Below are 63365 nucleotides of genomic sequence, written 5' to 3'. Positions count from 1 at the left end.
CGGTGCGCTTCAAGGACCTGGTTGTCCTGGGTGACCTCAACTTCCCAGACATTTGCTGGGAGGAACAGGCAGCCAGGTCTGCTTGCAGGGAAGCAGTGAGGAGAGCCAACGCAGAAATGGAAATGCAGCTTAGGCTGGCAGAAAGTTAAAAAATCATTCCTTAAATACATAAGAAGCAAAAAGAAAGTGCAGGGTAACAGAGGGCCCCTTCAAGATGGACTAGGGCAACTGATAACAGATAGGATGGCCAAAGCGGAGCTCCTAAATGATTTCTTTGCATCTGTGTTCCTGGACACGGATACAAGCATGCATCCCAATGGGACTTCAGGTAAGTGCAAGACAGACACCAACCCACCAGTTGTTAGTGCTGATCTAGTAAAGGGGCACCTGGAGGGGTTGGATGTATTTAAGTCAACAGGCCCTGATGATCTTCACCCCAGGGTACTTAGGGAACTAGCTGGAGTCATAGCAGAACCACTGGCGTGGCTGTTTGAGGACTCGTGGTGCTCAGGACAGGTCCTGGAGGACTATAAAAGGGCCAGTGTGGTCCCTCTTTTCAAGACGGGGATGAAGGAGGAACCAGGTAACTATAAGCCGGTTAGTCTCACCTCTATCCTTGGCAAGACCTTTGAGAAAATTGTTAAGGGTCACATTGGTGGGGGACCAGTGGATAAAACAATGCTAAGGGGCAACCAGCATGGGTTCAAAGCAGGCAGATCCTGCCTGACTAACCTGGTTTCTTTTTACAATCGGGTCATAAAATGCTTGGATGAAGGAACAGGGGTAGATGTTACTTACTTAGATTTTAAAAAGACCTTTGACACAGTGCCACACCCAAACCTTATGAATAAACTAAAGAGCTGCAACATACATCATTACACAGTCTGGTAGGTGGAAATAGGCTTACTGGACGCACCCAGCGAGTGGTGGTGGATGGGTTGGCTTCTACGTGGAGAAGTGTAAGCAGCAGAGTTCCCCAAGGCACTGTCCTGGGGCCCGTGCTATTCAACATCTTCATTAGTGACTTGGGCGAGGGAGTAGAAAGCACCCTGTCCAAGTTTGCTGAGGACACCAAAATTATGGGAGGAGATACACAAGCTGGACAGCAGGGAGCGAATCCAGGCAGGTTTGGACAGGTTGGGGAGGTGGGCAGACCAGAATAGGATGCAGTTTAACAAGGACGTGTCGTATGCTGCACTTGGGAAGGAGGAATCAACACTCCTACAGCCTGGGAGGCACTGCTCTAAGTAGCACAACTGCAAAAAGGGATCTCGGAGTCGTAGTCGACTCCAAAATGAACGTGAGTCACCGGTGTGACGAGGCAGTAAGTCAAACTACACCCGCATCCTTTCTTGCATAAATAGGTGTACTACAAACAGGTCTAGGGAAGTGATGCGTCCCCTTTATGCGGCATCGGTCAGGCCACAGCTGGAGTACTGCATCCAGTTTTGGGCGCCGCACTTCAGGAGGGATGTGGATAACCTGGAGAGGGTTCAGAGGAGAGCCACTCATCTGGTTAATGGCCTACAGAAAAAACCCTATGAGGACTGATTGAGGGACCTGAATCTCTTCAGCTTCCACAAGAGAAGGCTGAGAGGTGATCTTGTGGCCGTCTACAAGCTCATCAGGGAGGATACCAGGCAATAGGGGATATGATGTTTACCCAGGCACCCATCAGGGTAAGTAGAAGCCAGGGCCACAAACTAAAGGAGAGCAACTTTAGCTTGGACATCAGGAAAAAATGATTTACAGTGAGGGTTGCCAAAATATGGAATACAGGCAGTCCTTGCACTTACGGCGGGTTAGGTTACTGGAAAAAGTGCTCTAAGTCGAAACGATGTAAGCCGAATCTCATTTTCCCATAGAAACAATGTTATAATAGAGGGTTACGTTCCTGATCAAGGGCTTGATGCCCAACTTTTTATAGCGATGACCATAAACACCATATTTAAATCAGCTATTTAATCAACTATAAATGATACACACTGTACAGTACAAAGCTTTCTAAAGTGTACTGTATATAAATGGATTAAATTGGGCAATACAGTAACTAATCACATAAAATTTTATTTAATCAAAAGGTGAAGGAACACCTTTGGCGGGGTCATGGAATTCAGAAGGGCTTCTTTGGGAAGATTTTGGGGAGACTTAGGGCCACTTGATGGCTTTTTGAGAAACGGATCCAGGGATGTTTGCTTTGCTGCCCTCTTGTTCTAATTGTAAGTTTCCCTGTAGCGCCGTAAGTGTGAGCATCCAGCGCCATAAGTAATAACATGGGTGTGAATGGCAGAGCACCGCAAGTGTGAATCACCGTAAGTCAAAACGCCCTAAGTCGAGGACTGCCTGTCCGCTTCCAAGGGAGGTGGTGCTGTCCCCTTCCCTGGAGGTACTTAAGAGAAGATTGGACAAGCACCTGGCTGGGGTCATCCGAACCCAGCGCTCTTTCATGCCCAGGGCAGCAGGTCAGACTTGATGATCTAATAGATCCCTTCTGACCCTATAATCTGAAATCTTCTGGCACCACCATCAAGTCAGGGGCCTCACTGAGAGTGGGTTTATTGCTCTTTGTGTCACTGGCATCTTTTATCTTCTTCCATATCCTTGATCTCACTCTTGCTGTGAGCTGCCCTGAGCTTGATGCAGTCTCAAGGGCCCCTGCAGTCTTGGGGTGCCCCTCACTCCTGCTCTGCAGCCCCCGGCATCCCAGACCCAGGTCCCCCCACAGCTCTGGCAGGTCCATCCCTCCCGTGCACTAGCCCGGAGCTCACCTTTCCGCAAGAGCTGCCCCTTCAAGTGGTCCATGAACTTCCCCGGTACCTCCGAGAAGTTGCACATCTTGTTTTCCCGCATGGCCTGGAAGGAGGAGTTTTCCGCTACCGAGGAGATCTGCTGCTCACTCAGCTCCTTCCCCAGGAAACGGGAGATCCTCTGTATGCTACCCCGGATGTCCTGGGGGGAAACACTGGATCAGAGGGTGCCTGAGACATGAGCATGCTAGGGGGGCTCATGTGGGGCCAGGAAGTGATAAAAACATGGAGAAGCTGAGCTGTCAGAGACATGCAGGGTCACATCCAGTCTGACCCCAGCCTGAGGCAGGATCAGCCCTGTCCAAACCAGCCCAGACAAGCCATCATCTAAGCCCTTAGTAAAATGATCATCACCCTGACAAAGCCCCAGGCATCACCATTGCCCCTGCCCCTGGGAAAGCAGGGGGGCCGTGGCCACCAATGTCTTGCTGCTGCCCTGGGGCAGGGGTGGTTCATGAACTCTCCAGAGACCCCAGGCCAAAGCCGTGCCCCCCAGTCTGGACCAGTCTGAGCAGGGGGGAAATCCATTCCTGCACACAGTACAGCGCTGGGCTGAGCCTGAGCGCAGGGGCAGGACCCTCTAGCCAGGGGTGGGTCCCAGCAGGACCATTGGCACAGCCAAGTCCCCATCCCCAACCTGGGCTGCAGCCAGCACCCAGTGCCCTAGGGGAGGCTTAACCATCCCCCGCCCCCGACAGTTGAAGCAGAAAGAGGGGGAGGAGGGTCAGGTGAATTATGGTTTTTCACACACGGAAAAGAAGGTCTCTTTCTTTTACAGCCACAACTGTTTCAGGGGGCCCAGTTGCCTTATTTTCCCCAAGTTCTCACTGACTCAGCACTAGCTCAGACCTTTTTCTGTCTGTTTTGTCCTTTCACTCCAAAGTCAAGTTGGATATGAAAACCCTTGTGCAGAAGCCAGTCTGCATGGGTTTGTCCCTGGGAGGGAGGGTCTGTGCTGCCCAGACGACTCTTCGGGTGGCAAAGCCACAGAACTTTGCCTTTTCCAGCATTTCTTGCCCCGTTGGCTCTCACGAAGCTCCTTGTCTTGGTCACTGCTGAGGTCTCAGCTTCACCCTGGCCCAGCACTGCTCAGGGAGCTGAGGACGTCTCACCCAGAGACGCACGGGGGGGGATGGGAGGGAGCAGGGCTGAACCCACGTATCAGGCCTGCGGAGGGGTGGGGTGCCTGGGGGAGATGGACCCAGGGGCTATGAGGAGGGCTCCATGGGTACATGTCTCACCCAGCACTTTACACCTTCCCTGCCAGGGCTGGGCAGGGCTGGACTGGCCTCCTGTATGATACCAGGAGTAGCCTTGGGGACTCCTGATGGACATCGGGGCCCAGGCTGGCTGTCATACCTGCTTCAGCTCTTCATAGGTGATGTAGAAGAAGTTGTCCTGGCCCCGCAGGCCCAGCCAGCCAGCCACGTGTTCGAACCAGGAGCCGTAGGGCACTGCAGGGAGAGGAAGTGGCTGCAGTCACCTGGAGCTGCCCTGCCCAGCCCCAGCCTCCCTAGAGAGCAGCCAGGACACCTGGGTTTTCCCTCGGTTGCAGGAAAGGACAGTCCTGCATGTCTCTGGCTGTGCAGAGCAACCCCATGGCACTGCTCACTGTTGCCACTCAGGAAATCCTGCAGGAAGGCATCCAGGGGCCCGTGGTCCTTAAATGCATGGAAGACGTGGGTGAAGTGGTAGAACGAAACCAGCACATCCTTGGGGCTGCGCAGGGTGTAGATGACCTGGGGAAGAGGACCTGGGGTTGTTGCCTGCAGGGAAGACCTTCCTACGGTCCCTTCTAGGGCTGCCCCGCCACGTGCCCCATGGTCCCTGGGTGCCTGGCAATGTGGTCCTGATAACCTCTCTTCTACCCGAGTTATGGATTTCACTGTGTGGGAAGGGGCTGAAGCTCCTGCTCTAAAAGCCACGCCACCCCTCCTGGCCTGGGTGGGCAGAGTCATCCCTGAGTGACTGACACCTTCAAGTGTTTCATCCCATGGAAACGGCAGCTCCCAAATAGTGTGCGCCTTGGGAGTGAATTCCCACATGGCTGTAGGGCTCCTCTGTTAGGTCTGGGGAGACCGAGATTTCCTGGGGGCAAAATCCAGCTTGTTCCCTGCAGGTGAAGCTGCAGCGTGGGGGAAGGATTGGGGCTTGGGCAGTGCCAGGCTCAAGGGAGCCCCTCCAGAATCCTCTTGGGCCTGATCCTGTTGGATATCGTCCCTCGTGACCCAGTTACACAACGTTGGATGTGCGGAGTCAGGGGAGTGTAGACACCGCTGTACCTATCCTCAGGAGACCCCCCTCTTCTCAGGAAGCGCCGACCTGCACCAGCTGCCCCTCACCTTGGCCCGTGAGCCCTGGAAGGACTTGGGGAAGAACTGGAGAGGCAGGTGGGAGCTGAGCAGCCGGGGCGGCGGGTACTTCAGGGCCACCTCCAGCCCGTTGTTGGTCTCGATCCAGGGGGCCCGGTCCCAGTTCAGCACACTGCGTGTCCAGCTGGGGTCCCCATCGCAGCGGATCAGGCTCAGGATCTCCAGCATCCAGTTGGTGCCTGGGGGGAAAACAGTTGGGAATCCCCCCTAGACTTCATCCCCTGCCCCCCGCTCCCACCCCAAGCTGGGCTGGAACCAGGCATCAGGCTTCTTTCTCCACCCCTGCCCCCAGCCCAATCCCTACCTGATTTGGGATAGGTGACATTGAAGACGTCGTCATCCCGCACCTGGAACTCATTTTGCACGTAGCTAATGGTCTCAGGGGAGTAGCCCAAGATGGGGAAGAGCATGCCCTTGTAGGTGATGTACTCAGTGGCCATTGTGCCCTGCAACACAAGCCAGGGTCCTGGGATTGGGTGGCTGGCAGTGGGGTGCTGGGCTGCAGCTCTGGGGGCCAGGAGGGTGCTGAGCGGCCAGTGCAGGACACGGTGCCCATGTTCTCCCAGGGCCAGTCTCCAGGTGCACGCAGACCTGAGCTCCAGGGACTGCACTGAACTGGGGCACCCTGCTCCTCCCCCTGGTGAAGGCACCTGTGGGGGCCCAGGGTCCAGCCAACACCGGTCACCCCAAGAGCATCCTCCTGCCAGACTCCTGGGAGGTCGTGTCTCAGCTCGGTCCTTCCTCCCCATGGGGCAAAGCTGGACATCCTGGGAGCAAGGGCGTGAGGCCTCCCTGTCTGAACCAGGCTAGGTCTGGGGATGTTTGCCTGCATGCAGGGATCCCCATATCGTGCTCTCTCAGCTATTATCAGCGGCTTTATCTTTAGCTGCTCTGAGCCTTTTTGGGGGAGGTGCCTGGATTTCCCCAGGCAGCTTGTTCCAGCTGCTAGACTTCGCCCGGGGTACGGCTGCGTTTGCAGCAGAAAGAAGCAGGCAGGAGGGGAGCAAAAGCAAACCCCAGGGAGGGGAAAGGGGCTACAGGGGCTGGGCTGGCCCTGGGCCACAAACCTCACCAGAACAGGGGGCCAATTCCCCACGACCTCGGCGCCCCTGGGCTCTGGCACTGGCAGGACCTGGTCCCCAGGGCTGCACAGGCCCAGGGGCCAGAGCTGGGCACCCCCACGGCTAAATGCCTCCCACTTGCACCCCCTGCCAACGACTCACCAGCTGCAAACTGCCCTGGCCCCAGCCCCTCTGTCTAGTCTGCACCTTGTACTCAGCACCTGGCACCTGGCCCTGCCACTCCCTTGGGGTGGCGCCAACATTAACCCCGTGGTGACCTTCCTCTATTGCCAGGATGCCCATCCCCCACTGCCCCTCCCTAAAAGGCAGCCTCCATGTCCCACCCCCCCTTCCCAGCATCCTGCAGCAGCTTCTGGCTGGGGTGGGGACTTCTCTCCCTGTCTCACTTTTCTCCCAGACGTCCTGCTCCCAGCCTCTGCCCCAAGCCCCCTGCACCCAAGAACACCCAGGGTCAAGGTCTGCTATGCCCAAGGGGCTCCTGGTGCCTGCGAGCACCAGCCAGTGCTGTGACCCCCGCAGCCACCCTGCTCCTGGGTGCCCAGAGGGAGGGGGCCTGTGTTGCCCCGCAGGGTGCATGGGGATGGGGGTGCAGACTCTGGAGCACCCCCATCCCCTGCTGGACTACAGCGGAGCCCCAAGCCCCCAGACTCCCTGCAGGCTCAGGCTGGGCAAGGAGCAATTGTGGGGTAAGTCGGGTGCAGACAGGGGAGCCTGGGGGAATGCTAGATGCCTGAGGTTGGGGCTAGCTCTGCCTGGGGTGTTCTTAAAGAATGACGGGCTCAGTTCTGTGGCTAAGATTCAGCCAGGTTTACTGCTTACAAGCCCGGCCCCAGCACATTTTAGTCTCACAGGTGCATCAGACCAGGAGTTGAGGCATTTGTACTTGACAAGTCATGGACACAGCACCATGCAGGCTTCTCCGGGCCACTATAAAGTTCCCCTGCTTTGCAATTCCCCTGATCAAAACAGATGACATTTTGCATTCCCGCTGCGCCCCGAATGTTTAGAACCGCCCTGTACCATGGGCTTGTCTCACCTTCTGACCTGGTACTGGACCATCCTGCCTTGCAGTGTCATTTCTCTCTCACATCCTTTGGCGGGGGGGTGCATCTGGCCCAGACACCAAGTTGCATTTATGTGAGGAGTTCACAAAGTGGTCAGGTTTGCAGGTGAGGCTTGCTCATGTCAGAGCCTTTGTGTGAGCAGCAGGTATTGCTCAATGCCCCAGCGAGGCCAGCACACGCTGCTGGCTCAAGTTCAGCTTCTGAGACCCCAAAGTCCTCTGCAGTGCTGTGACCTGGCCTCTGGCTTTCCCAGCCTGCATTTGTGCTGCGATGACTCCATCCCAAGCTCAGGGCTTTGCACTTGTCCTTGTTGCATTTCATCTCATTACCATGGACCATTTCTGCATCCGTCCAGGTCATTCGTGACCCCAGCCCTGCCATCCACAGCGTCTGCAACTCCACCCACGTTGGTGTCACCTGCAAATTTGCTAAGTGTGGACTGGATCCCATCATCCACCTCGTTAATGAATGTGTTGCACCCAGGACAGACCCCTGGGGGACCTCACTTGGCACCTCCCCCCAACTGGATAGTGATGCAGCCTTGAGTACAATGACCCAACTAGTTATGTACCCACCTTACGGTGCCTTCATGTAGTCTAGGCTGCTCATAGCTTGTTCTGTCCTTCCATATGAATAAATAAAGCTAGCCTGCATTTCCTTAGCTCGTGAAAAAGAACCTCATGAAACACTAAGTCAAAAGCCTGGCTGAAGTGAAGGCATGTCGCAGGCACTGGTCTCCCCCTATCCACGGGCCCTGTCCCCTGATCAGAGAAGGCTGTCGAGAGACCAGAGACTTTACACTGCAACCAGTGTTGATGGCAGCAGCAAATGTCACTGTGCAGCACCAACAGTGTTTGATGGGCATCGCTTCAGGTGCATCTGGGCACTTTCCTGTGTCAAGGGGTAGGGAGGGGTCTCTGGTGCATGTGTGCACACTCGTGTGTGCACATCTTGGTGTGTGTGTGCAGCACATGGCATGTGCATGCTGTCACCAGTCTTAGTCAGTCTGGCCCTTCAGCTTCCACGTATCTAAACCAGGTCTATGCGCATCAGTCCCTCTCCCCAAATACCAGCCCCCGGCTGGTCCTTCACCCCTCAGGGCTAGCAGGTATGGTGCGTGCTAGGATACCCCCTCCAATGACACACTCTCACAACAGCCCCCCCTGGACCAGAGGCAGTGTCCTCTTCTGGGTGCAGAAAGCAGTTGGGAAGGCAGAAAGTGGCCACAGGGATGCGTGCACCTTGGCATTGGTAGACCTGCCACAGCCACTAGGATGCTTCCAGCCCTGCCAGGACCCCTGAGCCCCCCGACTGCAGCCTCATGCCCCTTCATGTCCCCCCACACCCTGGCCTGACCCCTCAGCTCTGCAGCACCCTGGGCAGAGTCTCCACGGCCCCTCACGGCACCCACAGTCCCAGGCCGGCCCTTCCAGCTGTTGAGGAGTCCGTGACCCCTTGCGGAGCTGTTCCCAAAGACACAGAGTCGCTGTCAGTCTCAAATTTTATTCAGCATGCTGGGCACCCTGAGCAAGCTCAGAGGCCCCGAATAAAACTGTTAGAGGCGATTTATAGTTTACAGACAAGATGCGCACGCAGGTGGGAATTTTCCACTGTGAAAGAAAACCAGATATCAGGTCAGTGTGAGAAAACTCTTAATTGTTTCAAACTGGTTTTTGGCTACATGCTTGTTTTGAAATGCTAACTAATAGGGAGGAGCGCTATAGCTTTGATTACTTCAAACTTCAAAGCGAAAAGGATTCAGTCATTGCAGAGTCTTATCAGCCTGTCCTTGGAGACTGAGTCTGCTGTAGAAGTTAACTTCTACACTATTATTTATGGTCTTGTTAGTAAATTTCTACACAGCCACCTAGCCTCCATGATCTGCACTCGCAGCCCCCAGCCCCTCCATGTTTATCCTCAGTTTCTCTTGTATCACCCCAATTTCTCCTACAGCACCCAAGGACTGGCCCACCCAGCACCTCCTTCCCCCCCATACACAGCCCTAGGCTTGACATGGCTCAGACCCCTCCTCCACACCTTCCCAGCCCCTCGTTTCAGCTCATCATACCTCCAGCCTGACCTCTCCCTTCCTGCCATTTCACCTGGCAAAATACCACAAGCCTCTCCCCACAAACACCTCAGCATCTCAGCCCTGACCCCTCCTGGTCCCCTCCATATAATGCTTCCCCGTCTTGGATGGCTCAGAAGGAAAAGCTCAAAGAAGCTGGATTATTGTGTGTCCAGGCCAAGGCCAATCCCATATTGACCCTGTTTATTTTTCACAGTCAAGTATCTCCCAGACACCCCAAAGAGGATGTGAGAACAGTGATTGGGGGCTCCGAGGTGGAGGGACTGGGCCTTTCGACTGAGGGATCCCGTGGCAGATGATGGGACTGGTTGGAGTATTTCTGGGTAAAGTGTTTATGTCCCTGTAATCCTGCGTGCCTCAGTTTCCCTGCTTTGAACACTGGGAAAGAACAATCATGAACAGACCCAGGAGGCTCTGCACTCATGGACTCATTGACCTGGGAATGAGAGTCATATGTCTACAAAGACCCACCGGAGCACGGCTGCACTCAGGCCTCATTGGCGTCCAGACTCCTGCAGTCTCTGGTGCCTGAAAAGCAGCCCAGCACCAGGTCTTAAAAAACCCTGCAGCCAAGGGTGGGGAGCAGCATCCAGAAACTATGATGCATCTTACTGAAGTGACAGAAAGCCTGTGGGTAGGGGCAGCTACTGCCACATGCATCAGTCACCACATGCTGCCAGGCCTGTCCCCGCTTCTCCCACAAGGAGCTGCCAAGAAAAGAAATGAAGCCCATGTGCAGAGCTCAGCAATGATCCCCTTCACCTGGCCAGGCCCAGGGGAGCTCAGGAAGATGGCATTAAGGCTGAGGGTCCTAAGCCAGAGCCCTTCAGCCAAATCCAGGACAGATAATGATAAGGTGGCATCGGGGGACACAAAAAATGTGGTCTGGAAATGTTCATGGGCTCAGAAGGGACCATGGGGAGCTGGGGGGCAGCTCGTGGTGAGAAGAAACTGGACAGAGAAGAACTGAGAGTGAGGGGGGACAAGCAGACCGGGTGGAGGGGTGGACAAGGATGACACAGGAGATGTGTATGCTGGTCAGGGGAAGCCCTCCCAGACCAGACCCCCCAGATGCTGAGCGCCTCTTGGAGGCTCTCTGCACCTTCAAGTCTTTAAGCAGAGACATAGTTGGTGGTGTTAGCTTGAAGTGGAGGATGTGCACCTTATAGACTAACCAAAATAGATGGAACAGGTATACCCGTGTACTTTGGTTAACCTGGAAGATGCAAAAGACTGTTCCTTTCCAACCAATGGTGCCCCAAGGACAGCATAAAATGGGAGTCAGATGTTGTATGGAAAGGAGAGTGAAAATGATAGGAGTGGGTTGAACTCCCCTGGCCTGAAGTCCTTTATTAGTGAACAACTTTATTGCCTGGAGCACAAGAGCTGGTTAATACTTGTAGGCAAAATACCACAGGGAACCAGGACAGGCATCTCCCTGCAGGCAAAAAAACACTCTCTCGTGACAAGCCCCAGAGGGTAGGATGCAGGGACCTGATCTAAGCAACCCCCTGGAAAGATTCAACAGCACAGCTGGGAAAATCAAGAGCTCTGGAATGAGTTTACTGTGTAGTGGCCCAGTGGTACGTGGGGATACTACGCGCTCCATGGCAGGGGTTGGGTTGGTCCTCCATGCATCCCACACTGCACTGCTCCTCCTCCCCCATTGCAGCAACAGAAGGGCGAGCGGGGCTGACGAACCAAAACTGTGCATGCAGTAACTGGGATACAAATGTGTGACCAGGGAGCTGCACACAGGAGGTGACCCCTGGTTCTCCCAGGTGCTGGTTCTGGGCTGAGCTCAGGACCTTTGTAGTGACCGACGTCTCTGGCCCCGGGTCTGTCTGCTGCCTGGCCGCTCTGGGCTCAAATGTCCCCATTATGGTGCCTTGGTAGGCAATGTGAGGCTCTGTCGATGCACAGGCAACACACACTGGCATTTCACCGCTGCGACTTTTGCCCGTGGAAGCTGCCACCAGCAACCCCAATGCTTCCTGAGGCTCGCAAGCCCCTGGCATCTCCCTGACACCATCTCTTCAGCTGGTCTTGCTTTGAGGAGGGATTGTTAGATTTTTTCCCACTGAGACTTCCCATGCTCCAGTCCGGCCTCGGGGCTGCACAGGGGAAACACCCTCCTAGAAGGGAACAAGAGCAGTCTGCAAGTCATAGTCTGCAAGACCTGGACTTTCGTGAGAAAGCCAGTGCTTAGTGAGGTGTCCTGATGGGCATCTGTCCCCACAAGGACTGTACATTCCTTGATAGTCGATGGCTATACCCCAAGAAGCAGAGTGCCTTCCCGCTGACTGCTTTGACCCCTGGGCCACGGGGCTGAAGGTCCCTGCCGTAGCTTGTTCCTGTTTCCAGCTCCATACAAAGGATTGTGGGGCACCTGGATCCAGGAGGAATTGGCACAGAACCCTTCCTAGTTCTCCCTCTAGGCATACAACACTAATAACACCCTCATGCTGTGCAACCCTGGGTTTACAAGCCATGGATGGGCCCCTCTCTGTTGCCTGCCTCAGTTTCCCCACCCGGAGCGCAGCCTTCTCTCTGGGCCTTCCCTCCAGAAGTGCTGGGGGCTGCTGCAGCACCAGCAGAGCCTCTGACTGTGACCTTAGTCGCTGTGGCCTAGAGGGGCCTGGAGGTCTGCCATAGGGCTAGGCCTCCGTACACTTCTTGAGCCGGTGCCGTTCACCCCAGCGTTTGCAAAGCTGATGCTTGGAAGGTGCACCGCTGACTTTTCCTCCTTGGCATGTACATCTCCCCTTGCCGCGGTGTTGTGGGTACCTAGAGCCCCAGCTTTTCACCAGCTGTCTTGATGGCTTGTTTTATAGCCTCATCCAGACTCTGGGACTTTTCCTGCCAAAATTGACCGTATGACTCCCCAGTGAAGGCACGGCTGACAAAGTGGTTGCGGGCCAACCTGTCTGGTACCTCTGAGATGCCTTGATGGCTACACACCTTAGGACCAGACCAAACTCTTGTGCTGACTCTGTTGCCATCCTCTTATGGTTAAAGAAAATGGCACAGTCCTGAGCAGGATCTGCAGGTTGCAGAGCATTCCTGAGGGCCCTTGTCAAGCACTGGTTTTTTTGCTGGGCCCACAGCTGGTCTCCCTGGCTCTTCCAGTAAGCAACAGGCTCAGAGATTCAAGCTCAGTGGTGCCATCCCACCCACTGAAGTCAGTTGCCTTTTTATACTGGTCATGCCAGTCATCCCAGTCCTGGTGGTTCCCAGTAAAGGATGCTGAGTGGACTACAGGCTGTGAGATAGTAGGTGGAGGTGATACATTAAATAACAGACAACAAGAGGTGTACAGTGGCATTTTCACTTGGGGACTGGTAACAGAGCATGAGCTGGCCCCGTGGTGCAGACATTCAGTAACCCCATGTCCTCCCAGACCTCCAGAGGTGCCCAGTGATGTACCATGGGTCTCCAGCGCCTGGGAGCCAATGCTTGCATTTGCAGCCCTCTCTCCCCCCAGCCTCTCCACCCTTCTCGTAGCAATACTTTAAGTCATGTCGTGCAGTAAGAACTCTGAAGAGCCTGGTCGGTGCCCCCCTCCCCAAAGCAATGGCCCCTTCCTGCCCCCCGCCCCGGTCAGTTCGCCACTGAACCAGCCTGAATCGTGAGAGTGCTCGCAGTTACCTCCCCACCCCGGGGGGCCCTTCTGTTTGGCATCTTCTCTTCTATTGCAAGACCAAATCCCCCAGTGTGCATGCACCAGCTGCCCAGCTGCAGGGACAGTGGGCTGGGCAGGGGAGCAATGCTTCTGCCTCTTCAGAAAGGATGAGACGGGGCTTGCACGCGACGTGGGACCTCTGAAAAGGTGCAAGCCTAAAAATGTGCATGTAGCTGACTAGATTGCCAGCACAACGGAGGGGTCTGGTTGGCTGCATCTGGGATATAAACACAGCAGAGGGTGGGAAAGAGAAAGCTGGGGAGAAGCTGTTTCCCAACTTGAGGGAGAGCGTTGGGACAGTCTCTCCACCCAGGGAGGGGATGGAAAACCTGCTCCAGACAGCCAACACACCAGGAAAGACCAACAGGCTGTGGTGCTCATTAAGGAGCTGAATCCCCTATCTTGCAGAGGAGCTGTGCAAACTCAGGACTCAAGTGCCCTGGAAAAGGGGAGTCTGTGCTTGCAGCTGGGCAGAGCCGTGGGAGAGTTTAGGCGGCAGAAACAGGAGACCTGCCGGTAAAGGGAGGCGGTGTCTATTAAGCAGCCCCAGTTTCACAAGGAAAGGGAAGGTGGGGAGGCATTTAACCTCATAGTGCTCGTCAGGTGTTTGTTTTTGCCGTCCAGACAAAGGTTTCTGCTTGAAAGAAAGCACTGGGACCGCGCACCCTACTTCTCCGGTGCCTGTAGGAGCGCGCTGCTATCTGGTGACCACTCACAGCAATAGCAGTGCTGCCATTCATTTTTATTAGAGTGAACTGAATCCCTAGTGGCACTGAGGTTTAGAGTCTATAGTCTGTGAATGGACATATCTCGATAGGGCTGTTGTATGTGGGATCACTTGTTGGATGGACTATTCACTAATGTTGGGTTTATAGATAATGTTTTGGTTATGGATTTTGATGGGTGCTGTTGAACCTATGTAATGCACACATGTATATAGTTGTATTATATTTGTTATTAATCTTTTCTCTTCTTTTCTGTAAATAGAGCTAAAATAAAGACCCCTACCTGTTACTTGGGCGGGGGTGGATTCTTGGGAAGGTGAGGGAGGACCACACCTCCCTTTTTGGCAGGACACCTCAGCCAGCCAAGCTGCCTGGGGGAGAGCCCAAAGCTATTGACACCCTGAGGATCTTGAATCTGGTATAGCACCTGGCCCTGGTGCTGGGGGAGGGTTACATGCATACAGAAAAGGCAGCAAATACCTGAGTGCAACGTGTTGCAGAAGAGCGCTGGGAAAGGTCCTGAGAAGCAACAGCAGGAAAGAAACAGGGACGGGGGTGAGCCCAGTGGGCACACCACTTCCAGGGGTTAAACCCATGGATAAACAGGAGCAAATTCTCTGAGTCAATACAAGGAAGTCCCTGGGGCCAGGAGAGCAGGATGTGCATAATGCACTGTCTGTGTCTGCTGGCGCTGCTGAAGGGGCCCTGGAGGAGCAGAAAGACCTGAACCCGGGCTGGGAGCGCCCATAGCTAGTGCAGAGGGGATAGTGCCTCTGTCCCCACTCCAAAGAGGCACAAAATCAGAGGTCTTAGCACAGGCAGCAGAGGCTGCTGACTCCAGACAGTGCGACCAGCTCCAGCCCTGCCTGGGCACCAACGTCCCAGACACTCGGGGCTCTCCAGGTGTAGAAGTGCAGAGACCCCAGCCCAGAAGCTGCCTTCCTCCTGGCTCCCTTCACGCCGCCAGGGCCAACAAGTTCCCTGCACCGCGCCCAAGGAGTTTGCATGCTGTGGTTGTCCTGGGCCAGGCCCAGCACCGGTGGCTCTGGTACACACCAGGCCAGCCACCTGAAGGGACACCAGCAGGATGGGCGTTTACACAGGGGGCGAGATCCTGAGGGGGCCATGTGGAGCCCCAGTTGAGGGGGTCAGTGATCAGAAGCCCCAGAGAGCGGGCGATGTGGAACCCCAGGAAGGGAGAGGGGGCTTAGCCAGACAGCGAGAGCTGAGCCCTGACCCCAATAAGTCCTCCACCGTTGGGAGGCAGAGTGTGGCTCAAAGATAACACCGGTCGTAGCACCACGACCTGCTGCCGGAGGGGGGCGAGAGTCCCCTGTGAGACCCTGAGGCACCAGTCATGGTGTGAGGTACCCCAGCTCCCCACATCTGTAAAGAAGGACCCAGAGAGGGGATAAGAGTATGGGTCATACATCAAGGCCTGTCAGAGCTTCCCCTGACTGGCCCAGGTGGGGGCCAGGGCCAGGAGGGTCAGAAGGGCAAGGAGGCCCACCGAGAGGGACACCCAAGAGCCGGGGCCTGGGGTCCTGACTGGCCTGGGGGTGGGCCGGGGCTAGTGTGAGCAGAAGGTCCCAGTGAGGGGACCACATGCAAAGGGGAACCGATGGCAGGGCGATGTATGTCCTGGTATGATGGCAGCAGAGTCCACCTGAAGGGAGGAACCCAGGTGGGGTCCTACAGTGGGATCCTGGGCCCCGTCGTGGGGGACCAGCACGTATGAGAACATCATGATGCCAACAGCGAGGCTTGGGCTGTGGTGTAGGGGAGGAATGGAGCCGCAGATAGCGGCCCCTAGCAGTGGGGCAGAAAATGGGCAGCCTCCCACCTAATTACATCTATTAATTAATTAACCAATTAAGACCAAGGCATGGTAGGCGAGAAGGCGGGCGGTTAGCCCAAGAACAGGTGGGTGGGCCTTGCGGAGATCGGCCCCGGTAGCCCCCCGTTACAGTCATCACAACTTCAGATTCAGGAAAAACACCTAATTCATGGCAAGGATGTGGGAAGAAGAACCAGCTCTCCTTGTCAAGGGTCCAAGCCTAAGTGATAACACCCCAGGCTATGCTAGATGCACAGGCGTTACATCATAAATCCCTCACTTAGCTGGGGTAGAGGGTCTCCAGGATCCACCCCTTCCATTACTGTGTACCCAATGTGGTTGTGAATAAATGCATGCCATTAATAATTGACTGTATTAATCAATGACTGTAAATGTGGGGAAGTAGGAAATTGTGGGTTTGAGCTGTGGAAAAAGGCTCTGAGGTGCTGGGGTCCAGCCTACACCATCCACCCTGGGCCTGAGGATGTCTTTGCATCTCTGCTGCCTTATCTAAATGGTTGTTAAATGTCTGTTTAACTTTCCAACAAAACCACTGTCCTAAAAAAAAAAAAAAAAGTCAGGCACCCTCTCTTTATTCCAGGGCCCCATAGCACAAAGCAAGTCCCTTAGTCCCAGGGTGGGGACCGAAGGCTTCCCTTCATGCTTAGGGCCTGTGGGAAACCCACTGTGCCGTATGTGCCGTAAGCTTGGAGCAGCCAGGGCTACGTGCTGGGTCCATCAGCGTTCACCAGTGGCTGACTGCTGGTTCTTAGTGGATGCTCTTATGGCTGGGGAAGGATCCAGACAGACGGAGGCAAGGCCAGACCTGGCACCTCCCTGGAGGAGCTTCCAGCCCCTGCATGCTCACTGAGACTCCAGTAGCTGGTGATTCCTCCAGGGGGTGGGGATGGGCATGGGCTGGGTCCCACGGGTACATCAGTCCCAGGCGAAGGTGATGTCCAGGCCCTGCATCCACTCCTGGTACACAGCATCGACATGACGGCTCTGCTTCTCTGACAGCAGGTTCTTCCAGTCCCCGCAGACCCCTGAGGAGCCAGAGACCAGAGACATGAGAGCCCAGACCCTGGTCACCCCCCAGGGCCCCCACAGCTGCAGGTCAGTGGTGACCTCAGCCCCTCCAGCCCAGTCCTGGGTTTCCACGCCCTCAGCTCTGCCCCTTGGCCCTGACTCTGCCAGACCAGGCATGTCCTATCAATGCCTCTTGCTCCTGAGCAGTAGCCCCCATGGCCCCAGCCTGGGGCTCACCTTTCCGTAGGAGCTGCCCCTTTGAGTGGTCCATGTACTCGTCTGGCAGCTGCGAGATATTGGACATCTTGTTCCCCCTCATGGTCTGGAAAGAGGCATTCTGCACCACTGAAGAGATGTGCTGATCACTTAGCTCCTTCCCCAGGAAGTGGCAGATCCTTCGCACGCTGTCCCGTGGGTCCTGGGAGAAAGAGGCCGGGTCAGCCTGGAGAGGGCTGAACCCTCGAGGGAGAGCTCAGTCTGGTGCCAGAACCAGGGCATGAGCAGAGGGGGGCCAGGCCCAACACAGAAAGTTTAATTTATTGTCACGGGAAAGAATTATTGTGCTGGAGAAGCACATGGCCAGGGTGGGGACAACCCAGGTACACATTTGACACCAGCACCGGAAACCCGGGCCCCAGACCCCTTCCTGCCCCTGGGAAGATCTGCCCGGGGCACAGAGTGGTCAAGGCAGTACAAGGGCTATGGGGTCAGTGAGGGCTGTGTCCGTGCGCTCCCTGTGTGCCCCTGGCCACCGAGGGCCATGCCGACCACTGAACACCCCCACAGATTTGTTGGCTAGCTGGTATCCATGTGGGCAGCGATGCAAGCCACATCCACCCCACAAGGCCAGGTGTATGTCCCTTGTACCTTCCTCTAGGGGTGGCACCAGTCTCATGGGGCACATTAAGAACAGGGCAGACAGCTCAGTATTAGGTAGGAGAAGAAGCAGAAAACAGAGCAGCAGATGGGGCAGGGGAAGGGGATTGGAGGGCTCCTTGGGGAGGGGCTGTGCTGGCCTCCAGGGGTATCTCTTGCACTGCACCAGAAACAGCCGTAGAGCCCAGGCCCGGGGCACCCCCCACCCCCCGGGGCCACACTGGGCACCCCCTGGCCCTACCTTCTGCAGCTCCTCGTAGGTGATGCAGAGGAAGTTCTTGTGGCCCCGCAGGCCCAGCCAGCCAGCCACGTGGTCGAACCAGCAGCCGTAGGGCACTGCAAGGAGAGGCAGAAGCTGGGGGGCACCCACAACCTGGAGCCGCCTGGCCTGGCCCCAGCTTCCCCCCCGGGTGAGACAGGAGCCAGCCCCACCGCACAGGGGCCGGGGAGAGCGGGAGTGAGGGCGGGGACGGGGTCCGCAGCAGCCCTACTGGGCACTAGCGGGGCCCGCTACTGCTCACGGCTGCCGCTGAGGAAGTCCTGCAGGAAGGTGTCCATGGGCCCGGGGTCCTTGTAGAGGTGCAGGGCCTTGGAGAAGTGGTAGAGCGAGACCAGCACATCCTTGGGGCAGCGCAGGGTGTAGATGACCTGGGGAGAGGCAAGGAGGACACAGTGAGGTCTGGGGACAATGCCAGAGCCGTGAGGGAAGACTCTGTCTGGCCCCATGGGGCAAGGCTGGCTCCCAGTCTCAGGAGGTGGGCTCGGAGCAGAGCCAGGAGGGACCGGGCAGCTCTGGGGTCTGCTCCGATGGACAAGCCGGATTGGTTCAGCCTTGCAGGGCCAGGCCTGGCCTGGAGATGTGGGGGAGAGATTGGGGCTGAACTGAGCAAGACAGGGAAGCTGATTCTTTCTCATCAGGTCACAGAGGAGCTGGAGCCAACTGCCCGCTCTGCTAGTGCCCCCCATGCCAGACCCACAGCCCTGGTCCTCACCTTGGCCCGTGAGCCCTGGAAGGACCTGGGGAAGAGCTGGAGGGGCAGGTGGGAGGTGAGCAGCCGGGGTGGCGGGTACTTCAGGGCAGTTGCCAACCCAGTCTTGGTCTCGATCCAGGAGGCCCGATCCCAGGTCAGCACGCTGCGCACCCAGCTGGGGTCCCCATCACACCAAATCAGGCTCAGGATCTCCAGCATCCAGTTGGTGCCTGGGGGACAGGGAATCACCCCTGCCCTGCACCCACTGCACCCCATTCCCCAGTCTGAGCTCGGCTGGAGCCCGGGCATCTGGATTCCGCTCCAGCCTGGTCCCTACCTGACTTGGGGTAGGAGACATTGAAGATGTCATCATCCCACACCTGGAACTGGCTTTCCACATAGCTGAGGGTCTCGGGTGAGTAATCAAAGGAGGGGAAGAGGACGCCTTTGTAGGGGAAGTACTGTGTGGCCATTGCCCTGCAGCACGCAGCACCACATGGCACAGGGGTTGGGGGTAGCCCATGCTGCACAGATGGAGGGCATGGATCAGGCACGCTGGCGTCTGGGCACTGCTGGCTGCAGGACCCCGTGGGACAGCTGTGCTTCCAGAAATCACGGGGGTGGTCGGGGAGGTGAGAGGGCATGGGTTGACCAGCACCAGGTCCCCAGGTGGAGGCCTCCGTTGTCCCAGACTAGTAGTCTTTACCCCAGGCAGGGGTGGATTTTCAGCCTGGGCAGGTAGAAGGGAGCCTGGTCCCTCCCCATGCTTGTGCTCAGCCAGGAGAGCCTGGGGCGGGCAGACAGGGGGTGTCAGGTCCGGGGCTGGAGGGGCTCTCTCCTATACCTCCCGGGGACTCTGGCCTGGACCACAGTGCTGTGCTGGCCCCAGAGGTCCCTGAGATGGGCAGCGGCTGGAGACCTCCATAGCTAAGTGTCTCCTGCTCTGACTGTCCTGCTGCCGGCACGGCCGCCCAGGGCTGCACTGTGCCCCTGACCCTGTCCAAGGGCAGCTCCAGCCCAACCCCTCTGGCCAGCCCTGCCCCAGCTGGCCTCCCTGCCAGGCCTGCTTTGGCCATGGTGCTGTGGGTGCTCCTCGCCCCTGGGGCCTGCCTGGCACTGCCAGTTGCACGTGGACTGGGAAGGACTTCGAAGCCAGCCAGAAGCCCGTCCCTGCTGGCTCCTGTCCAGCCACAGGGGAGGGCAACGGGGGCAGTGAGGCTGCACCATGGGCACCTTTATTCTCCCCCACGCTGTGGCCTGAGCCCTTGGATCTTCATTTCCCCCTGTGGCGCCCTGACTAAACTCTTCACAGAGGGCTTGGCCCTGCCTGTCCCCTCCATTCCCTACCCCAGCCGGAGGCCTTGGCCCTGCCAGCTGCTTATCTCATCCCCTGACAATGCCACTGGCCTCCTGCCCCCTTTGCAGCACCGCAGCCCCTCCAGCCCAGCCCAACCCAGCCCTCACACCCCCACCCTGTCCGTGCATGGCCCCGTGGCTTGGCTGGGCCCTCCTGCCCCTTCCATGTCCCCCAGCAGCCTGGGCCAGGCCCATCCTCATCCTTGAGCAAGCACCCAGCTGGACCCCTGTAGCACACCCCACGTGGCACTGCACCCCAGCACGCATAATGGGCCAACTGGGGTTGCCAACTTCATATACGGGTACCATGGGGCCAAAGAGAAAGGACATGGATGTGTCAGGGTACAATGTCGCATGCACAGGTTGTGACAGTTGGCTTCAAAAATGCACTCATTTAACATGTGATGCACCCAGCCCCAGCTCCAGAAGTGTCCCCTACAAACCAGGTGTCGTCCCACAGGTGCCCCGTACAGGTCTGCAGGTCCAGAGCTGCCCTTGCAGCCTGAGTCTGGTTACACGTCTCCCCTGCTCTTATCCCAGCCAGCTGCTTCCTCCAGCTTCCTTTTATTTCCGCTTCCCACCAGCAGCTTGGCTTGATTAGCATGCATGGAATCTCTCCCTGATTCGTCACAGGACATGTAGGGGGGTACACATTCACAGCCGCATTATACACACTTCACAACATATTACCGCTGTGAAGCTCCCAGGCCCTCACCCACCAACCTCTGGTCCTCCTTCAGCATAGAGTCACCAAGTGCAAGCAGGGTGTGAATTAAGGGGAAGCTCAGGTGGGACGGGGGGAGGCTGAGGCCCCTCCCCCCCATAAGAGGTGACATCCCCCCTGTAAGATTTGAAAATCAGAACCTGGGGCCAGGGGTCTCTGATCGGACTGCTCCTTCACTTAGGTGAACTTGTGAATCAATGAGCCAATTTCTTTCTTTTTTTTTTTTTTTTTTGCAGACCTCCTGCAAGAGTCAAAGTATAATTTGAACTGTGAGTGCAAGTCATGCCTCACCCATGTGATCGCCTTCTATGATGAGATGACTGGCTCCATGTGTAGTAATTGGGCAATTATAGGGTTAAATTGTTAATCCTGATTATTATGGATGGAGATTGAAAGCTAGAACTCCACCCTCTGTTGTTCCAGAGTTACTTTTATCTTCCTAGTCCCCCCTTGCTGCCATGCATCCCCGTGGATACCGCCACCGCCTGCAGGAGGTTGCCATGCCCCCCCAGCCTCAGGAGTCATTCATGTTCATTATCATCATCATCAATGACCTGGAAGATAGCAGAGTGCCAGTTTGCAGCAAGTCTGCAGATGACAGCAAGATGGGGGGAGTAGTAGATACACTGCAGGGTAGGGCTAGGATTCAGAGAGACCTGGAGAATTAGAGGATTGGACCAATAGAAATCTCATGAGGTTTGACAAGGACAAGTGCAAAGTCCCATACTTAGGATGCAGCAATCCCATGCACCAGTGCAGGGTTGGGGCTGACTGGCTGGACAGCAGCTCTGCAGAAGAGGACCTGGGGGGGGGGTGACAGGAGTATCGCTATCAGAGCCTTCCTAGGAGTGACTCCACCCTCCTGTTATGGAGCAACCACCTGCTTGCTTTCCTGCCACACCTTGATCTTAATTGATTAATTGATTGATGTAATTAGCAGGAGGCCGGCTACTTTATACACCCTGGTGCCAGGGGGCGCTACCTGCAGCTCCTTTTCCTCCCCTACACCACAGCCCAGGCCTCGCAGATGGTACTGACGTGGTTTGACCTGGGCCCTGTCACGCCTTGGCCCTCTCCTTTGCCTCCTTGAGGTTCCTCACAGCCCCCACTTGCTCTGGGGCTGGGGTCAATGCACCCCAAACGCTGCGCCCTCTCTGGCACCAGGGTCCCCATGCTACCGTGGAGCTCCTATGAGGCCTCCTCCAACCCCTAATAGCCTCACCCAGTCCTCTGGTTAAAACAGTAAACACAAGAACACAAAGCCCCCAGGCTACAACATAAAAGCTAGACTGTCCGGTCACTAAACATTCAATCCCTACCAGGGAGAGCACTCCAACCCCAGCAGTGACCAGGGGATGCTCACCATCAGAGCTCGCCCCTTCATCTGTACTAGCCAAGCTCTTCCTCCCTCTGTCACCAGAGGGGAACTGCCCTCCTGGCCTCCTGCCTGGGCTTAAGAAGGGCTAAGCCCTGCCCCTTCCTGTCAGCTGGTTTTGCTAGTTGCCCTAGCAACCAGCAGCTGTGTTGCCCTGGTGACTGTGTTGCCCTGGTGATGTCTCTCCCCAACCGTTTCTGCTTTCAGGCGCAGGGCACCCGAGTGCTCTGCGACCGGAGTGACAGCGGGCAAGAAGCTGAATATGGGCCCGCAGGGTGCCCTTGTTGCCAAGAAGGCTAATGGCCTCCTGGGCTGCGCTGGTAGGTGTGTTACCAGTAGATGAAGGGAAGTGATTCCTCCCCTCTATTCAGCACCTGGGAGGCCACATCTGGAGTCCTGTGTCCAGTTTTGGGCCCCCACCACAGAAAGGATGTGGACACATTGGAGAGAGTCCAGTGGAGGGCAATAAAGAGGGTTCGGGGACTGGGGCATGTGACTTGTGAGGAAAGGCTGAGGGAACTGAGCAGAAACAGCACGGTACATTTATGCAAAGTATATTTTCAATTCATTTTAAAATTGCAGAGAGGCAACCCTCTGTACATATTACAGGCAGCCCTGGGTTGAGACCTGTGAGCCCTGGGTCCTTGCTATGTGGCTGGCTGGAGGAGGTAGAGGGTCCAGGCACCGCCACATAGGACAGTGAGGTGGCAGGAGGCTCCTGTGAGAGGAGGTGCCACTGCCAGAAGTGAGGTTCAGGCTTCTCTGGCCCTTCAGATGCCACCCAATTAATTCCCATGGGGGGCCATGGGGGTCTGCTCAGGGCAGGAGGTGCTCTGGGGACACTTGCACAGGACAGTCACAAACAGGCAGATCTAGGAGTGTAGGGGGGGTGCAGGAGGTGTGGTGCATCCTCACAAAGAAAACAGCACAGATTTTCCTCCAGTTAAAGATAGACTAGAAGCTTTCCTAATATGCTTTGGGGGTTAGACAACCAAACCAAAAACAATACACTCATTAGTCCGTGCATTAATTTGCTAGATTATATATTCACTTTAAAAAAACCACAAGAAATAGGCAAAAAGTTGAAAACGATATGGTGTCATTTGTCCCATAGTCACTCTAATAAAAGATACGTCTCTTACGTAGATTCATAAAACAAAATCCAGCCTTTCAAGTGTCTTGATGGAGACTCCAACTCTACACTGTCAGTCATTTCTACACCTGAGTTAATAGGACCCCACCAGAGTTCAGGTTTTTAACTAGAGCCAAAACTCATATAGCAGAAGAGGGACATGCCCAGGACTGGTTAACAGGCAGCAGAATTGCAGGAGTGATGCAAAAATGCTGCGGTTCATTTCTCGGGAGGCGAAGAACTCTCATACACACTATTAGCAATACAAAAGGTATATTTGCAAATAGGGTCAGAGTGAAGACAAAAGACCACACTCTGCCCGTGAGGAAAACTCTCAGCTGGGTTTTATCCCTTCCCTCCTGGGCACGTGTGCAGAAGCAGGAACTCTTACAACTTATTTCCGGTTCATACAAACATATATGTAAATACGTCACTTCATACGTCGCATGTCCATTATAATTAACTACTTAAGTATGCGGGGCGGATAGGCTTATATGCATTAGCTAATTACGCATGCTTAGAAAAGCTCTCCAGGTTACCAAAAGTTCAAACCCCCCCCTTTCCCAAGGACACAGTCAATTAAATCACAGCCTTTGTAGTTTACAAGAGTAGAGGCAGAGGAGTTTGAAGGTATGTGTGATTTAGTGTTACAAAGAGATAGTAAATTAGCGAGATGTCCTTGGTGGTGTTTCTTCTTATCAGGTACAAGATACAAACTGTGCAGTTTTAACAACACTCTATTCACTATACATTTTTAATAATATTTCTATTTTAATAATATTTCTAACAGGAGAATAGATAGTTTGATTAGAGCAACATGAAAAGCACTGAAAAGGAGAGAGGGTCATTCAGATGTGTGGAGTAGAAAAAGCTTAGCAAGAATCAGGGAGTTGAGCCACAAAATCAATTCATTCCCTTGGCGGTGCCCGAACAGAAATGCTTCTGCCCCTTTAAGCAGTTAGAAAGTTTGGGGGAAGCAGGAGTCTAAGGGGGTGCAACTGCACTACTGCCCCCAGATCCAGCCCGGCAGTCATGCCCACGCCGGCAGGAACAGTGATGGCGATGCCTTAGTGCCGTGTCCCACTCCGCAGCCCCGTGCCATGCGTGTCACATGCATTCAAACAGGATCCATCTGCCTTTGCCAGCAGCCGACTCTGCTGGGTCCTGAGGGATGACCTGAATGGGCTGGGGAGGGACGCAGAGCTCGGGATGGGGATGGTGGGAGGCAAACCCAGACCAGCTGCCTCTCTGGGGGAGGCTGTGGGGGAGCTGCCAGGCCCTTGTGCACTCACAGAGACTCCAGCAGCTGGTGATTTCCCCAGGGGAGGGCTGTGGAGGCTCAGACCTGGGGTGGGGCTGCACAAAGGAGCCTGGGGGCGATGTCAGTCCCAGGGGAAGGTGATGTCCAGCCCCTGCATCCGCTCCCAGTACATGGCATCGACACGATGGCTCTGCTCCTCCGACAGCAGGTTCTTCCAGTCCCCGCAGACTCCTGCAGAGCCAGGCAGGATGTAAGAGCCCAGACCTCAGGTGCCAGCCCTGGGGCCCCCCAGCTTTGCTGGTGCCCCTCACTCCTGACCTGTAGCTCCCCATCATCCAGCTTGGTGCCCACCTTTCCGAAGAAACTGCCCCTTCTGATGATCCATCACTGTGTCGGACATCTGCGTGCCATTGGACATCTGGTTCCCGCGCATGGTCTGGAAGGAGGCGTTCTCCACCACCGAGGATATTTGCTCCTTGCTTAGCTCCTTCCCCAGGAAGTGACAGATCCTCCCCACACTGCCCCGGAGGTCCTGGGGGGAAGAGACCAGCTCCACCTGACGTGGGAAGGGCTGAACTTGTGCCAACGGGCTCAGACCCAGGACTAGACCTCAGGGAGTCAGGGCTGGTTGAGTGCATCTCACCCAGCTGTGGCAGGTCCTACCTGCTGCAGCTCCTCGTAGGTGATGTAGAAGAAGTTCTCTTGGCCCCGCAGGCCCAGCCAGCCAGCCACGTGGTCGAACCAGGAGCCGTAGGAGACTGCACGGGGAGAGAGCAGCTGTGAAAGTAGCCCACAGCCTGCAGAACTAGACCACCCTGCCCCTGCCTGCCCGGAAAGTGAGAGGAGCCTGGAGGCCTGTCCCCAGTTTGCAGGGAGGGGGGTGGGGAGTCTCACGGGGAGGTGCTGGGTGACATGCAAAGACTTTTGGAGACTCTCAACAGAGCTGGGGCTTCTGGGGTGGGGACCAAGGGCACTGTCACCCTGCCGTGTTGGAGAGGGGGCTTCCCAAATTGAATGCAGTGGGTGCTCCCATGAAATCCAGGCTAAGGCAGGCCTGCATGTATTGGGCATAGAGAGAGACCCCCCTGGCGCTGCTCACGGTTGCCACTGAGGAAGTCCTGCAGTAAGGCGTGCACAGGCCCGGGGTCCTTGAAGAGGCGCAGGGCCTTGGAGAAGTGGTAGAGCGAGACCAGCACATCCTTGGGGTTGCGTAGGGTGTAGATGACCTGGGGAATGGGGCACAGGGCTCAGCTCCTCCTACAGCCACTGCAAGCCCTGCCTTCCATGTGCCCTGAGGTGACTGGACCTGCCCAGGGCCCTGCAATGGGGCATGTGCCTGTGGGTGGGAGGGTAAGCCTGTCCAGGGCCCATCCAGGCCTGTTCCTGTGAGCTGAACAGCTCCAAGAGGCAAAGGAAAGGACCACAGAGGCCTGGAGTCACTCAGAGCAGGTGGAGCCAGGCTCCCCTGGGGGCTCCCTCAGCCAAGGGACCTGACACACAGAGAAGAGCAATGCAATGGGTCCCATCTGTCTGGACATGGGGAAGCACTGGGAGAAGACAGGGACTGGTGCCATGTAAGGAGCTGGGTGATGGGGTGGGCAGCAGGTGGTGGTGACCCGGTGTGTCACAGTGCAGCTCCTCTGGGACCCCCTGGGACAGGTCCTGTGGCACATCCTCTCAGGCTGGATGGGGTGAAATGTTTCCTGCAGAGACCGGAGTGACGCTGTGCCCACCCTGCAGACATCCTATCCAGAGCTGCGGGTGCGAGTCTAGGCCCCGTGGTCACAAAACCCAAGCAGAGGTGTTGGAGCCCCCCAGGAAGGGCAGCAGGGGAAGGGACTTGGGCTGGTTTGGAGACAGAGCTGCAAATTATGCAGGGGATATTGGACCTGGGACAGCCAGGACCCCCCACTCCCAATGTGTAGCCCCCTTTCCACCCCCCTCACCTTGGCCCGTGAGCCCTGGAAGGACCTGGGGAAGAGCTGGAGGGGCAGGTGGGAGGTGAGCAGCCGGGGTGGTGGGTACTTCAGGGCAGCTGCCAACCCCATTCTGGTCTCGATCCAGGGGGCCCGATCCCAGTTCAACACACTGCGCACCCAGCTGGGGTCCCCATTGCAGCGGATCAGGCTCAGGATCTCCAGCATCCAGTTGGTGCCTGGGGGAAAAGGGAATCACCCCTGCCCTGCACCCAGTGCATCCCACTCCCCTCCCTGAGCTCGGCTGGAGCCCGGGCATCCGGGCTGCTCCCCAGCACAGGCAGTGGAAGGCCTGGGCAAACAGGGCTCAGGCCTGCTAAACGTGGGGAGTGGGTAGGGCTGTACAGCAGCCCGGGCGCGGGCTCCGGGCAGCTGCAGCAGAGGGGGTGTGGGCCCCACACCCAGCCAGGATCGCAGCCCTGCGTGCGGATCACTGGCTACCCAGTGCAGCAGGCAAGTACCAGCAGACTCTGCGAAGGGGAAGGGGCTGGGATGGGGGAGGCACAGATCAAGACCCCTGTGGTGTTGGACGGAGTGGGGCAGGGGCTGAGGTGAATGGGGCCCCAGCCAGGCTGGGCGGTGGGACAACTGGAGTCCAGGCATGTGGCGGGGCTCCTGCTGCTGTGCACACCCTGGCAGAGGCACGTGCCTCCCGATCTATGCATGGGGCGGAGGCGGCTGCTGCTGTGCACTGGACTCTGTGCCCCACTGCAGCTGCCCTGGGAATGGTGAGACCCGATATGCCTGCTGCCACTAAGCTGCGCTGCGCCCCTTGCCCACCCCAGAGCAGGACACATGTGGTGTCATATGGCTCTTGGGGCAGCAAGTTGCAAAGCACAGCGTGCAGCAATATCTGCCTCCACCCTACACACAGATGGGGGGGACACATGCCCCCTAGGCCTCCACCGGGGTACGCGCAGCAGCCCCCCCACACCCTTGGATGAGCCACCCAGGCTCCGATTGTCCCACCACCCGGCCTGGCTGGGGCCCCATTCACCCCAGCCCCTGCCCCACTCTGTTCCTCGCTGCAGGGGCCTCGATCTGTGTCCCCACTGCCCTTTCCCCTCCCCCACAGGCTTACCTGTTGGGTGGGGTGGGGGGGTTACCCAGATAATTTTTTCTCCCTCCACCTGTGCTCTCCAGCCTGCTCCCTACCTGACTTGGGGAAGGTGATGTTGAAGACATCGTCGTCCCGCACCTGGAACTGGTTCTCCGTGTAGTCTAGGATCTCGGGAGAGTACTCCAGGCAGGGGAAGAGGACACCCTTGTAGGTGAAGAACTGAGTCTCCATCGTGCCCTGGGATGCAGAGACGGGGCCCCAGGGCCTGACTGGCATGGGTGAGTGCTGTGCAGGGTGGGCTGTGCTGTGCACAGGGCCAGGATGGATGGAGGAGCGTAGTCCCGGGGCCCTGTTTTGGGGGGCAGGGACTGGTCTATGCAGGCCCTGCCCTGTCCCCAGCCTGGACCTGCCCAGTGCCACTCTCAGGGTAAACACACAGCCACAGAGCGGACTTTGCCCCACAGAGGTGAGGGGATTCAGCCCTCACCTTTGGACCCATGGCAGAACAAACTGCCAGGGCCTGAGGCGAGCAGCACTGACAGTGGCCTGGGGCTGGGCTGGGCTGGACCATGAGCTGGCTGAGCAGAGGAAACATCTCCCTCACAGTCCTGGGGCCATCAGGAGTGCTCTGGCTGGTTCCCTGTCCCTGTGTCCCCAACCTGCTGTCTCAGGGGCAGAACAGCGGTCACCCACTGCAGCCCCTGGCCCCATCCCCACCCCCACCCCCTGCTCTGCCTCAGGCTCCCATGATAACCCTGCAGTCGGGGTCCACACCTGCGGATCAGACTCCTCCATTCCCCGTCCACCTCCTAGCCAGCAGCCCCCAGCCACAGCCTGGGACCTCACCTCTGTGGGGCCCCAGCTCTGTATATCGGCCTTTTTACTCCCAGGTAGCTGGGGCAAGGCAGGATTTCAGTGGGGAGTGCTGGGAGCAGCAGGGAGATGTCCCAGTCCTATCACCCTCTTTCAGCAGAAAGTCATTGCCAGAAAGTTTGACTTTCTGCATTGCAACCATGTTAGAAATGTACAGTAAATGGAGTATTGTTATAATATTGTTAGAAATGGAGTGTTGTTAGAACTCCACAGTTTGCATCTCGTACCTGATAAGAAAAAAAACACTGCCAAGGACTTTTCTTTCTTAGCTAGCTTTGCTACAGTTTTTCTCATGCTAAATCACTCCCTCCCCCACACTCCTTCAGCCTCCCCCTGGTTCTTCTCATGCAGATTACAGAAGCTGGAATTCAACTGACTGTGTCCTTGAAAGGGGGGTGGGATTTAAACTTTTGGTGACCTAAAGAACTTTCTGAGCATGCGCAATTAGCTGATGCATATTCACCTATCCGCCCTGCATACTTAAGTAGTTAATTATAATATACATGCGATGGGTGAAGTGACGTGGTCACATACATATTTGTATGAACTAGAAATGAGTTGTAAGAGTTCCTGTTTCTGCACACGTGCCCAGGAGGGAAGGAATAAAATACCAGCTGAGAATTTCCTCAGGGGTGCGGAGTAATCTGAGTCCTTTGACTCTGCTCCGACCCTATTTGCAAATACACCTTTTGTGCTGCTAATAAGTGTGTGTCTGAGATTTCTTCGCGTGCGTGCCTCCCGAGAAACGGACCGCAAATTTTTACAACAACCAGATGGGCCCAGTCAACTGGGTCCTGCTTTTTTAAATATATATTTTAAATTGAAACCAGAAATGACTTCCCTTGATCTTTACAGGTAAGAAATGCTCAATATTGGAAAACACATTCTTTTTCCATACAAAGACATACCACTAGAGATAGGCATGACCAGCCTCAGCGTGGCATTTTGATATGAAATAGATTTTCATTAGATTTTGTTTTATTTTAAATATGATTATTTTATGGTCTGTTAATTGTGTTGGTCCCATAGTCATGGTAGTTAAATGCACGTTGCTCATAAAACAGGGTCCAGCTTTCTTGAATATCTTCAGAGTGCAAACAGCAGTTTTAAGCCAGTCATTCCCAAGCCCGAGTTAATGATCAGCTGTGTCAACATGAGCACATACCTGAGATAAGGATTTTAGGTAGAAGTAAAAGCCATCTGCAGGTTGTGACAGGAGGGGGAGATGAAGGGGAGCGGCTGGCAGAGCAATGCTGCAGAAGAAAGGGAAGCTTGATTAATACAACATTGAGATTATTAAAAAGGAGAGAGTGTCACTAATCCCTGAGAAGGGAAGAGACATCACCAGGAATCAGGTAGATGCTAATGAAAATATCTGACCTCATTAACAGACCATTAGTTTCACAGCAGGTGTCAAAGGGCCCAGGGCAGAGAGATGGAAACAGCAAGGTGTAAGATGGGTGAAGAGACAGGGTTCACGCTTGACCCTCACTGAGGCAAGCTGTAGAAATCTCGAGGTGAAGAATGAGAACACTGCATCTTTCTGCCCTGGATCTGCCCTGTCTATGTGGTTTGGATTATAGAAACCGCTAGGACTGTGCTGTGCCCTTGTTTTGCATCCCAATGCGCAGATGTTCGATGCGTCGCGTTGCCCGGCGTTCCCGCTCCTCGTCCTGAACAGGAATCCTCCCTGGCACCCCGCAGTTAGAGTCCAGCAGCCCAGGCCCAGCTCCCGCACAGTACAGGGGCGCTGTCCAGGACCCCAAAATGGGGATAAAGAGTCTTGGGGCTGCTGGACTGTAGCCTGGCATAGCCTCCGCATGTAGGAGCTAGCAGTAAGGCAAGTCCCTTGCCTGAACACCAGGGTTAACAGAGATAGGGTGACCCCCAGTTGCAGAGTCCCAGAACAGCAGGGCTGGTGGCACCCTTGGGATGTCACAGCTCATGCAAGCCCTGCTCCAGGCAGCTTCAGCCCCATGTGAGCCAGCCGGGGCCAGGAGTTGTCTCCGCGCGCTCACAAGACAGCCCAGCTCCAGGCTGACGTATGATTTACCTGCTTCGGGGAACAGGCGGCTGTTGCCTGTTTGCTTGGCCTCTGGGCCCCGTGCCAAGGATTGCACTGGGGGATGTTGGCTGGTGATCACCCTGTCTGGGGAGGCAGTGCCCGGCTGGCACAGACCCTCTGCCCTAGCCACAGGCCCCATGCACTCTCCCTCCTCCCTTGCGCTCTCCTTCCCGGCAGTGCCAAGAGGAAACTCCCGGCCTCCGCCCCATCTCTCTACTTGGCCCCAGGTTGCTCCAGGAACCTGGGATCCGGCACTGGGCGCCCCTCCCTCATTGTCAGCTGGTCACCCTATCTCAGCTCCTATATGAGCTTCTGGGCACCTGTCCCGGCCTGCCAGATGCCCAGGGCAGGTAAGTGCACAGCTTTCCTTCCCGCAGGGCTCAGGGGACTCCCTGCACAGAGGAGACAGCATCCTTGAGGTGGGAACGGTCCTTACAAGCTCACCCCCCGCAGACTCTGTACCCCCTTCTGGGCACGGGGCCCAGGGGTTATGACCCTGCCCTCCCTTCAACTGCAAGGTAATGTAGGTGTCCCCATCTCCTGGCACCCCTTTGCCACCCCTGGCCCCTCTCTGAAGACTGACCCCTCTCCTGGTCCTTCCTTTTCCAGCCATGGCACCGGGAAGGAGGATGCTTCTGCTGGCGCTGTTCTGGGCCGGACTGGTGCCGTGTGGTGAGTTGGAATGGAGCCGGGTCTGGGTGGACTCAAAGTGGGGCAGGATTGGTGTGAGGAGCTGGGGGAGCCTTAGCCAAGCGAGCAGAGGGCAGGGGGCTGGGAACACAGGGCTGGAAGGTCCCTGCTGGACTACAGACCAGTGTCCCGTGTTCAAAGGCAAGTCCTTACCCAGGGACTCCCCAAATCCCTCGTCACACCCCCACCCCCAGAGACAGACACCAACGACGCCCAGGACCATGCCATGGCTAAAAGCAGGGGACATGGGGGCACTGCCCATGGGATCACCAGACCCCAACCACCCTGCCCTAGACTCACCTCCACGCCCAGCATGGGGGCAGCAGCAGGGCTGAGCCAGGGCTTGATGTTGTGGCCTTTATTGCTTGCACAAGGAGACCCAGCCCCAGCTTGAAGCCCTTCCAGTGTTTTGTTTAGAGAAACATTTTCTCCTCTGAGAGTTACACGTCTCATTTCCAAACCAAAATTGTCCAAAGCCGTTTGGCGGGGAGGTGCACCAGCAGAGCTGGTGCGAAGGAGGTTGGGGCTGGGGTAGGTCGGGAACAGCGGCCACGAGCAGAGCTGGGGCACCTCAGTGCTGGGAGGCTTGGGAGCAGAGGGTGCTGGTGCCACTGGGTGTGCAAGGGGGCCATGGGTGGAGAGCGAGGTATGCCAGGAGAGTCGTGGGGGTTGGGGCTTTTATAAATGCTCCATCCATCTCTACCCCACAGCTGGCTCAGACCCCAGTCCCATGGGGAAGCGATTCCTTACTGCCTTCCCAGAGATGCAGTGCTCTCAGAGCCCCGTGGCCCAGGTCAGCCTCCAGCTGCTTGTCACTGGCTTCGCCCCTTCCACGGTCACCGTCACAGTGGAAGGAATGGATTTCCAGAAGGTCCTCACCCTCCGCCAGGGTGAGACCCAGACTGTCAAGCTCCCGGCCTCCACGGAGATGGTGGGGACAGGCTTCTTCGGCAAAACGGTTGTGGTGGTCGCTGACCGTATGGTCTCTGTCCTCTCTGTGAGCTCGAAAGACCAGTCCTCTGAAAGCACGGTGCTGTACCCTATGGAGAGCTTGGGCCAGAAGTACTATGTGGTCACTCCCACATCTGAAGAGCAAGCGCCAGACTCCTGGATGCAGTTCACTGTTGTGGCTGGTCCTGAAAACACCGCAGTGGAGATCCACCCCAAGGGCCCGGTGAAGATCTACGGGACCACCTACAACGCGTGGAACACGCTGAACATCGACCTCCTGCCCTACCAGGCCATTCAGCTGCAAAGTAAGGCCGACCTCTCTGGCTCGGTGGTCCTCTCCCCACGGCCCGTGGCGGTCCTGTCTGGACACGGCTGTGTGAAGTCAGGCAACACGCAGAGTCATGTCATCGAGCAGCTCCTGCCTGTCTCCAGCTGGGGCTTCTCCTTCATCCTGCCGCCACTGGGCAGCAGTGAGGCAAAGCTTAACCAAGTCTATGTCGCAGCATCCCAGCCCACTGCCATCACTTACCGGAGTGGGAAAGTCCCCAGGACCCAGAATGTGGCAGCCGGGGAGGTGGCCAAGCTGGCCGGTGGAGGGACCACAGCACTTTCCATCACAGCCAACGCCAGTGTCCAGGTCCTCTACTGTTCTCTGGGGGGCATGAAGGACCACGTCACCTTTTCCCCATTCCTCACCAATGTCCCACCCACCACGAACTTCTGCTCATCCTTCCACACCACTGGGCTGAAAGGGTTCACCAACTACGTGGCCCTGGTGGCCAAGGCAAACGATGTATGGGCCATCACCTTGGATAAGGGGCTGCTGGGATCCACCCGGTGGTACATGATCCAGGAGTCGGATTATCTCTGGAGCACCTACAGCCTGGGCAAGGATTTCAGCAGCCACAGCATAGAGCACCCCAGTGCAGCCTTTGGCATCCTCAGCTTTGGCATTACCCAGCTGGACTCATACGGCTCGGTGGGCGTCTGCACTGATGGTGAGCCCATGTGGCACGGGGTGGCTTTGAGGCCCTATTGGAAGGGAGGTGCTAGTGTTATGGGGTTAGGAATGACTTGACAAGGCTGGTGCAGTCCCAAAGAGGCAGGACTAGCACTCCTAGCCCACTCCAGCCAAGTGCCCATGCACTGACGGAGATGCCCCCACCCATATGCTTCCACTGCCTGCAGCTCTTACCATGAGGAGGCTTCTCCTGGGATTAAATCCAAACCCATTTTGTGTCACTGAAGCTCCTTGCCAAATGTCCCTGGGGCTCTGCCCAGTGCAGGCTGGTTCCTGCCCCTTCCCTGCCCCTGTGGGAACATCTCTTCTGTGTTTAAAATGCTGGTGAACTTCCCTATATGGACACAATGATGCAGGCCAGCCACGGCATTGGGCTTCCTGGTTCTAACACTCCAGGCCCCTTTCTTTTCCCCCCTTAAATCCCCACTTCCTGAAGTCATGAGAGTTATGTGACAACCTCGCCTTTCACTGAAAAAAGCAAAGGATGTTTTTGGCTCTGGCCAGGATGTCACAACCCTCCATGTCTCTGGCAGCTGGGACCGTCAGTGCTTCTCTCATTTCTAGAGATGATGCGACCTGAAGCCAGGCCTGAGATTTCAAGGGAGGTGGATGGGGGAATTTTGGCCATGGCGGTGGGGCTATGCCAAGCTGGCTGTGTCAGCCGGCAAATAGCTGCTGCCACGTTTCACAGAATCACAGAAGCACAGAGAATGGGGCATGAGCAACTGGTGCCGCCTGAATCTGGCGAGGCACCTGCAGAAGCCACCGCTGGTGCCAGCAGTGGGGATGCGGCTGGCAGGCACCCGGAGAAGCTGCTGATGGCGGTGGCGGCAGCAGCCCTGCCAGGGGGGGCACCGGCCCTGCTGACAGCATCAGCATTGGCCATGGGGGGGGAACCAGCCCTATCAGGGGGTCACATGTACCCCCGTGCACCCCTACCAGTCACCTATGGGATGGGGCTAGAAGGGACCTTAGGAGGTCACATCTAGTCCAACCCCTGCTCCAAGCAGGACCAGTCCCAACTAGATCGTCCCAGCCAAGGCTTTGTCTAGCTAGGTCTTAAACACCTCCAAGGATGGAGACTCCACCACCTCTCTGGGTAACCTGTTCCAGTGCTTCACCAACCTCCTCATGAGAAAGTTTTCCTAATATCCAACCTCAACCTCCTTTGCTGCAACTTGAGCCCATTGCTCCTTGTCCTGTCACCTCTGCCCCCACTGAGAACAGGCAATGAGAACTGGCTGCCCCTTTTCCCAGGCTTTTCTTTGAATAGGCTCCAGGGGAAACCACCCCCATGTTCCAGCTACCCGCTCTCGCCAACAGCCCGCATGCATATTTCTATCAACAACCACCTGTAGTTTCCTGCCTCATCCAAACTGGGATGATGGAGATTTCTACAGCTTGCCTCAGTGAGGGTCAAGTGTGAACCTCTGTCTCTTCACCCATCTTACACCTTGCTGTTTCCATCCATCCAAAGCCATACCCTCCCTCCCTCCCTTCCTTCCTCCCATCCATCCATTTATCTATCTATCCATCTAGCCACCTGCCTCCCCATCCATCCATCCATCTACATCCCCATTCATCCATCTGCATCCCTGTTCATCCATCCATCCGTCCACCCATCTTGTACTCACCCCTCCGCCAATCTGCTTAATCAGGATCCCCATTTCCACCAGTACATTGAGCTAGTGGTTTTGACATTTGCCTCCATAGCTTCTAATCCAGTGGCACCAGTGACTTACATCTTCCATCTTCTGTTTCTATCGAGTCCACCATCCTCATGACCCAGTGCTAGCGAGGGTTATCTCCGTACAGTCCTGGCTCCTACTGTTTAGACCTATGACTGCTTGGGTTGCCCTTCCCTTCAGGACTGGGCACCATAGAGGAAGGATGGTGTCTGGTGGGGAGGTGTGGGGGATGCAATGCCACAGGGGATCTCTCTGCCCTCTGAACTATCTCCCTTTCCAATGCTGTTTTTCCAGCTCTCCAGAAAGCCTCCTGTGACACAGTGCAGTGCAGGAAGAAGGAGAAGTGCCAGGTGGTGGATGGTGCCGCGGTGTGTGTGGCAGAGTCCACAGCCAGCTGCACACTCTCAGGAGACCCTCACTATCAGACCTTTGATGGGCACTATTACGACTTTATGGGCACCTGCACCTACACCATTGTAAAGACGTGCACAGCAGACAGGGCTCTTCCAGCCTTCACGGTTGAGGTGAAGAATGAGAACAGGGGAAACCCACATGTCTCCTACGTGGGCTACGTCACTGTCCGGGTCTACAACTTCACCATCTCAGCGGTCCGCTATGAGACTGGGTTCGTACGGGTGAGTGTGGCATGGCTGTAAATGAGCAAGAGTAAGGGGGGTGTCAGCCTTACCTGGAATACTCCACCCCCGGTATCCTTCCTGTGCTTTGCTGAAGGCAGCTGACCTTAGCCACATGCAGCAGGTCCTTCGTGGGGCAGACCTGGCTTCACATCCACTGCTGTCACCCCTAGGCCCCACTTCCCTCTGGGGTATACAACCCGGGCTTCCTGCTTCCCTGTTGAAACCACCCCCCCAGGGCAGGTAATTATTTTGGGCAGAGGGCCACCTACTGAATTTTGGCAAGCCATGAAAGGCCGCATGACAGTCTGCCAGGGGCAGAGAAATATTAATTTTCTAAATGTTTAGGGGCCCCGTGGACAAGATTGAATGGCCTGGCGGGCTGCATATGACTCGCGGGCCACATTTTGCCCACCCCTGAGGTAGACTCTGCTCCTCTCACAGACCTGAATCCACTTACAGACCCGGCACAGAACCCGGGTCCTGGCGCCCAGCCCAGAGCCGTGTTGGTTTCAACCACTCAGATTAGATGAATTCAAGTCTCCTTGGGGCTGCCATTTCTTGGGGAGCCCCCCACACAGCCCCCCCCCCCGACTCTTGGCTCCCAGTCCCCTGCTCTAGACCCCTGGTCCCCACACAACCCCTCTCTGGGCTGTCAGACCCCTGGTCTGGCTCACAGCCCCTCATGAACTCTGGTGGGCACTCAAGCCTTCCCTGGGCTTAACATAAACCAGGGCCACCTGCCCATAGGACTAAGTCCCTCTCTGCCCCTCGCTCCCTGCATTGCAGAGGGGCTTCCCTTATTATGCTCCCCCTCACCTCCCCACACCTGCAAGCAGCCTCTTAGGCTGTCTCCCCATTTCAAGGAGCAGGCATGTCCCACTACCCTGATACACTGATCTATTAGGATTTATTGTGGTACTATATTGCTGGTTGCTGGTTGTATATTGCATTAAAGCAGCTTGCTGGGGTTCCTGCTCCTGCATGGGGAAGAAAACTACAGACAAACTGCAGCAAAGATGCATTCAAAACATCACCCTGTGCATTGCATTTCTTGCAAAGAGTGCAGGGAAAAAGCAAGGGTTGGGGAACCAAAAAGGCTGCCATTGAAAAACAAAATGAAATTGTTGAGAGGAAACGGGACGTTTCCTTTGCTTTGGTCTCGGAAGTTTCTTCTTAAGCAGCAGAAAGGTTTAGCATGAGGAAAATGTCACTTGAAACCTGGTTCCCTTCGGTAACTAGATGGTACAAGCTGCCACGCATCGATTTGGCAATATCCGGCTGCCTGCGGCTGGTGCCAGAAGTGCGTTGTGATGCTGGCTGGTACCCCTGGGCTGTGGCCCATTGCCCCTGCAGGCACCACCGTCCTTCATGTGCACTGACAGAGCCTGTTTTCCTTTCCATCCCAGGTGAACAACCAACACTCTCGCTTGCCCATCACCCTACACAACGGCAAGCTCAGGGCTTACCAGAGCGGGACTTCCCTGTTCATCAAGACCGACTTCTCCCTGATGGTCTATTATGACTGGAACAGCTTCCTGGGGGTGAAGCTGTCCAGCAGCTTTGCGGAGAGCGTGTGCGGCCTCTGTGGGAATTTCAACGGGGACCCCCAGGATGACTTTGCCACCCCAGCTGGTACCTTGGCTCCTGACCCCGTGGAGTTTGGGAAGAGCTGGAAAGTTCCCGATGGGGACTGGTTCTGCTGGGATGACTGCCACGGGCCCTGCAAGAGCTGTCCCCCAGACATGGCTGCCAAGTACCAGGCTGAGTCCTTCTGCAGCTGGCTTGATCAGGGGGTGGGTGGCCCTTTCAGCCAATGCCATGCTGTGATTGACCCCCTGAGCTACTTGAAAAACTGTGTCTACGATCTGTGCATGACTGATGGGAGCCAGGAGTCGCTGTGCCAGGCACTGAAGAGCTACGCCGAAGAGTGCCAGGCAGCGGGGGTTACCATCACTGACTGGAGGGCGCGTGCGGGCTGCTGTGAGTTGGGCCCTGGGGAGGGGAACGCTGTAGGGTGCTCTGGGGGTGGAAGAGATGCTGGTGGGAACACCCTGCTCTGGGCTGGGGGATATAGGCGATGGGGCTTTCCCATCTCTAGGGCCCTGGATTGGTGCTCTCTGATGATGCAGGGATGTCCCTGGAGACACCTCTGCTGCAGAGCCCCCAGTGTAGCCTCAGTGGCTCCATGCCCAGGTGTGTCCTGGTCCAGGAGCAGCATGCACTTGCCCTGACCCTGCTGTCTTGTCCTTCCCACAGCCTTGCCCTGCCCAGCCAACAGCCAGTACAAGCTGTGTGGCTCAGCCTGTCCCTCCACCTGCAATGACCAGGCAGCCCCAACGAAGTGCTCTTTGCCCTGTGTGGAGACCTGCGAGTGCCAGGATGGCTTTGTGCTGGATGCTGGGCAGTGCATCCCCCAGGCTGGCTGCGGCTGTGAGTTTGAGGGGCGCCTCTATGGCCCTGGTGAGCAGTTCTGGGGGGATGAGGCCTGCAGCAGACACTGCGTCTGCAACCCCCAGACCCGGCGCGTGAACTGCCAACAGGAGACTTGCCGACGTGGGGAGCAGTGTAGGGTGGAGAAGGGAATCCAAGGCTGCTACCCTGCCAGCTACAGCACCTGCACATCCCTTGCGGGCCACCACTACACCAGCTTCGACGGCCACAAGTTTCACTTCCAGGGCAGCTGCCTGTACCAGCTTGTGGGGCTGTGCCAGGACAGCGGAGACCTGGTGAACTTCCAGGTGCTGGTGCAGAATGAGAACCGTGGCCTCATGACTCTGTCCTTCACCAAAGCAGTGGAGGTCAGAGTCTACGGGGTCAACGTCACCATCAGCCGTGAGCATCTGGGACGAGTCCTGGTGAGTTCCTGGGTGCGGGGGCTAAAGTATCTAACTTACTATGGTAAAAATATGAAGGTGTTCCCCATAGGTGCTCTTCGCTCATGCCCTTTGTGAGCTCCATCTTGTCTCAAATGAGCCTCGTCTAGTGTCTCAGCACTAACTGCATGGAGATAACCTGGCCACCTTGGCCTGGGCTCTTTCCAGTCCACCTTCCTTTGGCTTTCTCAAGTGGCTCATGTCATTTCCTTCCCTCTTCTTCTCTTACCCAAACCTTGGCCAAGCAAACACTGTGCCATATCACCGTGGAGCAACCCCAGATGCCCGATAGTCCACACACCCCAGAGGCGGCTGCATTGCTGTGCTGGGGCCTGTGGCCAGGAGGCTGCTAGATGTCAGTCTCTGACCCTTGGGCCTTTTCTCACAGGTGAATGGCTTGCTCACCAACCTGCCCTACAGCGTTGAAGGGGCCAAACTTATCATGGCCAGGAGGGGGCAGGAAGCTGCTATTCAGGCTGACTTTGGCCTCACCGTCACCTTCGACTGGCAGAGCCAGGTGACAGTCACCATGCCCAGCACTTACGCCAGTGCTGTGTGCGGCCTCTGTGGGAACTTCAATGGGGACAAGGCTGATGACCAGACTATGAAGGATGGCAGAGCCACCACGAACCCCACAGCCTTTGGGCAGAGCTGGAAGGTGGCAGAGACCCCAGGGTGCATGGAGCCCAGTGAGCCAAAGTGTTCCCGGCATGCAGCCATTGAGAGGAAACAGAGGAAAGTCAAGGAGGAATGCGGGATGATCCTGGCAGATGACGGGCCCTTCAGGGCTTGTCACGCCAAGGTGAAACCCGAGGCCTATTTCCAGGACTGTGTGTATGAGTACTGCTTCTTCAGTGGGAGGATGAGACCCGTGTGCCAGATGGTAGCCAGTTACGCAGCTGCGTGCCAGGCGGCGGGGGCAGCAGTGAGCGCTTGGAGGTCTGAGTGGTTCTGCAGTAAGTGGATTAATACCAGATGGGCTTCCCCAAGGTGTTGGGATGTGCTGGTTGCCCCCTTTTTGCTCCATGTGTTGTGGGGTTTAAGTCTCCCCCAGAGGCACTGGGTACTGGCTGCAGTAGGGATGGGAACTGTGCTGTGCTAATGCTCCTACTGGGACCAACCCTGCATGGTCTTGGCTAGAGGGTCTTGCCCCTCTGCTCAGGGTCACACCAACGGCAGATTTGGGGTCCAGAAGGCATTTTCCCCCTGGTCAGACTCATCCAGACTGGGAGACTTTGCCTTCCTCTGTAGTGGGTGCACAGCCTTGGCTGGGGTCTCTGGAGCACCTATTAACAACCTTTCACAGCAGCAGGACATTGCCGGCTGTGGCCCCCTTCTTTCCCCGTGGCAGGTTCAGAGGTGATGTCTGGTGCTGCATCAGAGTTGATGGTCGTTTTAGATGCTGGGTTTGTCTGGGCTGGTTTGGACATGGCGGACCCTGTCTCAGGCAGGGGTTGCACCAGATGTGACCTGCTCTGTGATGCTGCAGTCTGTGAAGCAGCTTAGAGAGCAGCAAGGCCTGGACCTGTGCTGGGGGAGGGGAGGGGTGAGCGATGCAGATGATCGGGGATAGCAAACCCCACCCTAAAGGGGAAAGAGATGCAAAGGTATGGAGCTGGCTCACCCTGGCGGGAGAAGCAGGAGAGTAGAGAGGGTGTCCTAGGAAGCAGCTGAGGGCGCTGACAGTCTGCGGCGGGCCCAGGGCTTTGTGGACCTGCGATTGGGTTAGGGAAGGGCAGCAGGTGGGAGCGTGGGGGTGCAGGGGAGTGGGTACATTTATTGTAACAGGTGTGCAGTTTCTTAATATGGTTTCAGGTGTATGATAGAAAGTTTTATGCTAGATGATGTCTGTGTGTGTATCTATATCTATAGAGATATAGATGTATAAAATATATATATTTTAAAAAACAAAACAAAAAAAAGCCAACCTTGAGATAGCCACCTTTCTGTAATGTATACTTACCCTCTCACTTTCATTTCTAGTGGGAATATTGTGGCTTTACGCCCACTTTATGGAAATGGGAGACTCCTCCCTAGCTTGCTCCTGCGGCCATACAGCTGAGGGCAAGTGAAACTTGGGGGCATCTGAACCCCAAGCCTCTGGGCTTGGGCCTGCACATAGGAAGCCCGCCAAATGATTTGGAAGCATCTGAAGCCCCAGGTGGGTTGGTGGACGTTTCCTGGTAGTAGGGCCACTGATGGTTCTTGAATGACTCACAGATTTGGAATTGATTTGGCCGATTTGGCTTGGAACACCAAAAATTGTCCTTAAACCCCACCCCCTCAAAAAAAAAAACCTTGGGGTTGGTCCAGGTTAGCTCAGCCTGGGCTCCAGCTGCCCTGGGAGGAGCCGTGGAGGGTTCCCAGGATGTGAGAGAACAAGGTGAGTCTGGAGGGCAGCTGGGCGGGTGCTCATTCAAGTTCTCCTGCTTCCCCCACAGGCCCCTCCTGCCCCCCGCACTCGCACTACGAGCTCTGTGGCAGCAGCTGCCCGGCTGCCTGCCACAGTCTCCCCGCTGCAGCTGCATGCGCCAGCCCCTGCACCGAAGGGTGTTTCTGTGACGCCGGGTTCGTGCTGAGTGGGGACCAGTGTGTGCCGGCTGGGCAGTGCGGCTGCCTCCATGAGGGCCGGTACTACAGCCGAGGGCAGCAGTTCTCCGTCGGCACCGCATGCCAGCAGTGGTGCCACTGCGAGGGCGGTGGGGGCGTCGTGTGCCAGCCAGCCCCCTGTGGTGCCGGTGAGGAGTGCCGCCTGGAGAGGGGCACCCTGGGCTGCTATTCAACCCGCCCTGGTGAGTGCACCATGGCTGGCAGCTCCCACTACCTCACCTTCGATGGCCGCACCTTTGACTTCCAGGGGTCCTGCACCTACACGTTGGCCCGCGTGTGCTACAGGAATGCCAGGCTTGGGAACTTCTCTGTGGTGGTGCAGAACCAGAGCCCTGGAGATGGCCGCGTGGCCCTGGTTGGGTCGGTGCTGGTCTCCATTCAGGGCTACACTGTCATCATGGAGCAGGGGAAACGGTGGACAGTCACGGTAAGTCCTTGCAGCAGGGCCCAAGTGGCTGGAGTTGTTCCTGGGTGACCATCACCACCCTGTCACTGATACCCAGCAGCTGGAAAAGGAGGTGAGCTCTCCCCCAGCAGCACCAAAGCCCTGGCCTCTCCTACACCTTGTGGCTTGGCCCCCCGTGCTGTCACAGAGAAGGTGCAGGGGGAAGGGGGATGGGAACAGGAGACACCCCCAGCTCTATTTCAGTGCCCTCTCTTAGGGCAGTGCCTGAGGCACATGCCATGCCTTCACGCTACTGATAGCCCAATCCCTGGGTAGTGACCTATGCTGGCTGGAGGGTCTGCAGTGTAACCTGGTGCTGCTTTCAGGGGTGCTGGGTGACAGTGAGTCCTTGCCTCAGGCCATGTCACAGCTGCCAGTGACTGGCACATTCCCCTCCCGTTGGCACAGGTGAACGGGGAGCTCTACACTCTACCTCTGGTGTTGGACAATGACGAGCTCTGGGCCAATCAGGAGGGGAACAACATCATAGTCCAGACGGCCTCTGGGCTCCGCGTCCTGTACGACACCTCCTCCTATGTCCTGGTGACCGTCCCTGGCACCTACCGGGGCCACATGTGTGGCTTGTGCGGTAACTTCAATGACGACAAGAGCGACGATTTGCTGCTACCCGATGGCACGAGTGCACAGAGCGTGGATGAGTTTGGGGCCTCGTGGAAGGTGCCCAGGGATGGCGCTGTGTGCATCGATGGCTGCGGTGAGCGATGCCCCGTGTGTGATGATGCCCAGACAGCACCATACCGGGCTGAGGGCTCCTGTGGACTGATACAGGCTGCATCTGGGCCCTTCAGCCGCTGCCATGCACTGGTCAGCCCTGACACCTACTTTGGCTACTGTCTCTATGACTTATGTGCTGCCAACGGGGCACGGGAGACCCTCTGCCGGAGCCTCCAGGCCTATGCAGCTGCCTGCCAGGCTGCTGGAGCCCAGATCGGGACTTGGAGATCCACCTCCTTCTGCCGTGAGTCTCCAGCCTGTTCCCCGCACTCCCTGCTTCCAGGCTTTGCTTAAAGTGGTCTGGGGGTTCAGAACCAGATACCAGGGACAGTCAGGAGGAATGCTTGTCCCCACGGGGTTGGCACCAGGCATTGACCTTGGGTCCCCTCGAGCTACAGGAGGTTGGGCAGCAGTAGAGAGTTGTTATCCTGTCTCAGCTAGCCACTAAGAATCATGATGACATGACCGGACTGGGCAGGGATGGAAGCAGAGGCTCAGGGTGAGGGGGTGTGAGGGGATACCCATGTCCCTGAGTTCTGCATCTCACATATATCACCTTCAGCCCTCAGCTGCCCAAGCAATAGCCAGTACAGCCTCTGCACCCACTCCTGCCACCTTACTTGCGCCAGCCTGGTCAGCCTGGACCGGTGCACGGGGAAGTGCTTCGAAGGCTGCCAGTGTGAAGCGGGGACACTGTTAGATGGGGAGACGTGCACGCTTCCAGACAACTGTGGCTGTTTCCACGGCAGGAGATATATTCAGGTAGGTGCACAGGGGCTGTCCTGCCTGGTTCCAGCACAGGGGAGAGGCGGGGAGTATCCTTCTGTCATGGTGTGGGGACCTAGGAGCGGCCATGATCTCTCTAACGCCCCCTACCGTGCCAAGTACACGATCCAGCACCCTCGTTCTCGCCTGCCACATCTTTGATGTTGTCTAATTTTATAAGGGAGGCTGCCTTTTGTCCCCTTGGACATGGTGCTATGTTTATCCTGTCCCCTGTTCTGTATGGGGTGACTGGCACACCCCAGCCTTATGGGCTATGAGTGCCTCCAACCTCTCCTGTAGCACGCCTCAAGCCTCGCAGATGTACGGGACATTGACTGGTCAGCTTCCTTTCTGCGCCCTGACTGGCGCCCCTGGGGCTTGTCACGCAACTAACCGAGAGGGCTAGTGAGGGCCTGCTCAACAAGCTTGCCTCTTCCTGGGGCTTTCCCAATAAGCTCGCCCCTTTCCTGGGGCTTTCCCAATATGCTCGCCCACCCTGGGGCCTTGCTCGCGCTTCTCACACTCCCCGCCCGCACTGGGGCCTTGGTCCCGCGCTCCCCGCAGTCGGGGCTCAGGTGGCCGTAGCCGTGCCTGGCCCCCTGACCCTCCTTAGGGGTCTTACGCCCTGCTCGGGCTTTACTCCCAATGCTGCCCCACTGGGCTGGGGTCGGGACACCCCACTAGCTCCTCCCGATGTCGCCCATACTGGGCTAGGATCAGGACACCCCAAAACGCAGTGCCACTCTCCAGCACACAAACTGCTGTGCCCTCTTTGGCACCAGCTTACTGTGCCCTCCCAGGGCAGTAGGAACCTCCCACACGAGCTCCCCTGAGGCCTCCTCCAACCCCTACAGCCTCACCCGGTCCTCCGGTATTACACAAACAACCAAAGGGAAACATAAAGCCATGCGCCAACTGGCTATAACGCAAGATAAGCCTCCTGGCTATAGTACAAACTCATGTTGGCTCTTCATCATACCTCCTTTAGGGTTCTCTCTACCCCGTATCATCAAGCAGCTGCTCAGGCGGCTCAGCTCGGCTCTGCAGCAGAGCTCCTGCTCCTCAGGCTGCCAGAAGGAAACCCCTCTGGCCTCAGCCTGGTTGCTTATAAAAGCCAGGCCCTGCCCCCTTCGGGCCAGCTGACCACAATTGGTTGCCCCAGCAACCCTCACCTGTGCTGCCCTTATTACTGTTACCAGTAGCGAGCACCCTAGTGCTCTGCTACACCTTCCTCTGGGCACGGGGCAGCGGATGACTCCAAAGCAGTGCCTCAGGGCAGTGCCATGACTTGTCCCATGTCCCACATGGGGTCTGGGACCCCGCTGGGAGCTGAGCCCTGAACACCCTCCAGATTTTCTGAACAATGAGGCCTCTGACCAAGGGAGCTTGCGGCCTGGGTGACTTGCTGCTGGAGGTGGTGACCTTTCAGGGATCCAGATGGAACATGTGAAGGGCTTCAGCCAGAAAAGACATGGTGGGACACTTTGGAAAGTGCCACAACACTTTAGACAGATGGCTTTGGTCATCTTGGAAACCCTGACATTTTTCTTCTTCACCTTTTTTTCAATGAAACCCTTGACATTTTTGTCTCAAAACCTTTTTTTAAATATTATTTGATTTGACCTTAAGCAAAGAAAAATGGCTTTTGAAAAGGTAACGTGACTCAGAAATGAAAGCAGGCTGGATGGGGATGCTTCTTGGTTACTAAATAAATAATGGATATAGAGAGGGCTGAAGTGAGGCGTAAAGAGAGCTTCAGGCCACAAAAGCTTGTGCTCTCTCCATGCATCTCATTTAGCTGGTCGGTGAAGGTGTGTTTCTACCTGCCTCCCGAATAACTTCAGACTAATGAGCAAACAACCTCTCACAAATACAACACAACTTCTTCTGGTGTTTGTGGCGGGCCAGTAGGGGGCGCTTCTGCGTTGCTCCTCCCACCTCACTGTGCCGGACCACCTTCCCAACTCCACGTGTCTCTCCAGGGGCGCCTTAGCCCGGGCAGACGTGCTTTCGGGCCCCACCGCAGAGTCCAGGGGTAACGTGTGCTGCCACCACCCCGAGGGGGTGTAGAAATTTTACTAACAAGATCGTAAATAATAGTGTAGCAGTTAAACTTCTACAGCAGACTCAGCCTCCAAGGACAGGCTGATAAGACTCTGCAATGACCGAATCCTATTCACTTTGAAGTCTGAAGTAAGTTTCCTCCCTATTAGTTACCATTTCAAAACAAACATGTAGCCAAAAACCAGTTTTGAAATAATTAAGAGTTGTCCCACACTGACCTGATATTCACAGTGGAAAATTCCCACCTGCGCGCGCATCTTGTCTGTAAACTATAAATCACCTCTAACAGTTTTATTCAGGACCTCTGAGCTTGCTCAGGGTGCCCAGCATGCTGAATAAATTTTGAGATTGACAGCGACTCTCTGTCTTTGGGAACAGATCCACAAGGGGTCACGAACTCCTCAGCAGGAGGACCCTCTCAAGTTCTCTGTCCTCGGGAAAACACGGGCCTAATAGTCCTACAGGTACTCGACACGGTACAGGCACTTGGGGTACTTCCCCGAGTTGGGGGCTGTAGCAGGGCACTAGGGTGCCTGCTACTGGATAATGGTGATAAGGGCTCAACTGCCACTCACCAGGGCAGCACAGGCAGCGGTTGCTAAGACAACCAAGTGGGTCAGCTGATCAGAAGGGGGCAGGGCCTGGCCTTTATAACCAGCGAAGGTGAGGCCAGAGTCAGTTCCCTTGCTGGCAGTGTAAGAGGAAGAGGGAGCTCTGTTGGCGCGAGCATAGCAGAACATAGAGGAGAAGCCGGATGGCTGGAGAGTGTCTGCTTGACAGTTCTGGGTGGAGGAAACCCTGATAAGGATATGTGAGGGATAGCCAGGTTGGCTTAGGTTTTATGTTATAGCTGACGGGCTTTGCGTTTCTGTTTTGATTGTGATTAAGACTGGAGGACCGGGCAAGGCTGTAGGGGTGGAGGAGGCCTCAAGGGAGCTCCCCAGTAAAAGGGGGGGGTTCCTAGCGCTAGGGAGAGCACTGTGTTTTTGGGGTGTCCCAACCCTGGCCCCAGTGGGGCAGTATCGGGAGGAGCCCAGTGAGGGCATAGGCCCGAGAAGACGGGTCTGGGGCCAGGTAAGGCTGAGGCCACCTGAACCACGAGCGAGGAGCCCAGTGGGCACAGGACCCAAGGAGGGGTCTGGGGGCCAGGTAGGGCTAAGGCCGCCTGAGCCCCGATTGGGAGAAGCCAGAGTCAGGCACAAGACCCAAGAAAGGGGTCTGAGGGGCCAGGTAAAGCTAAGGCCGCCTGAGCCCTGGGGTGGGTGGGGGGCACGAGGCAGAGGCCCCAGTGGGGCACTGTTGGTATGGGAGAAGGCCCTGGGAGGGGGTGGGCGTATTCAGCAGGCCCAGAGTGGTGAGGGCCATGGGAGAAGCAAGGGAGCACGTACATAGAGGCAAGACCCAGGGAGGGCGGTGGTACAAAGGCAGGCCCAGATCGGGTGCCGGTATAAGGGCAAGGCCCCCGTGCAGTCTACAAGAGCCCGGGAGACAGGCCCCGGTGCAGCGAGGGCCACGAGAGTAGTGAGGGGGCACCTGTGAGGGCGCAGGCGGGCAATTGGACCAGAGCCACGGTACTGCAGAACAGACACCATGCCAAGGAGGGCAGGAAGGCAGCCTCCCTTTGATATTTACCAGCAAGATGTGGCGGGCGAGATAAAGGGTGCATTCGGGACCTGATTTGGCACAGTAGGTAGGGGCGCTAGGGGAGGTCACGGCACCCCTAGAGGGCGTCCTGCCACGGACCAAAAAGGAAAGTGACTTGCAGACGTAAGGGGCCTCTTAGGCATAATTTAGACCCACCCTCAATAAGTCTCCTACACCCGTCACAGAGGAGAGCTGTGTTGATCACAGGGGTAGGGTGAAAATCGGGTACAAGATAGAGCAATCTCATAGGAATCCCATCGAGCAAAACAGTGTGGCTGAGGTAGCCTTTTGATCACGCATCTGCGTTACTGCCAGCTAGATATCTAACCAGATCTCGAGTAGCTTACTCACAAGCATCATCTCGAGGCTGTTGGAGATCCCCTCTGGAGGCAGGCCGCTCCTCGCTCATGAGTCATGGGGGAGAGAGCCAGTTTCAGATGGTAAAACTCCTCTCTAAATCTGAGTCCCCCACATGGCTGCTGCCCACTCCTCTTGGCAGTCTTAACTTATAAAGCCCCTATGACCTCATTCACCTGGTCCAATGGAGGCCAGCACCTGTTGGCTGTTGGCCAACCAATTTGAAGATGCCCCTCACCCAGGTAGGTGATACCAGTCCCGTAGGCAGAGGGAACAGGTTTCCCCCCTCCAGCTCCAGTTACCTAAAGAGATAGGGTAAGGGTGTGTCTCCTCTGCGGGGCCCATCCTAATCACATTGTCACAGAGCAGAGATTCTGGGAAGAAACAAAGGTGGCTTCCTGCCACAGTGTTGATCCAAAATTAAATGATTTTTTTTTTTTTTGGTTGTTTCCCTTTGATACAGCCTAAAATTGTCTTTTCCCTTTAGATCTCAGTTTGGCTGCTGAACACACCTGCCGTGTGTTTGCACTGCTCTGATGTGAGCTGCTTGGTGTCCTCACCCCAGTGATGCCTCTCTTCTTTCTCTCCCACAGCTCCTGGGTACAGTCCTATCAGCCAACTGCTCAGAGGCCTGTACCTGCAACCCCAGGGCCATACTTCTCTGCAAGAGCATGGCCTGTGCACCAGGAGAGACCTGTGCCATGGAGGATGGCGTGCGTGCCTGCTGGAAGGGAGCCCCTCTGGCACCATGAGGCTGTTCCAGCCAGGAGGATAGCATCACCTCTGCTAGTCTCTCCCTGCATAACTTCTGCTTCCCCTCCTGCTCCTGCCTGTGCCTTTGCCCTCTGCAGTAACACCCCACATTGTACCAACCCTAAGCAAAGCTGCAGTTGGGGCTGGCTGCTTGCCACAAGGAAAGGTCTTGTCTCCAGGGTTTTGACCCTTTGTGCAAACAGCAGATGCCTCCTGCACTCATTCAGGGGTGGTGGTTTGGCCCTGCTAATATTGACTCAGCTTTGGTTCCTTAGAAGAATAAACAGGAGGGTCAGAGCTGCCCGGGTTCTCTGGAAAGAGGCAAAGTTGAGAGAGTTTTTCCTTGGTATTGCCCTTACAGGAGGGGCATGTCTGGGAGGCGGAGGTGGCCGGAAGGGTGAGGTGCATGAGGATGCAGCCCAGACCATTCAGGGGGGTCTCAGGAACACACTTTTGTCAGGGAGCTGGCAGAGAGGTGCCTGCAAAGACCCTGGCCTTTCCACATGCCCTCTGATGCCAGCTGCATGGTCCTTGGATCTGAGACCAGGTCTGTAACAGCTTTCTAGATTCAGGGGCAGCATCATGTCCTGCAGCCATCACCTCCACCCCCTGCATGATTCCTGCTGGGATTTGGGGAACCCTTAGACTAGGGAACCAGTGGGTCGTGAGAGAGACTCTTTTTTTTTTTTTGGTAACATTTTATTAAAAAACAGGCAATATCAGACAGATTTAAAAAGGACCCCCACCTGAGGCCTCACAAAGGGAATACAAATACAGTTTCAAGAAATTACATAATACTCACATGATAAACAACGTCTTATTCACTTTGCTTAAAACTCCAGTGTTATTCAGTGAACATCTTACCCTTGTTTCTTATATAATTACAGGTTCACGCATTGATACTTAACAGAAAGGTACTGACAAAGCCCTCACCCACTCTTTCTGACAACAAAAGCTGTCTCTTAGTCTATCCTATACCTATACGGGGCTGAAACGACCCCCTGAAGTCCAGCCCTTGCCAGAGCGCTGTATCCCCTTCTTCCGTCCCATGCTTTTCTCTGCCTCTATAGAAGTGCAGCTCGTGCATTGCTAAGTGCAAACACTCTGACGTTGAAAAGCACGAGCCCTTTAGTGCCAACAGGGAACGCACTTTCTGTAGCGCTACTTTGGTGCATGTGATAAGGACCCTCACACCCCATAACCCATCCATCCCCTCTGTTAACCTGCAGAGAACATTTTCAATAGTGATCCCCATTGCCCTTCCTGTCTCCTTCAAATAGGTGGCTACCTTCTCCCACACCTTTTGTGCATAAAAACAGTCCCACAAGGCATGTGCCACTGACTCAGGCTCAGCACAGATTTCTCTTGGGCACTTGGGGGACCATGAGAGTCGCCATCAATGCAGCACCTGTTGCACTGGCAGTGCGTTTCGCACGGCCCTCCACGCCAGCGCCTCGTGCTCCCCTTTCCATTCCTTCCCCACCAGCCCTTTCCACACCCTGCTGACTTTCTCCATTCTCAAATACCCAAAATCTGACATCCTCTGCTTCCCCCTCATGAACTTCAGGACTTGTGAGAGAAAGACAGCTCAAGAGTCAGGAGATCCACTCCACATAGGTAGGTTTATTTAGCAGTTAAGTACACATGCCCATAGCAAGCAATGCATTAGTCACTGCCAGTAAGTCCTGCTCCACGTGTTATTGATCAGGCAGTCCAGGGTCTGGTTTGGAAATTCAGGGCTGTGGTTTCATCATCCAGCAGTTCAAGGCCTCTTTGTTCCCAAACTGTTGTATGCCTTTTGGTCCTTGTCCATGTAACCCTTCTGCCAGACAACAGTTGGCAGCAACAAGAACCCAGTTTACCTTGAGGGGAGAGTGGGGTGGGGGGGTTGTTACAGAAACTCATTATCTTAGCTACAGCCCCCACACAGGAGCCTTGGGAAATAATTTCTGCCTGGGTGTTCCCATGTGAGCAAACTCCCAAACAACAGCAAACTATAAGGGGGGTTGTTAATGGGGAAAAGGGCCAGACAGATGGAAGAACCCCGCAGTCACCAATCAGGGCCCCCGCAACTCACTGCTAACAATCAGTTCAGGGCTTTTGCTCCGTCCAAGGCAGGGTACACGGTGCCGTTTGTAGCACTAGTGCAGCTCCTAGACCAAGGTTTCCCTTGTCTCCCTGCCACTGGGACCCTGCTCCGCTGTTGTTGCTCTTTGTTGCTGCCAACCATTGCTGGAGCAGTTCTAGATGCAGGCTCAGCTCTTTCAGGATCTGGGAAATGTAGGCTCCTACCTGACCTACCAGCACACTACCATTCAAGCTCTTTAGGAGCCAGTGGGTGACAGGCTCAGACTGGACCCACTCAAGGGATTTGTACATCACCAGCACTCAACCCTCTTTGGTTGTGTGGTAAAATGCAATGCCGTCCCAATCTGGAGCCTCCCCTTATGCTGCCTGAGTTGGGGATGCCCTCCCCTTAGAGTTGCACAGTGGTGGTGAGCCCTAACCTCTCAGCTTCATTCATTCAACTGTCTGTTACCGAATCAACCCACTTAGGAACTTTCTAGTGTTAGAAGGGAGGGCCAGAGCACCGAAACCTGACTGCCCTGGCCTTTTATATTCAAAATGTTAAAAGCAGTTTGAACATCAACGATCTGGAAGATGGGATGGATTACACCCTCAGCAAGTTTGCAGATGACACCAAGCTGGGGGGATGTAACAGGAGTGCCGCTTTCGGAGCCTCGCTGGGCATGCGGCTCTGGCATCCTGTAATGGGCCAATTGCCCGCCTACTCTCGCCTGCCATGTCTTGATCTTGCTCATAATTGATGACAGGTTTAAATTAGCAGGAAGCTGCCCATTTTTGTGCGCCCCGATGACAGGGGGTGCCATCTGAGGCTCCTTTTCCTCCCCTGCACTGCAGCCCAAGCCTCGCAGATGGTGTTGGTGTGATCTCTCTAGGGCCATGGTATTAAGTCCCGGCCCTTTGCTTCCCTTTGGGGCTCCTCAACGCCCCTTCCCCCTCTCGGGGCCCCTCACTGCCCCTCGACGTTGGGGCGCTTTGCTGCTCCCTAACTCAGGGGCTCCTCGCACCCCCCAGCCTGGGCTCTTCGATACCCCTAATTCCGAGGCTCCACACTGCCTCCTAATCAGGGCTCTACGCTGACTCCTACCTCTGGGGCTGGGCCAACATACCCCCAAACAAAGCTGTGCCCACACAACACTGCCCACTGCGCCCACTGGGCACCAGGAGTCCCCGAATTACTGGGGAGCTCCTGTGGGGCCTCCTCACACCCCTACAGCCTCACCTGGTCCTCCGGTTGAACAAAAAACACAAACGCAAAGCCCCCGGGCTACAACATAAAAACTAGACCCTTCTGGTCTGAAACAATTAGAAACCTCTCCTTACCAGAGAGAGAGAGAGAGCTCATCCACCCTCAGCAGGGACCAGGGTGTCCCAACCATCTGAGCTCTCCCCTTGCCCAGGCCAAGTTCCTCCTCCTTCAGCTGCTGGAGGGGAACTTCCCTCCTGGCCTTCTGCCTGGGCTTAAGAAGGGCTAAGCTCCGCCCCTTCCTGGCTCTAGGCTTCCCTGGTTGCTAGGGCAACCAGCACCTGCACATTCCTGGTGACTGGCAGCTGTGCTTCCCCTTTTCCACCACTAGGGGTCTCTCCTGAGCCATTTCTACTCTCAGTCGCAGGACACCTGAGAGCCCTGTGACAGGGGAGGAGTAGATATGCTGCAGGGCAGGTCTAGGTTTCAGAGTGACCTAGATACATTGGAGGGTTGGGCCAAAAGAAACCTCATGAGGTTCAACAAGAACAAGTGAAAACTCCTACACTTAGGATGGGACATCCCATGCACCAGTGCAGGCTGGGGGCTGACTGACTAAGCAGCTCTTCAGAAAAAGGACCTGGGGGTTACAGTGGACAAGAAGCTGAATATGAGCCAACGGTGAGACCTTGTGGCAAAGAAGGCTAATGAAGGCTATGAAGACAACCAACTAATTGTCTACTGTTTAAGTAATGTTGCATTGGTAGGAATGTCACTAGCAGATGGAGGGAAGTGAGTCTTGCCCTTTATTCAGCACTGGGGAGGCCACATCTGGAGTCCTGTGTCCAGTTATGAGCCCCCCACTAAAGAAAGGATGTGGACAAGTTGGAGAGTCCAGCAGAGGGCAACAGAGATGGTTCAGGGGCTGGGGGGCATGACTTGTAAGGAGAGGCTGACTCCTCCAGGCCCCGTGTTCTCACATTTAGCCACAGTTCTCCTTGAACAGCCAAGTTGGGAACCAGGAGTCCTGCCTCCCACTCTTATTCCCCCTGCTCACTTCTGCCTGGGGCGCTTGTCCAGAAGAGTGTCCCGCAGCTTGGAAGAATTGTACTTGATAAAGGACCACCTTGAGAGAAGGAAAACTTGTGCGGATGCCACCCCTCCCACCCACACACTGCTACTGTAGTTCTCCCCCAGGGACTGCAGCCTAGCTGCACTGGGGTGGGCACAAAGCAGAAGCTTCACTTTGGAGAATTGGGGGTGTGGGACAGGAGCAGGCTCAGATGTTGCTCTCACTCCTGTGTCAGTCACACCCTTGTCTGCGTAGTCCAAGCTGTGCAAGGCCTTCATGGAGGATGACTTGCCAGAACCTGGGATCCATGTGATGGCAACAGGGAGACCAATGTTTTCTATGGGATCCTGCATCGCTTGGGCATTTAATGCTGCCACAGTGAGGTGGTCTCCTTTCTCTAGTGTGGCCTTCAGCTTCTCCAGTTCCTTTTGGGTTATATGGGGAAAGGCTTCAGGATCTAAACCAGGGGTGGGCAAAATATGGCCTCGTGGCCCAGATCCAGCCTGCAGGCTGGCACCCTTCAACTAATTGTATCCAGCCCTGCCAGTTGCTGCCCCTGCTGTGCTCACGTAGGGCTGAGTCCCACCTGCGCCTGCCTGGGGCAGCAGCAGACACAGCTTCCATGCAGAGCTGCTGCTGCCACTGCCCAGGGAACTGCTGGGTTCCCAGCCTCCAATGACTCCTTCTCCTGGCCCTGCTGCAGCACTGGGGGCAGCAGAGAGGGAGGGGAAGTTCCAGCATTGAGGAGAGTGGGGTGGGCTCTGCCTGCACCTTGCTTTGGTCCTGCTCAAGCATGGTTGGGCAGGGGAGCATGTGGGTGGTGGTGGGGGACATGAAGGAGCTTGGATGCTCACAAAGCCTGGCTGGGCAGGCACAGAACAGGCAGGTGAGGTGGAAGCAGCAGCAGGAGCAGGAGCCAGCACTGGCTTGGCTGTAGCCCACTGGGCAGGTGCGGGACAGAGACCAAGAGAGCCGAAAAGGCCAGGTGCAGGCAGGCCAGGCTCAGCTCCCTGTCCCCCCTGCCCTGCTAGGGGCTTCTCTTGCTGCCCGTGGGCAGCAGCTGCTCTCCTGCAGTGGGCAGTGTGGATCACCCTCCCCTTCCCCTACCTGCAGAGGGGTTAGGCTCAGCCATGTCATACAGAGCAGAGGGGAAAGCCCCCCTCAACACCCTCCACATCATACTCACACACTTACCCCACACCCCAACCACTTACCCCACCATACCCACACACACCACCTACACATCCCACATACATCAACACTTATACACCCACTGTACCCCCACCCCTGCACACACACCTCACTCCCACCACATACACTTCATGTACATCCCACACCCACACACATACACAAGGCTGAAGTCGGTTTCTCATTCCCAGTTTCTTATTCCCAGTTTCCAGTTCCTTTTTCAAAGCTAATCTGTACCAAAGAGAAGCATGTTATTCAGGAATAACACATTCTAAGGACAGAAAATTTCACTAGCTAGGCATATTTACTAATGAATATGTAAAATAATATCTTCTTTCAAGTACAGAGCCCTAAATGAAGATCATATTAGGACGGAATTATGGGGGAAAATACTTCTTTGGCCACCCCAAACTCCATGTAAATGCCACCAGGGAACTGTCCTGAAGAACTGTGAGTGCAGACCTGCCCAGCCCAAAGTACGGTTTGTGCATGCCAGACTGCCAACTGACAGCACCCCCGCCCCCATGCCCACTGTACTAAGCATAGGCTCCAATAAGGAACTAGTTTTGGGGCTGGGATTACAGATGGAAATCTTTTTTGGACCACCCCACACCAAGCCACTGGGGGACATCTCTGACCAAAGTCTTGCCCATTCCAAAGCACAGTTTCTTTGTGCCAGGCTGCCAACCAACACCCTCCCCGCCCCCTATGTCTACTATAGTAAATATAATGGCTAAAATAAGGAATTGGCTTTTGGGATAGGATTATGACTCAAAATGTTTTCTGGATCACTCCACACCATGCCTCTCTACCACAAAGGGACTCTTCTGGACATCTCTGACCAGAGTCTTGCCCGGCCCAAAGCACAGTTTAGCCATGCGAGGCTGCCAACTGACAGCCACCCATGCCCACTGTATGACGTACAGTATTGACAACCTCACGGTGTCAAAAATTATGAGACAAACTCTTTAAAATCAAGAGATTTGAAATGTAAATCATGAGATGCTATTTTGAAATGTTTGTGTTTGTGTTTGTGTGGAGGGTTATATGTGAAGGCAGAGTGGGCTGTGGGTGTTTGTGTGGGGGATTTGGAGTTCGGGGAGGAGGGAGTCCCCATATACCTTGGCAGGATGAGGGGTACTGTGGGGCAGTCCACACTCTTAGTTTCAACCACCAGACTCCACTGGACTGGAGATGGGACTCAGACCCCTGACTCTGATCATGCTATTCTGGGTCAAGGATATATGGATTAAACCAGGCTCTGCTGGGGCAGGGGCTGGCTCTTGCAGTGGGTGTGTGCAGCCCCTGGCACAATGGACTCCCAATCTCACTTGGTTCTGAGCTCTTAAAAGGTCACCCGCCCCCTTCCACACCTGTTATTGTTTTCAAGAGTCAAAGGATCCTTGCCCACGTACAGGGGCTTCCAGCCCCTGTGAATTTAAGAGACCAAAAGGGTAGCGTAACAGGGCTGCAATCAGAGGCAGGGTGGAGCAAAGCAAAGCAGCAGAAGGAAGAGAAATACAAAGATAATGGCTGGCAGCACGCTGCACCATGTGAGGGAATGCTGGGCAGCACTCCAGACAGGTCATGACCGCAGGGTAGGGGACAGGCTGGTAATTAGGCTAAGAAGAAATCCTTGTGCATGGTGAGAAACCCGGGCACACCTACACATTGCCATACAGTGATGTTGTTACTGCACTGTGCTTAAGTATCTTCCTTTTGGAAGGACTAAAACAAGGCGCAGTAATTGCCCATACTGCACCATGCAGGTGGCACACTTAAACTTCCCCACTGCACCACCGTACAGTGCGGTATAAGCAGGGAGTGTGCCACTACTGCAATGTAGTTAGAGATCACATACAGACCCACGTGATTGCTATGTCACTGTAGGGTGACATGTAGATGAGCCCCCCTGTGCCCAGGGGGACATAAGCCCAGACCCTGAGCCAGGGCAGCCAGCTGGTATCCAACCCCTGGAGAAGAGGAGCCGCTAGCAGCACAGGCTGCTGGTGGACACTGTGGGCCTAGGAGAGGCACCATGAAGGCCCACACTGCACTGTCCCAAATCAGATACCAGGGTGAAATTTCCCTTCCCTCCACACTTTTTAAAGCCAACAAGTTAAAACTTCCACCAATTCTTTTGTTTGAAAATGTCCAGGATTAAAAAAACATATATATATAAAAAAAAAAATACTAAAAACAGGTCTACTCAGCCCTGAGCCCACCCTCGACACCAAGTGTGGTGCTGGCACCCTCCCAGGGCTTGCAGCTGTCAGCACATGATGCAGCCACAAGTGCAGGTGAGCTCACCACCTCACTGAGCCCTGCCACAAGGTGCTTGTGTTGGACCTTCAGGGCCCGGTAGAGACAGTCTTTGCACGCCCTGTCCCAGCTGGGCATCAGGTCATACAACCTGCGCATCTTGTCCTGGTTGGTAGCCCCAGCCTTGATTCTCTGGTACTGCTCCTCGTCCAAAACGGGGCCGTAGAGTTTGTCCAGGAGGGCATCCACCACTGTGATGCACTGGATCAGCTGCTCTCGGTGTCTGTCAATGAAATGTGGGTCTGCAGAGGAAGCAGGGGGAGGGGACGGGGAGGGCACATGTGAAAATGCAATGGGTTTGTTGCCAAAATATCTCTGCTTCTTATGTTCCCCTGGAGTCAGGGCTTGGGGGTGGCAAGCCCCTGCTGGCAACCCGTGCTGTGCTCCCTGCCCTGTGTTTCCTGCCTGATCTTCTGCTCTGCTTTCTGCTCCCTGCCATTTCTGCTGCTGTGCCCCCTGTCCCCTCCCTGATCTCCTATATTCCAACCCCAGAGGCTGCTCATGCTTGTGGCACCCCTTAGCTATGAGGTAGTGATGCCCCATTAGCCCCTACTGACCTGCCTGGTCCTTAGGTGATGAGCATGTTAGAAATATTATTAAAAATGTATAGTGAATAGAGTGTTGTTAGAACTGCACAGTTTGTATCTCGTACCTGATAAGCAGAAACACCACCAAGGACATCTCGCTAATTTACTATCTCTTTGTAACACTAAATCACACATACCTTCAAACTCCTCTGCCTCTACTCTTGTAAACTACAAAGGCTGTGATTTAATTGGCTGTGTCCTTGGGAAAGAGAGGGGTTTGAACTTTTAGTAATCTAGAGAGCTTTCTAAGCATGGGTAATTAGCTAATGCATATATGCCTATCCGCCCCGCATACTTAAGTAGTTAATTATAATGCACATGCGACGGATGACGTGACATCATTTCATATATGTTTGTATGAACCAAAAATGAGTTGTAAGAGTTCCTGCTTCTGCACACGTGCCCAGGAGAGAAGGAATAAAACCCAGCTAAGAGTTTTCCTCAGGGGCAGAGTGTAGTCTTTTGTCTTCACTCTGACCCTATTTGCAAATATACCTTTTGTGTTGCTAATAGTGTGTGTCTGAGAGTTCTTCGCCTCCTGAGAAACGAACCGCAGCATTTTTGCAACAAGCAGGCTCACTGCATGTCCTCTGGAAGAGAGCAGAGAAGGGGGGAGGGTCAGAGCACAGGCAGGGGCATTCAGTGCATGTAGACGCTTTGGAGGGCCACAAAAGACGCACGATTTCCTGTGCATGCTGCTCTTCTGATGAGCCTCCCGCTGAAGGTGTGAAAGCCCTGATCTAGCCACATGCACTACCATAACGTGGGGTGGGTGAGCAGGGCACATGTCCCAGGTACCACCTAAGGGAAGCAGTCAGAAGTGGGGGCAAGGGTGACTTACCCCAGGGCCACTGCCTACCTCACTGCTTTTCGCTCCCTATCCTATGACCCCTACCCCAATCTGCCACTCTGCTTTCTGCTCCCTACCCTGTGCTCCCTGCCCCATCTGTTGCACTGTTTTCTGATCCTTGCCCCATCCTCTCAGTGTCATCAGCTTCTCTGCTTTCTGCTCCCTTGCCCATCTGCCACTGCGCTGCCTGCTCCATCATCAGTCTGCCTTGTGCCAAACACAGATGCAGACTGTGGCACTGGTGACATGTGTCATGGGTTGGCCACCCCTGATTTAGATGACAGATGATGGCTAAATCAGGCCTGGAAACAGCATAGAGGCAGCTGGTTCACTCCTGTCCCCATTACTCACTGTGATGTTAAAAGCCCAGCCTCATGCCAACAGAAGACCTTTACCTGCCTTCATTGGTGAAAGAAAAGCATCCCACGGTTCCTACCTTCTCGCACCATGGCCTCCCAGAGAATTTCAGAAGAATCTTCTCTGATATGGAGCTTGATGTTCATCTCCAGGTCCCTGATATAGACTTCAATGAAGGGCTGCCTTCTCTCTTGGATTGAATAAGAGAACTTGAGTTTTTGAGGCAAAGACAAGAGCAAACTGTGAGGGAGGAAAAGCAGCCCAGGTGGTCTGGAAGCTCAATGAGGTCTTGAAAGCAATGACTGTAATCTCTTGCCTAATGCACACCTCCAAAAAAAAAAAATAGACACCCATTTTTAGGAAGGAAGTACGCTGTAAAAAAGACAGGCAGGGCTGACTGTGAGACAAAGTAAGACCTCCTGGAAACATAGGCTGTCCAGGAAGCATGGCATCCCAGGAGACACTTTGGGTGATGCAGGCAGGAGCCTCCTGGAGAGAATGGTTGGTTTAATGACAGTGTTACAGTCCCTGAAGGGTGACAACAGAGAGGGTGGAGATGGGTTTTTCTCTGTGGCCACAGGAGACAGGACTATGAGCAATGGTCTCAAGCTGCAGCAGAGAAAATTGAGGTTGGTGATGAAGAGGCACCTTCTGGCCATGCAGGTGGTCCACCAGTGGAACAGGCTTCCTAGAGCAGCTGTGGAGTCTCCATCCCTAGATGTTGCCAAGAGCAGGCTAGGCAGACACTTGGCTGGGGTGGTTAGTCAGGGACAATCCTGCCTTAAACAGGGCTCGACTGGATGTGATCTCCTGAGGTCCCTTCCAGCCCAAGTTTCCTAGGAGCTCATGATCCCAAGTGGCACCAGGATCTCAGTCCTCTCCCTGGAGCCCACCACAGCAGTAAGGTACACTGCTCACTTTGGGTAGTATCTCAGCCTTTGGAGAGCTGGCCATGGTGTAATTCCTGTTGATGTACAGGGGGTTGTCAATCTGAGGAGGCTTGTCTAGAAGAACTGCATTGTGCTTCTCCTCATGCTCTTCCACAGCCTGTGAAGAGGTTTCCAAGCTCCATCACTTTGGTTAGATCAGTGATTCTCAACCTCTTCAGACTCCAGGTCCCCCTCTATGGGCTCCAGCCCCACCCCCAGAAAAATGTCAGCTCTTAGTTTTCATTTTCTTTGACTGCAGAACAATATTAGAACAATTCTGTTGTAGCAATGAATTCAGAAAGAGCCCCCAGGAGGGCAGGATACTTTGAACACTATGGAGTCCAATTTGAAATCTCTGCGCCACTCTTTTATGAATCATATTTCCTCACATTGCATGACACATTGGGCACATCTTCACATGCACCCTTAAGGCAACATAAGGAAGTTAACACCACATTAGTCACCATATTTAAGGCACATTAAGGATGGGTCTTCATGTGCCCATCCTTAATGAGCCTTAAATATGGCAATTTAGGGCAATCTGAGAGTAAATTTGATACCTGCATAAAGCCTAAAGCAGGTATCAAGTTTATTCTAGAGTAGTTAGGTGTTGTAAGCCACATGTAGGTGCGGTATGGCCTTCTGTCAGCTGCACCTGCCCAAGTCTGCTGGGCCACACACTGCTGCCAAGCACCGCCAGGAAGAATGGCAGCAGAAGAAAAACCCATGCCCAGGCTCAGGCCGAGGGAGCTGACACTGCCTCCCTCACTGGCAGTGTCCAGCAGGGAAGCAGGCACCATCAGCTCCTTGGGGCTCAGCCCCAGCACACTGGGAGCAACACCAGTGGGAGAAAGTGGCACCCAGTGCTAGAGCCATGCTGGGCACTGGGGTAGACCAAACCACTGGTGATGTATAGGGAGTGCATGTGCACCCCCTGTGATTGGCCACTGCCGACACTACCAGTGGTGCCTGCGGACTATCGCCACCCGCCACCTCCCCCCCAACTCACCACTGACACCACCGGCAGCTTCTGTAGGTGGTTGCTGATTGCCGCTGGCTGTTGCTGGCCACTGGTTGGTGCTTGCCACCCCCACACTGCACCCCTGCTGCCAACACCACCACGGCTACCTGTGGGCAGTCGCCGTGCCCCCATCCTCTGGGGGCACACGTTGTTCATGGACCGTACCCAGTCTGCCTGCTCTCTCATGGTGCGGGGGGAGCCACAGTGTCAGCTTCTAAGTGCGACTGAACCCAGGCCCGAGGCAGACACCAGTGGCAGCAACGCCCCGGCTGCTCTCGGCTGCGGAGGAAGGGCTTAGGGCTACAGCCATGCGGGAGCTGTCCCGGGTGCTGACCAGGGCAGCCTGCAAAGACCTTCCCCCAGCAAACCGCATCAAGGCGCCTTAAGACACCCATGTGCAGACACCCGCCTAACGTGCCCTAAGAGGCATTGCCCTTATGGTGCGTTTGGCTTAATTGCTGGTTAATGCAAGTGTAGATATGCCCAGTGTTTACCCCTGAACAGATTTCAAGGCACCCCAGAGTGCCTTATAATCCTGCTGAGAATCACTGCATTAGGTATCATACCTGTTTATCCTCATTTCTTTCCACTGTCCTTTCTCTGATACCACAGTGGGTCTAAATTATTTCCTCTTATTTTCACCTGGGTTTTTTTGAGTTTTGAGCTAGCGGAACATTTTCCATTGGCACTTTTCTAGCCAGTGGGAAAATGGGTTTTCCTGCAGAAACGAAAGATGTAGTACAAAGTATTATCTTTCATAGATAGATAGATAGATAGATAGATATCAACAATTTCCTAAAGGATGAAAACCTGGGAAAAAATGTCAGCATGTGAGTGTGAGTGTACACTCCTTCTATCAAGTTACTTCACAAGAACAATAGTGGAAAAAAGCATGTTTCCCATTTCTGCTAAGTGGGGAAAGAGACCTCACATTTCTCCTGGAATAAACCAACGGAACCAGGAAGGTAAGAACGGTGAACATGGGTGGTGCTTAACAGCAAACTGATAAAAGGAGGGAGGGGATTTCACTATATCTCTGAAACATTAACATCCAAGTTATCCAACCATTATAACCAAGCACAAAGTGCAACTGTACAGACATTCATGTCCATGTTGCCCTGAGATAAATCCCAAGATTCCCAGATAAGGAGCCAGGAACAGTTTATGCTGCCATATTGCCAAGTACGTCTGTACAGTTATCCCAGGATTGCATCTTTGAATCCATGGCTGAAAAGTGGCAGCAGATTAACCGTCTCACTAACCCCTGATTAGGAGGGTGATGTGTGTAGCAGCAGTCCCAGGAGATGTTTTTGTTCCAGAATGAACAAAGGTTTAACTAAGCACAATCATGAATGCTTGAAGAACAAAGGTTGCTGCTGGAATGGCCAAGGAGCCACTTGTCAGGTCGTATTATGGGGAGGAATCCTGTAATATTGCATAGGTATTACTATTAAAGTTCACTTGATAGCACATGGGACAAGTTGCCATGTCAATCCTTCAGGGTTTCTGGCAAAAAGAAATCCTACTGGTAACAATATTGGGCTTCCCTTTTGCACTGCCCTCAAGCCTGATGACTGGACAAGCCAAGGCTATGTGCTATAATTTCTAGTATACCACACCCTAAATAAGACCCATGCACTGTTTCTGGGAAGGCAGAAAAGAGGAAACCATTTATCTCCAGAGTTATGGGTGTATATAGTATGGACAGATAGTCACCTGCAGCCCATTCTCATTCCCTTTCCTGCTCAGGAATAAGCTACCGTTTTAACTTTTTCACAGCTAACTGCCAGCAGATCTTGGCTGCTCAGCCAAAATCTGAAGCTGTGGCTGCTGCTGAAGACTGGATCCCCTGAGCAGACTTTGAAGAGAGATAAAATCCAGTCTGCAGGGCTGTGAAATAGGAAGAGAGAGGCCAGGACAACAGAAAGCAAGCTTTCCAAAGAGAAGTGCTTGATTTGTGGAACATGAAAACTTAAAAAATAAATAAAATAAAAAAGGAGAGACAGTTGTTAATGCCTGCTGAGTGAAAAGCAATTAGCAGGAATGAAGTAGATGAGAATGAACCATGACTTCATGACACATTGAGTCCCTCAGTACTGCCTAAGTAGAAAGGCTGCTGCTGCTGCTTTCTGGGCAGAGACATTTTCTGATGAAGACAGAGCTGGTGGAGAATGTCTTTCATTTGAAAGCTGCTCTAACTCTATTCCAATGATGCAGTTGGTCCAATAAAAGAGATAACCCTAAAGAAGCCATGCCCTGTGTAAGACAAACAGCGCAATTTTGGGAGACTAATTCTTTGGTGGAAACATGCGTGTGGTGTGCAAATGAATATGCCCCTTTTCTCAACTCCAGAGTGCGCATCCCAGCATGCAGGCTCTGCCTCTGAATGCATCTGTCACTATCTTGCCCATCTCTGTGCTGGGGAGGCGGAGTGAGGCTTTTCCACCAGAGCTACTTTTTTCACTCCCTGTCTGCACCACAGTTGCTGGAAGACCTGGTCTCTGGCTTCTCCCAAACACATGTTGCTTTGAATTCTCCTTTACCTTTTCTAACGAATCATCGCAAGGGATCAGGTAGACGTGGAGGGTTGTGGGGGCATACATGGCAGCATGATACAGCAGCACCTTGGAGTGGACTGGAATATGCTTAAATAAATATCTAAAAATGAGGCCGAGGCAGGAGAAACTCGGGTTCTCCAGCACAGCATAGAATGGCTTCACTCTTGTTGGCTTCTCCAGGGTCAGCTCCCCATTAACGATGCGAGCAAGGTGCATGGAGGAAAAGTCAACATCTCCACCTGTCAACGGATTCAGATAATGGTCAAAAGAACCTTTAGCCAGTGACAGGGATGACTGCTGCCTGCAATTCATGAGGACACAGGCAGGACTCACTGGCATATGGATTACCATACTTTCCCACATACGACATGCCCCAGAATATAACACGCACCGTATTTTTAAAATGCAGAATAAAGGAAAAAGAGTTGTTCAAGAGTTATGACTGCATAGGGCAGGGAGATAGCTGAATCTTCAGTACACTCACCCTCCCCTTTCTGCTTAACTAAAGCTGGAAACCTTAACTGCTGCTGCTCCAGGGTCTCCAGTGATGGGCCTATTTCTTTATGCCTTGGACAAGAACTAAAGAGTTATCAGGGCTCTGAAATATGAGATGAAAAAACAGAAGCAGCTAGTAGCCAGCAAAATCATCCGTAGAAAAGTTACCTTGATTAGTGGATGATAACCACCATTAATTATCTGGGGCAGAAAATCAGCTTCCTTACTTAACGCACACATGCCAGTTTGGGGGAAAAAGGTGTGTTTTGTATGTCAGAAAATATGATAACTTATAAAAGATCTCATCTTACATATGCACACCATGATGTATATTAGGGGTTGGTTGGTGGGCTGTATCTGGGCACTGGATCTGGTTTGTGGGCTTTGCCATGGTCCTGCACCAGATTTGAGCTCTGTGGGGGCAATGGCCAGTGGTGGGAGGTTGTGCCTATGGCCATACCAGGGCTGGATCAAAGCTGTGCCAAGGACAAAGGCAGGCAGCCAGGTCAGAGCAGTGATCCTACCTCAAACCCCAGCCAATGGTTCCAGTCCATGGCTCTGAAGACTTGCCAACCTCTGCCTTACCCTATGGTTGTAGAAAACAGTCTTTGTGGGATATATAAAAGTACAGGACCCTTGTGCCCAACACAATCTGATTCCAGCCCCTATCTTCCACCTGTACCTTTGAGGCACACAATGTGCGGGAGATAAACGGCTGCTATGGCCCCAGCTGGTTCCACCTGGATGTTAAACAAGGGGCTGGCGACCATCCATCCCTGCAGCTGATGTGGCTTCAGGTGCTGCTCCCAGGAGTCCCATTTGTACTCAATGGCCACCAAAGCCCTCACCTCAAAGCCCAGAGATGTTTCAGAGCATCAGTATAAGCCTGCTCTGGAGAAATGAATCCTGAAGAGAAGGAGAAAGAAGAGCAGGGTCAAATTATGCTGCTGGGAACCATCTCAACTCCTGCTTTTATTCAAGAGAGGTGACCTCACTTGGGTTCATCCTAGACCTCAAAAATACATGTCTACTGCATTGTCTGGCATGCACTCTTTCCCCTCCAGGATTAGTCCCTGTATTCTGCCCCTGGATCCCCAGGTGAGAAGCATCTGGCATCCTGATGGC

The 63365-nt window shown here is 54.9% G+C and overlaps 5 protein-coding genes across 8 annotated transcripts in view; 1 reads left to right on the top strand and 4 right to left on the bottom strand.

Moving 5' to 3' along the window:
• LOC149861557 (sulfotransferase 2B1-like) overlaps nucleotides 1-6465 on the bottom strand; it is a 9061-nt gene extending 2596 nt beyond the window's left edge. The window contains exons 1-6 of one of the 2 annotated variants that reach the window (XM_090052548.1): nucleotides 6403-6465; nucleotides 5484-5625; nucleotides 5150-5358; nucleotides 4420-4546; nucleotides 4167-4261; nucleotides 2769-2949 (exon numbers count right to left, since the gene is read on the bottom strand). In XM_090052548.1, coding sequence (XP_089908674.1) covers nucleotides 2769-2949; nucleotides 4167-4261; nucleotides 4420-4546; nucleotides 5150-5358; nucleotides 5484-5619 — 748 coding nt within the window. In that variant the 5' untranslated portion in view covers nucleotides 5620-5625; nucleotides 6403-6465. Of the gene's footprint in view, nucleotides 1-2768; nucleotides 2950-4166; nucleotides 4262-4419; nucleotides 4547-5149; nucleotides 5359-5483; nucleotides 5626-6251; nucleotides 6373-6402 lie in introns of those variants that run through there. The other variant, XM_090052549.1, reaches the window with a different exon arrangement.
• A 9892-nt stretch (nucleotides 6466-16357) lies between these two features.
• Nucleotides 16358-19011, bottom strand: LOC149861556 (sulfotransferase 2B1-like). Its single transcript, XM_090052624.1, has 6 exons — nucleotides 18872-19011; nucleotides 18556-18764; nucleotides 18085-18211; nucleotides 17805-17899; nucleotides 16925-17105; nucleotides 16358-16704 (listed from the first exon to the last, which is right to left on the bottom strand). The coding sequence occupies exons 1-6, from the start codon at nucleotides 19005-19007 to the stop codon at nucleotides 16595-16597; spliced, it is 858 nt and encodes a 285-aa protein (XP_089908750.1). The 5' UTR covers nucleotides 19008-19011; the 3' UTR covers nucleotides 16358-16594.
• Nucleotides 19012-23377: 4366 nt separating this feature from the next.
• Nucleotides 23378-27824, bottom strand: LOC149861555 (sulfotransferase 2B1-like). 3 transcript variants are annotated; one of them, XM_090052564.1, is made up of 7 exons: nucleotides 27514-27824; nucleotides 26329-26537; nucleotides 25482-25608; nucleotides 25046-25140; nucleotides 24734-24938; nucleotides 24467-24613; nucleotides 23378-24306 (listed from the first exon to the last, which is right to left on the bottom strand). In XM_090052564.1, exons 1-6 carry the CDS (start codon nucleotides 27692-27694, stop codon nucleotides 24504-24506), a joined length of 927 nt encoding a protein of 308 aa, XP_089908690.1. In that variant the 5' UTR covers nucleotides 27695-27824; the 3' UTR covers nucleotides 23378-24306; nucleotides 24467-24503. The 3 variants fall into 3 exon arrangements, with proteins under 3 accessions (XP_089908690.1, XP_089908689.1, XP_089908691.1); XM_090052563.1 differs by having other exon boundaries at nucleotides 23378-24613; XM_090052565.1 differs by having other exon boundaries at nucleotides 23378-24613; nucleotides 24734-24914; nucleotides 27514-27822.
• Nucleotides 27825-29296: 1472 nt separating this feature from the next.
• LOC149861554 (IgGFc-binding protein-like) lies at nucleotides 29297-47908 on the top strand. Its single transcript, XM_090052298.1, has 12 exons — nucleotides 29297-29646; nucleotides 30734-30874; nucleotides 30966-31028; nucleotides 31757-32995; nucleotides 35001-35341; nucleotides 36751-37324; nucleotides 37601-38199; nucleotides 38606-39173; nucleotides 40659-41254; nucleotides 41681-42251; nucleotides 42570-42769; nucleotides 47431-47908. Exons 2-12 carry the CDS (start codon nucleotides 30847-30849, stop codon nucleotides 47587-47589), a joined length of 4938 nt encoding a protein of 1645 aa, XP_089908424.1. The 5' UTR covers nucleotides 29297-29646; nucleotides 30734-30846; the 3' UTR covers nucleotides 47590-47908.
• Nucleotides 47909-55326: 7418 nt separating this feature from the next.
• LOC149861553 (NACHT, LRR and PYD domains-containing protein 1b allele 2-like) overlaps nucleotides 55327-63365 on the bottom strand; it is a 12218-nt gene continuing 4179 nt past the window's right edge. The window contains 5 exon segments of the mRNA XM_090053770.1: nucleotides 55327-55685; nucleotides 57317-57427; nucleotides 58131-58284; nucleotides 61731-61984; nucleotides 62923-63146. Coding sequence (XP_089909896.1) covers nucleotides 55327-55685; nucleotides 57317-57427; nucleotides 58131-58284; nucleotides 61731-61984; nucleotides 62923-63146 — 1102 coding nt within the window.

Source organism: Crocodylus siamensis, chromosome 6, assembly GCF_052110815.1.
Source record: "Crocodylus siamensis isolate JL-2025a chromosome 6, ASM5211081v1, whole genome shotgun sequence".
In the NCBI taxonomy this organism is placed as follows: domain Eukaryota; kingdom Metazoa; phylum Chordata; order Crocodylia; family Crocodylidae; genus Crocodylus; species Crocodylus siamensis.
This window is presented reverse-complemented; position numbering and strand designations above follow the sequence as displayed.

Bases quoted from the DNA above. Each gene is read 5' to 3' on its own strand.
- LOC149861556 (XM_090052624.1), bottom strand. From the start codon at position 19,007: ATGGCCACACAGTACTTCCCCTACAAAGGCGTCCTCTTCCCCTCCTTT. The intron at 17,106-17,804 runs GTAGGGCCAGGG...TCTTTCTCCCAG, and splicing joins CCTACGAGGAGCTGCAGAAG to GACCCACGGGACAGCGTGCG. The intron at 16,705-16,924 runs GTGAGCCCCAGG...CTGGCTCCTCAG, and splicing joins GGGGCAGCTCCTACGGAAAG to GGGTCTGCGGGGACTGGAAG.
- LOC149861555 (XM_090052563.1), bottom strand. From the start codon at position 27,694: ATGCCAGTCAGGCCCTGGGGCCCCGTCTCTGCATCCCAGGGCACGATG. The intron at 26,538-27,513 runs GTAGGGAGCAGG...CTTTTCCCCCAG, and splicing joins CATCACCTTCCCCAAGTCAG to GCACCAACTGGATGCTGGAG. The intron at 25,141-25,481 runs GTGAGCAGCGCC...CTCCCCGTGCAG, and splicing joins GGACTTCCTCAGTGGCAACC to TCTCCTACGGCTCCTGGTTC.
- LOC149861554 (XM_090052298.1), top strand. From the start codon at position 30,847: ATGACCCTGCCCTCCCTTCAACTGCAAG. The intron at 37,325-37,600 runs GTGAGTTGGGCC...TCCTTCCCACAG, and splicing joins GAGGGCGCGTGCGGGCTGCT to CCTTGCCCTGCCCAGCCAAC. The intron at 41,255-41,680 runs GTAAGTCCTTGC...CCGTTGGCACAG, and splicing joins GGAAACGGTGGACAGTCACG to GTGAACGGGGAGCTCTACAC.